This window comes from Conger conger, chromosome 1, assembly GCF_963514075.1.
Source record: "Conger conger chromosome 1, fConCon1.1, whole genome shotgun sequence".
Lineage (NCBI taxonomy): Eukaryota > Metazoa > Chordata > Actinopteri > Anguilliformes > Congridae > Conger > Conger conger.
In genome coordinates, this window is record NC_083760.1 from 87,227,994 (window position 1) to 87,300,082 (window position 72,089).

The window sequence follows — 72,089 nt, forward strand, 5'->3', positions numbered from 1 at the left end:
CACGTCACCCCCCTGCTTACTTCCCTCCACTGGCTGCCTGTCATGGCTCGCATCAAATTCAAAACATTGGTGCTAGCCTTCCAAGCAGTTAAAGGGTCTTCCCCAGCTTATCTGCAAAAAATCATCAGACCCTACACCCCTGCCAGACCTCTTCGTTCAGCCTCCACAGGCCGCTTGGCACCTCCCCCTCTCAGAACCTCCACCTCACGCTCACGACTACTGTCTGTTCTGGCTCCACGGTGGTGGAACGAACTCCCCGTTGAGGTCAGAACTATAGAATCCCTCCCCACCTTCAAGCGCAAGCTGAAGACACACCTCTTCAAACAGCACCTCTCCCCATCCCTCCCTACCTCCCTGTGAACCTTAATTGTTGTCTCTGTGACTTGTGTATCAGTATTTTAGTTGGCTAGGTAAGCAGTGTTTGGATAGTTAACTTTGGTGACTTTTGCTCTGTTTGTTTGTTTGTTCAAAAAAAAAAAAAAAAAAAAAAATGGCCCTTGTCCTTATCTTTGTTGTACAGGTAGCAGTTGAAATTGTACTTACCTCTAGGGTCTTTCAGCGAACTTATCCCTGGTTATGGGTATGCACTTTGTTGTACGTCGCTCTGGATAAGAGCGTCTGCCAAATGCCAATAATGTAATGTAATGTAACCCCGCCACACCAACTCCTTCTCCCAATACGCCACGCTCGGTCCGCCTGGCATCGTCTCCCCCGACCCTCGACGCAGCCCCCGGACAGCAAAGAGGTGGAGACGGATCAGTAAGGATGTCACAGGTAAAACCAGCAGGTTCACTGTTTACCATGCTCACCTGTTATTGCTCTCCAGTAGATCCGCCAGGTTGTTGACTTCCTCATTCGCATTAACCGGACCAGGGCACTGATGAATATCTCCAGATAAAAGCAGGCAAATGGCTATGATAAGCTTGCATGTGTCTAAATTTCTTTAGATTGTTTTGGATTTGTATCTGACGCGGTTGAGCCCAAGATGACACGCAAAAGTACTCATCAAAACGGCTTTGCCAAATCCAAAATGTTTGACGTTCATTCCGATCAAAACTTCACCTTCTGATTGTGTTTTACAAACATTTAAAAACCCGCAATTAAAATTATGGGGGGTAAAACCAAAAAGACCTGTAAAGTTCAAAAACATCACAAAAGTGAGAAGGGCTGCTGACGCACCAACCCTGCCCGACGCCATGCTAACGAGATAAGTCATATTATGTTGACATTTTATGATGCCTTTTATGTTTGAGGTCAGTTTAAACCAACACAAAATTATTAAAATGACTGAAATATAAACATCTTGACATGACAGATATTAAAATGAACGGGTTATATATTGTATATATTTTATACAGCTATACAGAGCCTGGGGTCAGAATGGCCACACACAACGTCTCTGTATACACAGTTTGCCCAGGACCAGGATATGCAACCAAATACAAAACATGACTCTTTTATGTGACAGTATGTTAATTTGTCTCAGACATTGAAATGGGGGATTACAGTACAAATGAAAAGTGCAGTAATTACTACATGGTGAAACCAAAATTTATGAAAATACCCTTTCAAAAAAGCCAACCAACTGGTAACTGGTCCTTGAAACAGTCGCAGAACTGAGGTCCCCACCCCTCAGAAAAAGCTGGCAGCTATACATTGATAAAAAAAAAAACAATATCATTGTGCACCTTCCCCGTAAAAAAGTAAAATAATGCTAAAATCAGTAAAACATGACATTAAATTGAAGGTATATACCACAGTCTTTGGGGCACCACATGGTGGATGTCTGGTTTATGGAAGACATTGAAGGTGGATGAGTGCCAGAGTGTTGACAGTTGACAGTTACGATACACAGCAAAGCACGTGTTACTAGTTTCAACAGGCAGCGAATGCTGTAGGCGTAATAACTTTTCATTGGGCAGCATATGTGACTTGGCATATAACCAAACACTGCAACAGTAGTATACAGGAGTGTATATCTGATCACACGATGTGTCAAACCTCTAAGCCTTTATATGATGTGTCTGTGGGGAGATTAGTTGATCCCAACAAATTAGGAGACAATTGTGACAATTGTGGGAAAAGAAGGCCTGAGTCCTGAAGAACAGGGGGGCCAAAAGTTGCCTTTGTAGTGAAAATTGTCTGTGTGGCTACTTTACATTACATTACAGGCATTTAGCAGATGCTCTTATTCAGAGCGGAGTACAATGAAGTGCAAATCAAACACAGGGACAAGTGCAATGAGGACCCTAGAGGAAAGTATGGAGGGAGGAGTCCTAGTGTTAAAAAAAGTGAATAAAGTGCAACTATTTTTTAATAGCTTTTAGTTCCATGTTTTAAATGTAGTGGAAACATTACACATTTAATTCCAAATCAAAGCATTAACACATTTTATCAAGTCTGCATTATTATTTTACAGGAAGCAAAGAAAAGGAATATTAATCTGTTCAAAAAAATGGCAGTGTTTTTCACTTCAAACTCAAGCATTACTGTATAAACTGAAGACATTTTTCAAGATTTAACTTCACTTTAAATTACTGAACTAATATTTAGTTGCAAAACCATTGTTTTTTGTGACTGCTGCGCATCTGTGTTGCATCGAGTAACCAACTTCACCGAGAAACAGGTATTTCAGCCCAGGATGAAGAAACTGTAACGGAGTGGTTAAGGTACATGACTGGGACCCGCAAGATCAGTGGTTCGATCCCCGGGTATCCACACAACTGTTGGGCCCTTGAGCAAGACCCAAGGCACATTGCTCCAGGAGAGGATTGTCTCCTGCTTGGTCTAAATAAACTGTAAGTCGCTTTGGATAAAAGTGTCGGCCAAATGACCTGACATGACATGTAATGAAAGCATAGCCCTTGGCTTGTAGAGCAGCCCAGTTGCCTGGGCTTGTCATCTCTTCTCCTAGGGCTCAAGTACAATTCGGCCGAGGTCTCTCCCTCTGTCACTCGGACGGCGATGTTGGTCATCAGCAGCACTTGGTAGAGCCCTCTCCACAGGGGTTGGTGCCGATGCTTCCTTCACCAGCACCCATCTCCTGGTCTTATGGGATGCAGGGGTCCTGTGGCCACAGCTGGACGTCCCGCCTTGACATGGGAGTGAATTGATCTGAGAGAGAGGATGAATGCTTGACGGTGTTTTACAATATCCACTTCTGGTCCATGCAAGGTGACCTTCGCTGGGGTCAGGATCTGACTGAGAATAGTAACCCTCAGGTTTACGGCACAGGCCACACCTTTCCCTTCCTACCGCACCACCATGATTAGCCTTGCGTATGCCATAGATTATAATAGCACTTATATACAGTCATGTTACAAAAATTGGCAGTACAACATCAGTAACCTGAGTAACCACTGTTATTAGTAGTAGTGATATTTCTGCATGGCAAATAATTTACTTGTAGATGTAGTAGTGTCATAGAAAAACAACAGACCCAACTGTCATGACATGCACGCTGCTTGTTGAGTAATTGACTCATTCATTGAAAGGGGCGTATTCAAAATAATAGCAGTGGGGAGTAGAGAACTCATTTATTCTGATAAAACAGTGTCATTAATTTCCTTTATTAAGGAAGAAGGGAAACAAATGTTTCACTCATTGTTATAAAATATATTTCCTTCTGAATTGCTAAGTAAAATGGGCCGTTCCAAACATTGTTCCGAGGAACAACGTCATTTGATTAAAAACTTGATTTGAGAGGGGAAAACGCAAAAAGAAGTGCAGCAAATTACAGGATGCTCTGCTAAAATGATATCAAATTCTTTAAAATGCCAAAATACGCAGAAGAAAACAAGCAACTACTGGTAAAAACGGATTGAAGAATAGTCAGAATGCAAAGATTCAGCCAATCATCAGCTCCAGAAAGATCAAAGATGATCTACAATTCCCTGTAAGTGCTGTTACAGTCAGAAGACGTTTGATCGAAGCTAAGCAACCAGCAACATGCCCCTGAAAAGCACTATTGTTGAAAAAACAGCATGTGCAGAATCGGTTAAAATTTGCCAAGGAACACATTGATTGGCCCAAAGAGTAATGGCGTGTGTATTTTCCTAGTTATGGATGTGATGCTTTGACTTGTGGAAGAACCTATGCACTTGTAAGTCACTTTGGATTAAAAGCGAACCACTGATCTTGCGGGTCCCAGTCATGTCCCTTAACCTCTCCGCTACAGGCCGCCCTTTCTTGGCTCTGATCATCTTTTGCTATGTCCGGATGATCCAAATAAGGCAGCACCCACACAACCGACGGTCTCTCTGGTGGTACACTCGGTACCTCGGAGCTCCCCCAGAATGGCAGGACAATGTGTGGTGCGCCTTCATGCTGTTCGGGGCCAGGAAGATGCACCCTAATGGCACCTGTCTGGCCTGCCTGCCAGCAGCGTTGCCTAGCAACAAGCTGCTGCCCCTTTTACGACAACTCGGTATCCGGGGACCATGGTAACCAAGTGTGTATTGACAACGGGAAAATATAACTTGTGATTAAGTTGAGCTCAGCCTCATTCATCATGTGTTACCCAATGCATGAGTTGGACCGTATGTTTGATTGTTGTGTGAACAGCCTTGGGTGATGGCTGACAATTCTACTGAGAAAAAGTTATATAATCCGGCTATCAGGGCGAGGCCATCAGGTAGGTGCCTGTGTTTTTTCCAGTGTATGATTCAGAATTCCTGGAAATATCACACCGCTGATGAGTACTGCCACACATACCCGGGAAGTTCACTGTGATGAAGTGGAGGCTGTTTCGCCAGTGTGTAATAGCACTATTTGTTTTATGATTAATATGACCACCCCGACACTGAAGAACATTGTAGTGCAAAAATGTGTATAAAAATGTGTACCGATGAGAGGGTTTATTTAATTTATGGTTTTAATCATGAAGAAAAAGGGCTGAAGTGTAATAGAAATGCTATACATTAATCATTTAATAATTAATTTAGACATTTATTTGTGTTTGTGTTTATCAATTTACATTACATTACATTACATTATGTGGCATTTAGCAGACGCTCTTATCCAGAGCGACGTACAACAAATTGTACAACCAATTTATCTCATATACATGCTGAAGTGTTGTCTGCTTGCAAAATATGCATTCAAAATGCTTATGTTCCTGATTCCTCATTACCTCCATTTACATTTACATTTTAGTCATTTAGCAGACGCTTTTAATCCAAAGCGATTTACAAGTGCATAGGTTCTTCCACAAGTTAAAGTATCACCATCCATAACTAGGAAAATACACATGAAGTGCTGTTCTAAAAAAAAACTGTCATTTTTTTCCCAAGGCTGTTTTGCATTCCAATTGATATGAGACCACTCAACAGGATCGCCCACAACCCCAACCATCCATTTTTATATTCCTCCCATCAGGCAGGACAATCATCCATCCATTCTCCTAACCCGCTTATCCTGGACAGGGTCGCAGGGGGGCTGGAGCCTATCCCAGCATACATCGGGCGAAAGGCAGGAATACACCCTGGACAGGTCGCCAGTCTATCTCAGGGCACACACACCATTCACTCACACACTCATACCTACGGGCAATTTAGACTCTCCAATCAGCCTAACGTGCATGTCTTTGGACTGTGGGAGGAAACCGGAGTACCCGGAGGAAACCCACGCAGACACGGGGAGAACATGCAAACTCCGCACAGAGAGGCCCCGGGCGACGGGGATTCGAACCCAGGACCTCCTTGCTGTGGGGCGGCAGTGCTACCCACTGCACCATCCGTGCCGCCTGCTCAAGAGCATAACCTATATAAATTTAAGGTTAATAAATCACAATAAATCACATCGATGGGACCAGATGAACTGGCTGTATGGCTGCAGGCAGGCCTGGGGCAAAGTCGTGGTGGGTGCGGCTCTTTATGAGGATGAGAAGTGCAAGAAGACTGTCGCCCTCAATTTCACAAACAATTACGTTTCCGTCTAGCCAATGCCAATGAACTGGATATCATAGACATCCATTGCTGTCCAAAGAAAATATTGCTGTAGTGTGCTGGAGTACAGAGCCAAAGGAAGAGAAATTGTCCCACTGTCCAAATACTTACGCATTGCACTGTGCTGTTGCTCTGGTCAGCATAATTACTCATTATGAAGAACCTGCCATGAAGCATAGAGCTTGACTTCTAAGCAAATTTTGTCTTACAACATACATTTTTGGTTGTCATTTCTGAAGAGCTGACTAAATGCATGGAGATTGTATGTCCTTGTATGTCCCAGAGATACAAGAGTACATAATGAGATGGGGGAACCCAAACAACCTTCAATGGGTGTAGACAGCTGGAGATCCCCTCTTTTGCACATTACAGATAATCAGATGCATACCCAACCAGCCCCACCCATTCATACACACACACACACACACACACACACACACTCAAAAACACACACAGAGCATCTCCATCATCATTAATGCCAATTTAGGAATAGCAGTAAGAAAGTAAAATGTGATGAGCACTGAACACAGACTTTTCTCAGATATCCTTGATCACTCCCTACTCCCCAGCTCCGGTCTGCCAGCTCTGGTCGCCTTATGGTTCCCTCTCTACGTGCACCTAGCGGTCGAGCTGCACGTTCACGCCTGTTTTCCATTCTGGTTCCTCAGTGGTGGAATGACTTGCCTACCACTGTCAGGACAGCAGAATCCCTCCCCCTATTTCGACGCAGACTCAAAACACACCTTTTCAAACTCTACATTAGTCCTCCCTCCTGATTTCCCCTGCCCCCCCCCCCTTCTGATATCCCTATCCTCCTTCTCTACCCAAAAAAAAAAAAAAAGGCACTTATGATGACTATATGTGTAGAACAGCATTCTACATGTGTATTTTCCTACTTATGGATGTGATGCTTTGACTTGTGGTAGAACCTATGCACTTGTAAGTCGCTTTGGATTAAGTGTCTGCCAAATGACAAAAATGTAAATGTAAATGTAAAGATGTAAACACACACTTTCACACACACACACACACACACACACACACACACACACACACACAGCATCTCCATCATCATTAATGCCAATTTAGGAATAGCAGTAAGAAAGTAAAGGGGCAATGTGATCAGCACTGAACACCGACTTTTATATCCTAGACGGAGCTGATGGTACTGTCGTGGAAATTTAGCCTCTCACTCAAACAACAGACTTTGCACTCACGAGCGATGGGTTCATCAGAAATGCTTTTATTTAGCTGAATAAGAAAGCAGTCTAACAGGATGATACACTATGTCCTATACATGTAGAAGTATAAGTAGAACCTCCAAGGAAATAGAGGTCTCCCCAGTGATAGCCTGAGAACAGATGCCCAGGCAGTGATGTCTGGGGATTGGACACATCTAGAAACTGGTCCCCCATCAGTGAGATTGAGGCCATTCATCAATGAAGCCAGGAGCTAAAGGCTGAAGTAAGCGAACATAAGCTTGTATCATAAGCTGCGTCTTTGAATTAGTCATTATCTATAAGTGTTCCCCAATTATTCAAAAGAGAAAATTCACACCCTATGCCCTTGCCTCTTCTCTCTCTGCCTGCGTGAGTTTTATCCACTGACTCCATTTCCCCCCACAATACACAGGCATGCAGAAAGAATTCATATACGGTCTTGCATCTCTCCCTTTCTGTGCAGTTCCATCACCTCAATGATCCTGGGTACAGCTTGCTTGGCGTACTGTTCGTACAGCTTGCGGGCGGGGCCCGGTTTCAGAAAGCTGCAGATCTCTGGCTCTCACTGGCTTCCTCCTCAGCGGCATACAGGCCCTTAGCAGCAGAGATCTCCTCAATGTGTTGCCTGGATACAGGAAGGAAAGGAGGGGGTCAGGATCTACAGTGGCTTTCAAACCCACAGCTATGTTCACCATGACAATCCTTTAATCCGTTACTGAATATGCAGTGAGCATGTTACATTTTAGTGGTAGCTTTTCCCCTTTGCATAATTGATATCATGGTCCTCTTCATGGAAAGTTCCTGATGGTTTTAGTTGGCTTCTCAACAAAAGTAACATCGATTCATTTTCTTAAATGTTGTTGTGAAGGCAAGGAAAAAGCACAGCGCACCTTTAATGAACAAGCCACCAAAATCAGCTGCATACCAAAAGCTGGCACCTTTGCATTCATGCCTGTGTTTTTGTTAATCATTGTGCACCTTCCCCGTAAAACAAAATGCTACAAATCAGGGAATATATAAGGTAAAGGTCAGAAAACATAAGACACTCAGGCACACACCACATGCTCCGGGACATCACGTAGTGGATGTCAGGCTTCTGGAAGCCGTTGAAGGTGGTGGAGGTGGTGATGGTGTAGGCCCCCATGTTGTGGAACAGCAGCCATTCGCCCTCCCGCAGTTCGGGAAGCTGAAAATCCTCCATGATGAGGTCCTGCCCATCACAGGTCTGGCCGAAGAAGGTGCTGGAGTAGGTGCACTCATTTAGCTGGCATTTCTGCAGCAAGACAGACCTTTACCTTATATATTCCCTGATTTGTAGCATTTTGTTTTACGGGGAAGGTACACAATGATTAACAAAAACACAGGCATGAATGCAAAGGTGCCAGCTTTTAGTGTGCAGCTTATTTCGGTGGCTTGTTCATTAAAGGTGTGCTGTGCTTTTTCCTTGCCTTAACAACAACATTTAAGAAAATAAATTGATGTTACTTTTGTTGAGAAGTCAACCAAAACCATCATGAACTTTCCATGAAGAGGACCATGATATCAATCATGCAAAGGGGAAAAACTGCCACTAAAATGTAACATGCTCACTGCATATTCAGTAACGGACTAAAGGATTGTCATGGTGAACATAGCTGTGGGTTTGAAAGCCACTGTAGATCCTGACCCCCTCCTTTCCTTCCTGTATCCAGGCAACACATTGAGGAGATCTCTGCTGCTAAGGGCCTGTATGCCCCTGAGGAGGAGGCCAGTGAGGAGCCAGAGATCTGCAGCTTTCTGAAACCGGGCCCCGCCCGCAAGCTGTACGAACAGTACACCAAGCACGCAGTACCCAGGATCATTGAGCCGATGGAACTGCACAGAAAGGGAGAGCTGCAAGACCGTGTATGAACCATTTCCCAAGGGCGTAGGGTGTGAATTTTCTCTTTTGAATAATTGGGCAGTACTTATAGATCATGACTAATTCAAAGACGCAGCGTATGATACAAACCTGCATTGCTTACTTCAGCCTTGGCTCCTTGGCTCCTGGCTTCATTGATGAATGGCCTCCATCTCACTGTCTACACCCATTGAGGGTTTTTTGGGTTCCCCCATCGCATTATGTACTCTTGTATCTCTGGTTTCTGGTTATGTGCAAATAAATAATAATAATAATAATAATAATAATAATAATAATAATAATAATAATAATAATATCCTCATGAAACGCTTCACCCAATCAAGACTTTGCCCCAGGCCTGCCTGCAGCCATACAGAGAGTTCATCTGGTCCCATCAATGTCACTTGTGATTTATTAACCTTAAATTTATATAGGTTATGCTCTTTAGCAGCAACACCCAGTTAATGCCCCACCCTAAGCAGCCTAATCTGCATGCCTGTATATTGTGTGGGGAAATGGAGTCGGTGGATAAAACTCATGCAGGCAAAGAGAGAAGATGCAAACTCCACGCAGAAAGGCCCAGGCTGGGAGTCGAACCCCAGACCTTCTTAGCTGTGAGATGACAGCACCATCCACTGTGCCACCGCGCCTCCCCCACTCATGGGGAAGTAGGCTTGATTTCACAGCTTAACTCATTAGGCTGTGCATATTATACACACTTGTAATGGCCCACAGGCACAGGGACTGCTACCTGACACAAGCAAGTGTACACTCACCAAGCACTTTATTACACTAACTTATTCATGCGATTATCTAATCAGCCAATTGTGTGGCAGCAGTGCAATGCATACGATCATAGATATAGGTAGATATGGGTCAGGAGACATCAGTTAGTGTTCACATGAACCATCAGAATGGGGGTAAAAAATGACATTGACCGTGGAATGATTGTTGGTGGCAGACTGGGTGGTTTTTTACACCATTCTCTGCAAACTGAAGAGACTGTTGGGCGTGAAAATCCCAGAAGATCACAACAGTTTTTGAGATATTCCAACCACCATGTCTGGCATCAACAGTCATTCCAACAATCAAAGTAACTTCGATCCCGTTTCTTCCCCATTCTGACATTTTGTCTGAAAAACAGATGCGATGTAATGTAATGTGGTCTGCTTTGAAAAATCAAATCCTCTATCTCAGGCTGATGCTGTGCTTCGGCAGGACGACTCAAAGGTGGCGTACCAGGGGGAATGTAAAATACGGGGCAACGGTGAAGAGCAGCTGCCTGCTCCTGGAGCTTGTGTGGGAGCTGGGCCTCGACGTCATTGGGGTTAGCTTCCATGACCCAGAGGCCTACAGCCAGGCCATCTCAGACCCAACGTGTCTTCGACATGGGGGTGAGTGACGGCATCAGGTGAAACTTAGTGGGCAGCAGGGGAGGGAAAAGTACCCCAGAACTGAGCTAAGGCATTAGGTAAGGTACATTAAACGTATGGGTACTGTAATCACTAAAAAAAAGTAAATCAAGTAAAAAAAAGATGAATAACAAAATCGTTATCCTATGTCAGGAAGCACGGTTGGGAACAATTATGTGTTTTGAAACTCTGCACACGGCATGAATCGCAAAAAAGTTGGTATCATTATCACGAGAAGGGTCCATTGAACAAACCCAGAGTGTTTAGTCCCAAAAACATGCTAACTTGGAGAAACATTGATAGAATATTGGTAACACTTTACAATCAGGTCACATGAATTGCCATTAACCACTGTAGTTGTTAACGTGAATTAATTATTAACAAATGCATTAATTAAGCATTCAATTAATTCTGTATTTCTTAATTTTTGTTTATGTACTAATACATAAACAAAAACAGCTTAACTTTCAGTAGTTAGATAGTTAACAACTACGCTGGTTCATGCCAATGCATGTGCCCTGATTGTAACGTGTTTGAAAGTGTTCTTCAGAGGAATTATGATACTATAATTATGATATATGCCATTGCTTGTACGGTGTGCATGGGAACTACCACAATCTCCGGTTTATCAAGAAACGTGTTGGCTCCAACCCACCATTGCCAGAATGTGGGCAAAAGTGGTAATCGTGCTCGGATAATAGTTTTGCACACAACACAACTAGGGGCGACATGGCTGAGGCAGTAAGAGCAGTTTTCTGGCCGTCGGAGGGTTGCCGGTTCGATCCCCCCGCCCGGGCAGTGTCGAAGTGTCCCTGAGCAAGACACTTAACCCCCAAATGCTCCTGACGAGCTGGTCGGTGCCTTGCATGGCAGCCAATTGCCATTGGTGTGTAAGTGGGTGAATGAGAAGCATCAATTGTGCAGCACTTTGGATGAAGGCGCTATATAAAATGCCAACCGTTTACTTCAGGTTGTGTGTATGCGCAAAGCCTGGATTTCTCCTCAAAGGCTAAAAAATACTGCATTCAAAGATGGGTTTTCCTCGCATGAGGTCTGTAAGGACACATGCCAAAACAATTTTCAAGCACAGAGCTTTCGGCTACCTCTATCAGCAACATTGGGGTGCTCGTGGAAATCTGCCAGAACACTTTTGATGAGCGGCCATTTGCACGCTATCAAAAATGTAACCATATTTTTTTCTATAACCATGCGAAAAAGAGGTACAAACTAACCAAAATCCTTCTGGTGACAACATCTTATTCTGTTTTTACACAGCATGTTTGGTGTTAACAGGCAGAAAATGTTTTGGGGGTCACATTTTTCACAAAGCAACATTTAAAAAACATCATAAAACATCATAAAAAACACAGATAAAAATCAGATGACTTGATATGCTTTCACTGTATGCATGTACACATCCAAACAGGAAGAGAATGCAGTTGAATTTTTGATAGTTTTTGATAGGGATGCATTTGCTAGCTACAAAAATATGTGGCCTGATTATACCCATGGAAAGAAGAGCCACAAACTCACCAAAATCCTTTATAAAGCAACATTTACCAGCTAACACAAAAAACAAAATCCCGCAGATGACATGTTATGTAGCCAAAAAAGGCATGAATGCTGTCGGGACAACAGTTTTTGATAAGATCAAGATATGCACACATGGAAAAACAAACAAAACAAAACAAAACAAAACCAAATGCTGTTGTTGTCACAATGTTTGATAAGGGGGCATTTGCAAGGAAAAAAGAGCCACAACCTAACGAGAACCAATCAAGGAAACCAAACAGAACAAATAACACAACATTTTCAACCATTAAAGTAAATTTGGTTGTTTGTGACTAGTGAATGCTGACAAGCTGGCTGGCCTCTAAATAATGCAGGACTCCGTGTTATTTTTACTCTAAATTTGAAATGAATTAAGACATGCTGGTTATGAAAGCCAAGATATTGTTCCACAAGATGAAGATGAAAACTTTAAACCAAAGTCTTTACATAAACGATTCATGTGAAATTTGCCTTCACGACTTATGACTGATCATGATAGAACAGGTCACATATGTTAATGAGTTTATGGATTCTGTAAGCCTCCATTTTGGCAACCCTGGGTGAGTTACAAGAGGGCCCCCCTGTGGGCATACTTATGGATGCATGGCAAACAAAAATAACAACGATAATTTAACCCCTGTGATGCAGGGCTGGGGGTGGCCACTGCTCATGTGGTGAACAGACAGAAGAACTCAAAGGGGAGGGTAGGCTTGAAGCCTTTTATTTGTCAAAAATGGAACAAAAGTTAATAAAACGAAACGAGGCAAAAACTGGCAACCCAAACAGAAGAACTCTTCCAAAGGCAGCAGTCCATACCACTTCAATTCTCTAAACCCAAAAACTCTCCCCACTGAAAAAGTAACGAGGTAATTGGCCACAACTATGGCGATTACAATCAATCACAGCTGTGGCCACACCTGTCTATAGGGCCGGTGCTGCCTCCTGGTGGACAGCACCTTAATATTTCCCTCCTGGTGCCACATTCCCTCCCTAGCTTTGAGCGATAATTAATCGTTCTGAAATGGAAGCCATGCAAGGCACCAACAGCTCGTCGGGACCATTTGGGGGTGAGGTGTCTTGCTCAGGGACATTTCAACACACCCATGGCGGGGGATCGAACCAGCAACCCTCCGACTGTCAGACGACCACTCTTACCGCCTGAGCCAATGTCGCCAAAGTCTCACAAGCCCAGGGCTGGGCCAGTGTAGGTTTTTTTTGTCTTCGTTTCATTTTTAACGGCGCAATATTCAATCATTGTGGTAACAGGAGATACAGTTTGAAAGCGTTAAAACTCACAATTATATCCATATGACCTATTTTAAGATGCCATTGCTTTAGCGACAACAGTTCCTTATTTTGTAACATGTAGGTGGCAAAACAAATGTGTGGGGATCTCACCATCTCGACATTTTGGAAATCCATATACTACACAAAATAAGGTAATGTCAGTGTTCTTTCAATGATAAGTGTTCAGCGGACCAAATTCATTATAATGTAATTCAGAAAATCTGGAAAACGTTCATAGAATGTCCATTGTTTACTTAGAAGTTCTCTGGAGGAATTATCATTGTTGTTGTTTTTATGTTGCATACTTCCACAAAAGTACTTATACATATGAATGCTATTACCTATGTATTGTATTGGCTCTCTGGAGCAAGAAGAGCCCACGTACAAAGACCAGTATGGGTAATCCTGTTGTCCAGTAAATGTGTGATCCCCATCCCTCCGGAAAAAATACAGGATAACTTCAGCTGAACCTACAACCAGCTAGCAGTACGGTGTTGAAGTAACGATTGAGAAGTATTTTAGCATTGTCAATACATACAGAGTGGTACACTTCGGCAAAAACTGTTCTTGAGATTTTAATGCCAAGAAGTTCACGTTTTATCACAAATTTGTGATAACCTCAATGAATATATTAGTATACAAGATGTTATCATTGTGATTATTGTACTGATTTTGTACAATCTTCTCGACCTGGGAGGGAGAGGTAGGGGGAGGGTGACAGGTGGGGCAGAAGTTTTTTTTTCAGAATTTAAAGGTGTTGTATAATGTAATGAGCAAAATACAGTATTTTATATTTATATACTTCATAAGACCCATATTATCATTTAGTTTCCATGTCTCCAAATGTCCTTTTTGGAAAACTATATGGAAAAAAATACAGAATGCTCATTTTTGCTGACATTGTCATCAAATTTTAAAGGGGAAAGTGTTTTGGCTCTGGCTCCAAGCGTGCCAGGCACTGCCACAATAATCTGGATCCACTCAAAAATGGAAAATCATAAAAAGAAAAACATCTTCCACTTCCACTGTGTTTGAGATTTAACTTTGCTTTAGTAATACTTAAAAATTAACAAGAGTAATTCTGACTCATGGAAAACAAACCCCAAAGGGTTACCTTTCAGAAGTTCAAGAACAGTAGCCATTTAATTTTGGGTATGTCATTTTCAAGCTTGTGTTAAGAAAAGGGGTGATAGAGTTAAAAACACAATTGTCATTTTGACAAAAAAAATTATTCTGTTATTCTGATCCAGCCCTAGTATGTACACACCCAAACGAGTCAAGAATCATTAGTATAATTAATATATTGAAGTATTATACAATGCATGTTTGCCAAGAAGTTCCCTTTCTATTGCATGCAACACACCTCAGTACTTTTCTTCTTCATAAACAGTTACAGAATAGTTCCAAAGAGGAGGAGGGAACAAGTGAAGGAAAGGAGGTCACTTGTTTTTGTGTATACCAACCATATCAAGATATCACTGACACTGCACTTTGTATAGAACGATTCCCTGCCTATAAATACAGGTAGCCTACTACCTCAATGCCACTCCCAGCCGGGAACAGTACCATAGTTACAGTTACAAGCTCAGCTGGTCAGGGCATTGTGAATGCTGTTTATAAGGTGAGTGATTTTCATGCTTTATTTCAATTGATTAACAGCATAAGCTTCTGCTTAAAGGCAAGAACACAGGTTATGGAAAGCCATCGATGGCAAAAAAATAAAAAGAATAAAGGGTTTCATCACAGTTATTTTTGCCCAGTGACATGACTTCATAATTTCAAATATTGTATTTGGGAAACCAATAAGTCAACATCGATTTTTAAACTGGGTTGCATCATGTTTAGAAGAATTTTGCACCATATTAAGCCACATTAGAATCAGACATAGCATGCCATTGCATGCCATGAAGAACGCATGCATATGGAAGATTCAGTGACTCAGTAATTAATTTCAGTAATTAAATGCACATCACTACCGAGACACGTGATCATTATTGTCATTGCTTTTACTTAATGATGCGCATTTATCATGCCGTAAAATCACAATGCATTGCATTTCCTTGCGCTTTGTTGAACACAGACGTATGGGGGTAGTTGAGGAAAGGAGGATTGAAAAACAATACTTGAAATAATAGAGGCAAAATGGTTTCACAGCATCGTTTGTACAAATGGGTTAGTTGTCAGTGACAAATGACTGAAAATATTTAATTATATTCTTAGAATATTATAAGCACATGACATAGCAATCGTTGTAACAAGACATCATCACTTTATAAACCTGAATATATAAAATCACTGCTCCTTGAGCCACAATGATGTGATCCTTTTCAAAAACCAAATAATTCTGAAACAAACGGTGAGGGGCGTAGAACTGGGTTTACTTAAGTGAGGTTCGAGGCACTTAAACGTCATGGAGGAGTTAAATTATCTTATAGACCTGGTATATCCATAAGGGTTCATTAAAACATCTGACGCCAATGCGTTTTGGCAACAAAAACCTTCATCAGGGCGTGGCTTGTCTTGGCTTGCCACATGGTTCGACTTTCCCAGTTATTTTATGACGCTCTTGGCACCAGCTCTTCAGCCTTTTCTTTGAGTACCTAGTGATTTGTTGCTTTTCTCAACCAAATAATTCAACTTTTTAGTGGAGAAACTACCCATCTTTATTAGTCGGCAAGAGCATTGCCCCTGCCCAGGCTGACTTAAAGCAATAATGAGGTCAGTGGTGAAAATGGAAAGATTTGCTTCAATTAAAAACATTAAAATAGTTATGTCCTCACACGCACACACGCATACATACAAAGATAATATTGAGGTCATGACCTCAGTGGTAGTTGGGGGCCTGCTCCTGCCCCAACCTGGCTGGTATCACTGCCCCCACGGCTGTGCGGATCTTATCGTGGCTACACCGGGGATCGAACCACCGACCTTGCGTGTTCCACTCATGTACCTTAACCACTACGCTACAGACCGCCCTTCAGAACTGTGTACCTGATTATGCAACTCATTGATCTGATCTGGGTGCAGTTGGTGGTGTGGGGAGAAGTGGTTTAACCCTTGTGTAGCCTTAACATTCTGTATACTCCCCGTGTCCTAAGGGTGAAAAGATGACTCTGAAAATGCCTTCAAATAAAGCAGCTTATTTGAATTTTAAACCGCAAATCTATTTTGCATGAAAGAAACAACCTGTCACTCATCACAAACCTTGTCATCAAATTTCAAGTTGAAAAAAGATCATTTAAGGGGTTTTCCTCTGCTGTTAAACATAGTGGTGGGTCATTTTTAACAAGGGTTAACATATAAGCAGAGGTGTTTTCTTTTCCCCTTGTCTTTGCAGATAGAAACATCTTGAAAACAAAAAATAAAAAACTGGCAACCATGAGCACTTTCACTCTAGAGGACTTTGGCTTCACCTTCCTGAAGGATGGGACTTCTGTCCAGGACTTAATCGATCAGAGGATCAAGGCGTTGTCTGCATCGGTGAGAGTTTGAGCTGTCATGGAAGGCTGCTGGTCAGGTCTTGGAAACAAGTTGTATACTCCCCTTGTCCTATAACCGGCCTTCACTAAACCCTTAAAATAGAGCAGCTTAATTGAATTTTAATTTAGGGGGTTTTCTCTGCTGTTAAACATACTGGCAGGTATGACCCTTAACACAACACAAGAGTTAAGCATTTGAAACTGCAGAAACGGCAGATCTCCACCAGAATTTGAGATCCATGGTTTGGCGTCTTGCCTTGCTGCCGCTGCGTTGATGCCAGTCTGTTGTGTTTCGAGCTCGGTGTCCTCAACGTCCCCTTTCGCCATTCCCTAGGATGCCAAGGATGCCTTCTACGTGGCGGACCTGGGGGAGGTAATGAGGAGGTACCTGTTGTGGGTACGTGAGATACCTCGAGTCACGCCCTTCTACGCCGTCAAGTGCAACGAAAGCCGCCCCGTTGTCATGACGCTTGCTGCTCTGGGGACGGGGTTCGACTGCGCCAGCAAGGTACTAACCCCAAGCCAGAAGAGTGTCAGTGTATGCATGATTGTGTTCTCAGCAATTACCTGGGCTTTATCTGGCTAATAAGTAAATATGTAACAAAATGTCGGCTACACATATTAAACACTGATTTTTGCTACAGGTTGCTTATTCAGGACATTGTTTACATCAGGGCGGCCCAAACCCGTTCCTGGAGATCTACCGTCCTGTCGTTTTCACTTCAACCCTAACTAAGCCACACCTCATTCAACAGCTCCAGATCTCATTGAGCTACTTAGTAGGTATTAGTAGAATGAGGTGTGCCAAATTAGGGTTGAAGTGAAAACCTACAGGTAGATCTCCAGGAACAGGTTTTGGCAGCCCTGGTTTACATGATACGCTATACATGGCAGTGATTTAAATGTATATTTTATTCCGAGTTTAGACAATGGGTGTTTTTCTTTTTTCTTTCAATATATATTTTTTGACCCCTGAATCAGGATATACTTATTAGTACTTATTACTATTAATACTTATTAGTAGTGTGCTAGTTCATTCATGGAATAGACTCCAGTTCAACATTTGTTGTCCTAATCTGAACCACTCGGGATGCCCTGTGATCCTTTGCCCCTTTCCGCTTTTAGTACGAGATGCATCTCATAACGTCTCTTGGGGTGGACCCCAGCAGGATCATCTATTCCAACACCATCAAGCAGCGCTCCCACCTCAAATACGCCGCTGCCCATGGGATCCAGAAGATGGTCTTTGACAACGAGGCAGAGCTTGTTAAGATCGCCCAATGCTTTGAAAATGCCAAGTGAGTGGTTTCTATATATTTTTGTTCTTTTCTGCTTGGCACTCCACCCAGATAACCAGCGAAAATGTAAGGGAGGGATGAGTGCTCGGCCGCGGCTTCAGGAGATAAGACAGAACACCCTCCCATCCTTGGGTGCGCTCAGGTGCTTGTTATGATAGAAAAGAATGAGGAGGAAGTGCATCCAAGGTCGGTTCCTCCTTAACCAGCCTAGGAGGAACCACGGATGATAAATGTAACCTTTAGCAGTGTGTTAATTGCAAAACAAATGTTATATGACTTAAGGAGCAGATGTGGGCCCAGGAGTACAACGCGTGACGGAAAAATACTGAAACACTGTATGAAGATGATTGGCTTTCACCGTAATGTATGCATGCGACAACTTAGGATGTGTAATGGTATAAGAGTAGACACCCTGTCTGCTAAAATCTAGAGTGTTTACTCACATTGGTGTGAGACATTCTCCATGCTTTGTTATAGGGTTAATAAAGTTCGTATTATTGAAACTCTCCTTGCTGTGAAAGAACTGGGTTCTTTTAAACGGGAATGGTTGCTTGCAAGACGTCCCTCCTTGGAATTTCCCCCACACTGTCTAATTACTTTTGGGGTGGTGAATTGTTAGATGGATAATAGAAATTTAGACAGATATTTGGACGGATGGATGCTTCAAATGTAAAAACTCTGCAGACACTTTGAGTTTCCACATTTGTGCATCCGCTTTGGAAAAATTCACCCTTGACCGGGCCCCTCCCACCCTTTCCTCTTCCTCAGGCTGGTCCTCCGCATTGCCGTGGATGACAATTATTCCATTTTCAAAATGAGCAAAAAGTTTGGGGCGAAGCTGGAGAGATGCCCGGCGCTCCTGAAGCAAGCAAAGAAGCTGGGGCTGGACGTCATCGGGGTCAGCTTCCACGTGGGCAGCTACTGTATGAATCCTGTGGCTTACACAGAGGCCATCGCAAATGCCAAAGGCATCTTTGACCTGGCGGTGAGCACCTGGCACCATGTGAAAAGCTCTACTCAGCTGGCAGCTACAGTTAGAAATGCCATACAATGTTGTAAAGGAAACTATTTGGACAATAAACCCAAATCAGCGATCTCAAATTCCAGGTCGAGAGGGCTGTTCTTATTTTTTCTTATCTTTCAATCAGAAGTTATATTTTGCCCCTAGAAAGAAGATATGTGGGTCTTCTCTCATACATGAGTGCAATGAACCATTCAAGTACTGAAACACCAGAAACCAGTAGATGTTGTAACTATCGAGGACTGGATTGGAGATTTGTCAGAGCTGATTACATGGTTGTGACACTGAAGCATCTGTGGCTTGATGAGCTGTGGTCTTGTGTGTGTGGTAGGAGTCTGTATTGTGTAAAGGATGTAAAGAGTCATTCATGGCTGATTGTTTGCAGGCAAAGATTGGCTACAAAATGACCTTCCTGGACCTTGGTGGAGGATACCCTGGGTTTGACATTCCCGATTCTCTTTTCTTTAAAAAGGTAATCATTTTTCCACTCTCAGAAAGCACACCGCAGGTGTGCAGGGGAGCCTCAGGTCTTTTCTCATAAAAGGCTGATGTGGATGTGAAGGCTGATGGTGAGCCTGCACCAATGCTGTAGAAATGAATGTGTAGGTTTAGCATGCTCAAATCAGGCTTTGGAGGCCAGTAGTGCTGCTGGTTTCTATTATTTACCACCACACGGAATGGTTTTGTACTTGAATGACAGGTGAGAGGAGGCTAATCAGTGACTTTGATCAGACAGTCAGTTAACAATCAGTTAGAAGAGAGAACAAGCATTACTGCTGGCCAGACTTAGACAATCTCGACTTGCACAAGAGATACTGAAGAACAGGAGGGTTTCATTGTGATCCAATCATGACCTGACCTGACCAATACATCCCCATTTCCAGTTTGCTGTTGTAATAAACCTCGCTCTGGACAAGTACTTCCCCGTCAGCACCGGAGTCCAAATAATCAGCGAGCCGGGCCGCTACTTCCCATCGAAAGCCTACACGCTGGCTGTCAATATCATCGGTAAGAGGGTGGACATGGAGAAGTCGGCCGACGATGGTGAGTTTGCTCTGTAATTAAGCCTTATCCCCAGTCTGGCACAGTTCTGTTTCCACATAGTCTGAACACACAACATACTTCATGAGATCTGAAGTGGGGCGGCCTGTAGCGTAGTGGTTAAGGGACATGCAGTGGTTAAGGTACAAGACTGGGACCCGCAAGGTCGGTGGTTCGATCCCCGGTGTAGCCACAATAAGATCCGCACAGCCGTTGGGCCCTTGAACAAGGCCCTTAACCCTGCATTGCTCCAGGGGAGGATTGTCTCCTGCTCAGTCTTATAGACTGTAAGTCGCTCTGGATAAGAATGCCATTAATGTAATGTAATGTAATGAAGTGGAGCAAGGTCACCTGTAAGATGTGTAAAACCCCACGCTAACCCAATGACGGAATTTAGCGGGGGCCGAAGGGGGTTTTGCGTTCTTGTCCTTCTGGCGTTGCTGGGAGAACATTAGTGGGTTAATTATTATCCTCCGTACAAGAACAGAGCACAATTACGTTTAAGAATATACTGGGTCCGTTGCCACGGGTCGGATATGGATTGACCTGCCCCATATCCCGCTTACAGCTGGCCAGAAACGGATCAATACAATTCTTAATATTCTCCGTTCTCAAACGGGGCCGTATTGTACACTTTATACGGTTACTATAGTTTCACTCGTTTATCTGACTCCATTTAAAATATAATTTAGAAATTTGGGTTTGCAATTTACGCGGACCTCGGGAGTGATTACATTCGACTTGTACCTGCGCCACCATTACTCAATATATGCTCTCGCGATTAACATTATTGCTGAAATCTAAGTTTGGTGTAGAACTCAGAGGCTGAGGGTCCAGTCAACACAATACATGCATGATAGTTGCGAGCCCAGGTCGGTGTAGCATTAACTGGGCTCCTTAGAGCTAATTTGGCAGGAACCAGCGCTGTAACGCCCAAGGGTTCCCTTCGCACCAAATCACAAGAGTCGTGCGTCACTGACCCTTTAATTGGCAGAAACTTGCTGGCCTCACAGCTTAGAACTACCACAAACGTACCAAACTGCCGATCGGTCAGTCTTTGGCCCCCATTTTCCCCCCGAGTATTCAGTTGTAATTTAGGCTGAAAAGGTACAAGATGAATTAGAGTCATGGAGATCACGCAAGTTACAAACAAAATAGATTATTTGCAGACAGGTAGGTTATTAGCTTTAGAATATCACAATCAATTACAAAATACACAAATTAAGAATAGAGGTAGAGTAAATAATCATACCTAGCCTGCTTGGACTACACACAAACACAGAGTATAGAATATGCCGTGTGGAAAGTCGAATACGATCTTCCGCTGCTACACATACATACATACAAACATACATACACAAGACATGTTGTGTGGGAAGTCGAATATGATCTTCCTGATACTTACATACACGTACAATATGCTGTGTGGGAAGTCGAATACGATCTTCCCAGATTGGTCTGTCTCCCTTGCTTTTATGCCAAATCATACGTTTGGAACCAGGCGGCAGTGCCATGAATAAACCTGGAGGGGTGGTCAAATCTGGAATTTAGACCCCCACCAGGGTGGGGGTTGTTAAGTAGGGAACATGAGATGATTACCAAGAGAGGACATGCAGGTTTTCCCTTGAGTGACTGAAACTATATTTTTTTAAATTCCATTTGGTATGAAATGTATCTCATCCGATTCCTTGATTTTATCAGATCACATCCATACCAAACAGATTACCCTTATGTTTTATTATGTTGCAGTTATCATGAAACTTCCCTCCTGATTATCCATTTTACATGCAATTCCTGTTACCATTACATGAGACTTAATGCAATAATACAAGGATCACATGGGCGTCACAGGGAGGTCACCAATGTTCTGGAGGATTCTTTTCCCATGACCCAACTGGCCTTGGACCACCCATACATCTTAACTCCCCAACAGGTAGTCTAAACAACATTGAAACCCCAGCTCTCAGGCCCCTCACAAATGGCAGCCCTTCCTGACCTTAACCACTACGCTACAGGCCGCCCCATCATATCTATGAATGCTGTAGTTGGGAGTTTTCATGATAACTGCATTATGCTGTAAATATGTATTTGTGCCTCTCTTGGAAATATACCTTTTGGATAAACCTGATTTGGGTGAATTAAAGGAAAGGAGACACAACCCCAGATTGCTTGGTTTCTTCTCCTTATCTCCGAAATCCAGGCCTAAATTCTTGACCCTAAAAGTGAGTCACCCATCTATAATTTACAGCCAGGCCCACCAGGCAGGGGCTAAAACACATGGCTTCTACAGAGACAGCTTTTGCCCAGTTTCCCCTCGGCTCCTGAATGGTTATGCTATCAAAGGTAGACTGTTACAAAAACTAGACCATTACAACAGTCGCACTGAACCAATCAGTATAACACCAAACATTACTATATTCTGACCTGGGATTATCATGAAACATCTTTATACCATCTCCAGTATTCTGTATCCTGTCAGGAATGTGAGAAAAGGGGGGCCCCCAGGGCCTAAGAAGGCGCCTCTAAGAATCATTCTCTAGCTCTCCCCCACAGGCATGTGTGCCAACGGTGGGGGCTAACAATGTATACTCCAGGAGGGGGAAGTCAGCAGGCTGACCAGCGCATGAGACCAAATGTTACTTATGACTGGCTTACAGATGGCACCTGTTTCTTCTCATGCAGCTCTCAACTCCAACTCTCCTCTCACTCCCACAGGCAAAGAAGACGGGGCCAACAGTAAGACTATTAGTTACTATGTGAATGACGGCATCCACACTTCATTCGGCCTCGTCCATTTCCCCTTTGCCTATGTCCTGCCAAGTACACACAAGGTACGAGCACAAAGTTTGTCATTGGTTTTGCTGCTTTCATAGTCCTGGCAACCCTGCCAATCTGCAGTGCCAGATCATTTGTAAGTGTGTCTGCATAAGTAACCATGTACTGTTGCAGTTCCAGGTTGTGTTTGAGTCCTCTTTAGTTCATGTATCCCTGTCTCACTGCAGAGAAGCAAGCCAGGTGAGGGCTTCTACCCCAGCACCATCTACGGACAGACCTGTGATGGGCACGACCAGATTGTGGAAGATTACAGCCTGCCAGAGGCACAGGAGGGTGAATGGATGTTGTTCAACCACATGGGAGCCTACACTGTCAGCACCATGACCAACTTCAACGGCTTCCCAAAGCCTGAAACCCAATTTGTGATGACCCGGAAAGCATGGTATATGCCTGAGTATCTTATGTTTTCTGTCCTTTACCCAATATTCTCCCTTATTTGTAACATTGTCAGGGACCAGAACAATAGACCCAGCAGCAAGACCACAGGAGTAAGTTTAAAGTCTTTATTAACCTTGCAACAGAGTAGACAGGCAGGTTCTATTAACCAGCAAGCCGAAGCAACAGACATCAGGTAGTTTGTGAACGAGATTCAAACAAGGGGGTCGGTACAACGGCAAACAGATATAGCGGAGGTAATCCAAGATGTAGTCAATGTCACAGGCAAAGGGTTGCCTGGGCAAAGGGTTGATAACACACGGGCAGTCCAAACAAAAACAGAATCCAGAAACAAAAACCGATAAGCCAAACACGAAAAACTATGGATCAACTCAAAACAGAAGGATAAATCAAGAGGCGGAGGGCTAAGACAAAATGGGTCATAGCAGAAATCAATCAGAAATAAACATTGGAGAGTATGGTCATGACACATAACAATCTGGCTACGAAAGACAGAAACAAATGGGTTTAAATACACGCAACTAAACTCGGATCAAAACGAGACGCGTGGTTTGATAATGACAACATGCATTTCAATCGTGAATGAAAAAAAAAAAGACTTGGAAGAAATGCAAAGTGAACAAAGCCATGCTGCAACTTGAGCCAGCAAACATTTTTGTGGTGAAAGGTTGTCTTGGCATTCAGGTGAAATCCCTGCTCCATGGCCAGCACCCTGCACATGGCCAGCAGGTGTGGGCTCGGTTAGTTCTTGATTGGTAGACCCTCTGGCTCAACCTACTAGCTGCTGGATGCCATTGTAGATACTAATCTCCATTGACGCCCCCCCCCTCCTTTCCTGTCTCTAGGCAACGCCTTCTGCAGATTGCTGCTGCTAAGGGGGACCAAGCCCTTCTTCAACAGCCCAGTCCCCATGATGAGCCGGATGCCTGCTGCCCTGTGAAACCTGGCCTCGCCCGCAAGCACAACCTTACAGGGAAGGAGGGGAAATGATTTGTTTTGGGAGGGTGAGAGGCAAGAGTGTGCATGTTGATCCTTTCCTCGATGGTGTTGGGTGTGAACTTTCTTTTTTTATGAATTGGAGCAATACTTATCGACAATGACGAAATCAAAAACAAAGCATATGATCATGAGCCATTCAACACACATCTCTCTATTCTCATTCCTTTTCCCAAATGCATGTTTGCCCATCGACTGTTCAAGGTGTCATAGAACCTGGCCTTGAGGTCATCATCTGCAGCGTTGGTAGGTGCATAGAACAGGATTATGAGGGGTTTCATTCTCCCGCTATTTGGTTCTGAAAGAAGCAGTGATGAGGCAACAGACGATTGGTTCCAATGCAATCGGAGCCTTCCGGGTCTTGTTAGTCATCACAAAGCCTACTCCCTCTGTGTAATTCACTCGCTCTGCTTCATGCCTGGAGTAGATCACGCACTGCACTGGGTTATGTCTTTAAAGTCTTCATTATCTACCAAATGCTTAGTTTTGGAGTTCATGATTCACCACATGCTTTAATTTGATCAGTTACAGTTTAAAACATGATATGATATCACATGTTCAGGATAGTGTTTTTGCAACTAAAATGTCACTGGATTTCTTTTCACTTATTTTGTTCATTCGGGTCACACACTGGTACCTTTTCCTCAAAAATAAATACATTTACAACATTTGTAGCAAGTTGTGCTTTTATTTTCTTTTCCTTTTTTTGCAACACTGCCTTGGCACCTTCACTTGCTTCCCTTTGTGTGTTTGTGTGTGTTTCTTTTTCCTTATCTTCCCCCGACACTTTTCTGAACAGTAGATTAGCATCAATATTGTTCTGTCCAGGCCAATACTGGACTTGGAAATCATATTGAGCTCGGCTGTGGTAAGCCCGTACGTGAAGGAATATGGTAATTGTGGAATTTGTCCACGACTGCCCACTTGAGTGACAGAAACTCTAGCTGATGGATTACATAGTTATGTTTTGACAAACTCAACTTCCTGCCTCAACTCTTCAGGATATTCCTGGTAGAGGACAGCACTGTCCTGTCAAGCTTGCATCAACATGAAGGACATCTACCCAACATGAAGGACATTTCCCCATTCTGATGGTTGATGTGAATGTTAACTGAAGCTCCTGACCTGTACCAACATGACTGTATGCATTGCACTGCTGCCACTCAATTGGCTGATTAGATAATAAGTAGGTGTAATAAAGTAAAAAATTTTCCTAATAAAGTGCTCGATGAGTGTAGCTTGTTGGGATCCACAAATGGCAATACTGGAGCGCGAGTAAGGCCGTGTATGATCCAGTCGGAATGAGTCAGTACAGGATGCCTCCCACCTCTCGCCGAAGGGCTCTGACTCCTTCAGGTAGGTTTTGGCTTTTCCTCGACTGCTCAACTTCTTTTGACGTTGGGTGGGGGCACAACCCTCGGCCAGTTCTGTCAGGGGCCAAACAATTATCGATCCAACTCTCGTAGAAGTCTCTCCTCATGCTCTTCCAATGTCTTTCCATTCCAAAAAAAACAAAAAAAACATTACAATTGTTTGAATCGCTAAATAAATTAAATACAATAAAATAAAAATGGAAAACCCCTCTGGGACTTTGTTACACCTACTTATTCATACAATTATCTCATCAGCCAATTGGGTGGCAGCAGTGCAATGGTAAATGGTTGGAATTTATATAGCACCTTTATCCAAAGCGCTGTACAATTGATGCTTCTCATTCACCCATTCATACACTCACTCACACACTCACACACTCACACACTCACACACTCACACACTCACACACACCAATGGCGATTGGCTGCCATGCAAGGCACCAACCAGCTCCTCAGGAGCAGGTGTCTTGCTCAGGGACACTTCGACACAGCCCGGGTGGGGGATCGAACCAGCAACCCGCCAACTGCCAGACAACTGCTCTTACTGCCTGAGCCATGTCGCCCCATACAATGCATACAATCATTTTGATACAGGTCATAAGCTTCAGTTAATGCTCACATCAGACTGTGGAAAAATGTTATCTGTGAATAAGTAAGTGTAATAAAGTAAAAATGTTCCAAATAAAGTGCTTGGTGAGTGTATTTACTATTGGTAGCTGTAATACGAACTTAATGGCCAAGATGGTCATAATGATAATTACATTTCTGTGTGAAGCGAATTGAATGGCTCAGAGCTTAAAGCTAGAACACTGTGTTATCTGTGCAATACACTAGGAATTGGGAATGTGAACTGCCAATGGATTATTGTTATCAGTATGAATGTTTGGGAAATTACCAATGCACAATATACATGTTTTCATGATGAATTGAAGCATTTTATTTTTGACAAATGAAAGTCTAAAGTTAAGGGGAAGGGGGAGATCTGCTGAAACACCACTGAATCAAGCCTTTATGGCAGAGTGGCTAGACGACAGCCACTCCTGAGTAAAAGGTTTACGAGAGCCCGCTTGGAGAGCATGAGGAATATAGGGTCTCTGGTCTGATGAGATAAAAATGTAACTCTTTGAGCAGACCTCCAAGCACTATGTCCGGTGAACACCAGGCATCACCTGGCTAATACCATCCCTACGGTGAAGCATGGTGGTGGCAGCATGATGATATGGGGGTGCTTCTCAGTGGCAGGGACAGGGAGGCTGGTCTGAATGGAGGGAAGGATCATGGCAGCCAAATGCAGAGAGGGCCTTGAAGAAAACCTGCTCCAGAGTGCACACAACCAATACAGCAATGACAACGCTAGAGTGGCTTTGAGGATTTTGTGCAAAACGGTATAAAAATGCTTACTTTAATACCCTTTTTGCACTACTTTACATTACATGTTATTTGGCTGACGCATCTATCCAAAGCGACTTACAGTTGATTAGACTAAGCAGGAGACAATACTCCCCTGGAGCAATGCAGGGTTAAGGGCCTTGCTCAAGGGCACACATGGCCACACCAGGGATCAACCATCGACCTTGCAGGTCCCAGTCACGTACCTTAACCACTGCACTACAGGCCTTCTTGTTTCAGTGGCCGTTGGAAGACTAAGTGCTATCAAGTGTGTTTTTCAAACAGTCCGTTTTTGTCCTATATTAGCAATGTTACCGTTCTCCATTAAAATTGAAGTGTCCTCAATCCCCAACTGATTTATAGACAATTGTTTTGCTTATTTAATTGAAGTGGTCTTCTTCAATATGAACTATTCACAATAAGACTCCCCATTGAGGTCAGAACTGTACAATCTCTCCCCACCTTCAAACTGAAGACGCACCTCTTCAAGCAGCACCTCTCCCCATCCCTCCTTACCTCCCTGTGATCCGTAATTGTTGTCTTTGTGATTTATGTAGTATTTCGGTATTTTTAGTTGGCTAGGAAAGCAGTATTTGGATAGTTAAGTTTGGTCACTTTTGCTTTGTTGTTTGTTTATTTGTTGAAAAAATAAATAAATAAATAAATAGGCCCTGGTCCTTATCTTTGTTGTACGGGTAGCAATTGAAATTGTACTTCCCTCTCGGGCAGGGGTGGGCAATTCCGGTCCTGGAGGGCCGGTGTGTATGCAGGTTTTTGTTTCCACCAATTAACCTGGCTAAATGAACTAATTGGCTGCATGCACCAACACTGGTTCACTCAAAGATCAGAGCACAGTAAAACCGGGGGACACAAGAGCAGTCTTCGGCTGTCATTCATCAAGAAATGTACTGTAGCTAAAATGTCAGATGGCATAAAAGGCTAATTATGTAATTAAGGCCAGAAGTTGGTATGAAATCCAGAAATGGATACGGCCCTCTTTGCCCACCTCTGCTCTAGGGTCTTTCAGCGCACTTAGCCCTGGTTATGGGTATGCACTTTGTTGTACGTCGCTCTGGATAAGAGCGTCTGCCAAATGCCAATAATGTAATGTAATGTAATGACTCTGCCTGTGTTTATAGTCCTTAAATTCGGGTTTCAAAATATGCAGTTGACAGGCCAGTACGGCATTTAAATGTCAGCGTGTTCACTGAAAAGGGGTGGGATAAACCATGTTGTGGTTTGAGTGTTTGTTGCTGCAATTCCTCTTAGAAATCAGAAATTACCTATTGTACCTTTAATTTAGGACTGAAATAAAGAACTACTTCTACTATGAATGAAGACTGCTGGGACGTCTACTTCGCAGTAAACAGACATAGCCACTAGATGGTGCCAAGTGCACAGATGGAGTGCAGATAATCCATTATCACAGACAGGCTGTTGTTCACACAACAGAATGGATGATGGATGGAGGGTTTGTGCAAAGTAGGGTAATCGATTATGCTACTGCACATGAATGACAGAAGGCCAATGGCATGTGGGCATCTGCCTGTGTGACTTGCAGATGTAGGCTACATTCAGCAGAGTGCAAGGACGGTGTGCAGGTAAAATTTAAGGTAATTAAGGGATTTATATAGCGCCTTTATCCAAAGTGCTGTACAATTGATGCTTCTTATTCACCCAATCATGCACACACTCACACATCAACAGTGATTGGTTGCCATGCAAGGCACCGACCAGCTCGTCAGGAGCATTTTGGGGTTAGGTGTCTGGCTCAGGGACACTTCGACATACCCAGGGTGGGATTCAACCGGCAACCCTCCGACTGCTAGGCGTCTGCTCTTACCGGCTGAGTCGATGTTGCCCCCAGGTGATCTGTAACGTATTGTGAAACCCTAAAGTGTATTGGGAAATGAAATGTGAATTTGGGAAGGAAATTCCACTCCAGTTATGAGGCAATAAGCAGGAGCAGGCAGTAGAACTGCCCATAATCTTTTTATGGAAGTGTACATTTGGTTATCACTGGTAACAATATGAGATGTCTGAGAATTTGTAATGTTCTTGTGATGTCATCATCATAATACCATAATACAGAGTGCTGCATGTGTATTTGTTTCTGAAGCAGCGCATGCCAATTTAGTTATGAATCATATATGCCAGCCGTGTTTTTATCTTGGGATACAGGAGGGTGATCTGGCCGAATATATATCATATTTCAATCAGAAATCACAATTTTTGTAACTCATTTTAAAGTTGTCCTGTATGGTAGCCTGCAGTGGGGTGGCCTGTAGCGTAGTGGTTAAGGTGCATGACTGGGACCCACATGGTCGGTGGTTTGATTCCCGGTGTTGCCCAACTGAGATCCACACAGCCGTTGGGCCCTTGAGCAAGGCCCTTAACCCTGCATTACTCCAGGGGGGGATTGTCTCCTGCTTAGTCTAATCAACTGTACATTGCTCTGGATAAGAGTGTCTGCCAAATGCCAATAATGTAATGTAGCCTACAACCAAACTAGAAATAGCCTATGGATTTTTCTATTTGTACATAATTACATTAATGATACACTCTCAGAAATAAAGCTACAGTGGAGGTACATTTTTGTTCCTCAAGGATCAAATTTCCAAAAGGTACCCTGAAGGTACAGTAATGTTCTCTTTGGGTACAAATGAGTCTTCCTAGCAAAAAAGGTACAAATGAGTTTAATATTGCTGGTTAGGGGTACAATTTTATGCACCTATAGGGTACCACCCCAGTGACCAGCATTTGTAGGCACTATTCCTACCTTTATTTTTGAGAGTGGACCACACTATTTTCACTATTAGGTTGATGAATACCTGAGTGCAACTTTACTGTGAACATTCAGCAAACTTGTAACTGAAATACACATAAGTGCCAAATGGCACAAATATCAAAGAATTAACTATTTCAAGTACTCAGAACTGGCGGCACGGATGGTGCAGTGGGTAGCACTGCTGCCTCACAGCAAGGAGGTCCTGGGTTTGAATCCCCGTCGGCTGGGGCTTCTCTGTGTGGAGTTTGCATGTTCTCCCTGTGTCTGCGTGTGTTTCCTCCAGGTACTCCAGTTTCCTCCCACAGTCCAAAGACATGCAGGTTAGGCTGATTGGAGAGTCTAAATTGCCTGTAGGTATAATGAAAACCATAGGTGGCAAAATTATTGGTACCCCTGGTTTAATACTTTGTGCAAACACCCCTGGCAAAGATGACAGCCATCAGTATTTTCCTAAGGTTTGAAAACACATTTGGAGGGATTTGTGAACATTTCTCCATGCAGAACGTTTCATAGTCATTGATATCCCTGGGTTTGAACTTATACACTCACCGAGCACTTTTACCTGTCCACCGACTTATGAATGCAATTACAAATCAGCCACTCGTGTGTCAGCAGTGCAATGCATACAATCATGCAGACATGAGTCTGGAGCTCATCAACCAGCAGAATGGGCCAAAAGAAATGTGATGTAAGTGACTTTGATCATGGAATGATCAATTATAATAATTCATTGAGTCTCTCTGTAGATAATGATTGTTGAAATTGGACAGCTGAAATCTACAATACCGTTGGAAGCAGTTCCAGATTCAAGTGGCCTGTAGCGTAGTGGTTAAGGTAAATGACTAGGACACCCAAGGTCAGTGGTTCTAATCCCGGTGTAGCCACAAGAAGATCCGCACAGCCGTTGGGACAACTACAACAGAACAACACTACAGTGACAACTAAACTTAATGAGAAACAGCACAAACAAATGATACTTAACTAATCCAGGAGAAAATGCTAACACTGGAGAACACTAATGCACACTAATGCACACTGAAGTGAGCTCAGCTGTGCCAGTAATTATACCCTGAACAGGGTGCAAACTATTGGCTCCTCCTACAACAAAAGCTGTGGCCTGCCAGCCAGTAAAACAATAGCCTAACTCAATAGCCTAGCTCACCTGATAGAAACAAACACACAACCCAGTTTCACTGTAATCTAAATGAACACCACTTGCACTAACTAACAAACAATCAAACAAACAAATACACAGCAGAACAACACTATAGTGACAACTAAACTTAATGAGAAACAGCACAAACAAATTATACTTAACTAATCCAGGAGAAAATGCTAACAACCCACTGGAGAACACTAATGCACAGAGTTCTTGTCATAAAGGACATCCCACCTTCATTCCATACCTCAGCCATCACCCAATCAGGGCATCCATGGGTAGCCTGGCTGTGGTATTTAAGATGACCACAGGAACTGTTTGTGCATTAGATTTTGGATCTTTGGAGGATCGTTTTGGTGCTGGTTCCTGGGGTAATATGCTGGTAAGGCATGGTCTCTTCCTCTCTTCCTCTCTTCCTCTCTTCCTCTCTTCCTCTCTTCCTCTCTTCCTCTCTTCCTCTCTTCCTCTCTTCCTCTCTTCCTCTCTTCCTCTAAGAATGTATGATTTCTCCTTTTTCATGAGTTAATCTGTTATGTTCTGATATAGAGTTTGTTTTGACTTGTTGGTTGATTTTATTAGACTGACATCCAAGAATTTGGTGATTTAATTGATAATTGTCATTCACCATAATTATTCATTTCAATCTAGCACGCCAGACCACTTGTGTTCAGTACTTAGAGGGTTGAACATCTTAACAAGGATATTGTTTGTTGGAACCACTTGTATACAACCTATTTGTATACAACCTATATTATTAAGGGTGTCAATAATTCTGGAGCCCACTAACTGAACACTATTGAAGTTGTATTCCCCTACACCAGGGGTCGGCAACCCTGGTCCTGGAGAGCCGCAGGGTGTGTTGGCTTTCGTTGTTACTTGGCATTAATTGATCTATGAAAGCTGTTGATTACACAGTTAACCTACCTCACCTGGTTTCTTGGGTCGGAATTGGTTGCTTAATTTAAGGTGGAGACGAAAGCCAGCACACCCTGCAGCTCTCCAGGACCAGGGTTGCCGACCCCTGCCCTACACTCTATAGTGGGAAAAATCAGGACACCAAGCTGTAATATTTCTATCAGAAATATTCTGCGGTTGGATACCTGAGACGGCTCCACTCCGAAAGATAATTCTCAGGTTTCATCAGGGGGCAGCTTTGGACGTAGGTTATTTGGCATGAGATGTGTTTGGGTATATTAGTATAATTATGTCCCATTTCAAATTGACTGATCAAATTCATAATTTCTTTAAATCCAAAAATGTCCTATTTAGAATCTGAAAGAATTATGACATTTTACTTGGTTCAGATTATAGAGATTGTTTGATTATTGGTTTGGCTTCAATTTGGGCTGTAACATTTTGATGTGCATGTGCTTTTGGTTCCTGACTTTCTTGTTGCATCACTGGGCCTGAAGGTGTTCACAGACAGGCACAGGCACACAACACATCTGCATCTGACTTTCATAGCTTTGCATGGTCATGCACCTGCTCACATAACTAACCTGTTTTTACCCTATAAGACCACTGTGTCCCTCCGTTCTGAAAATGCAGGCAAACTGGTAGTCCCGAGAGTATCAAAAAAGCTGATGGTTGGTAGTCTTCTTACACATGGCTCCACTACTGTGGAACACCCTATGAGGGAGCCAGACAGTCTCAACATTTAAATCTAGATTAAAAACACGCTTTTTACGTTCAGGCATAATCAGTTATGACGCGGAGGGCTGGCCTCATCGGAAGTGTTTCATTCTGGAGATGGGTGCTGGATAAGGATAGCGGTTCAGAAATCCACACTTGACCATCAGCGGTGCCAGTGGGGTTAGCTACAACCTTAGTCACCGGGTAGGTATGTGGCACCTGCGTTTCTGTTCTGTGCATGAGGAAATCTTCTTCTACACATTTTAGGGTATGACCTTGCCTGAACGCATGCTTCAGAAAAGGGCACTCAGTTGTGCATTTTGTTGATCTGGGGTGCAGTTCGTGGTTTGGGGGTGTTGGGGGTGTTGGGGGTGTTGGGGGGGGGGGGGGGGAAGCGCTTTAGAATAACTTGAATCAAATATCTAAAATTACACTTCCACATATTCCTTTGCCTTTGCAGATAGTTTTGAAATCTGAAACCAAGGAGCAAATAAAAGAACCTGTGAGACCATGACTACCTTCACTCCAGAGGACTTTGGCTTCACCTTGCTGGAGGATGGGACTTCTGTCCAGGATGTCATCGATCAGAAGATCGACACGTTGCGTGCGGAGGTGAGAGAGCTTGAGCTGTCCTGGAAGGCTGCTGGTCAGGCCTTGGAAACCAGTTGTCTGGACTTCAACCGTTCAGTTCCTTGAGTTAACCCTTGTGTAGTCCTAACATTCAGTATACTCCCAACCTGTAACTCATCACAAAATTTGTCATCAAATTTCAAGTTGAAAAAGATCCTTTAGGGGGTTCTCTGCTGTTAAACATAGTGGCAGGTCATTTTTGACCCTTGAGACAACACTAGGGTTAAGCATTTGAAACCAGCAGATGCTGGCAGATCTACCCCAACCAGAATTTGAGATCCATGGTTTGGAGTCTTGCCTTTGATGCCGTTCCACTTGGTGCCTGTCTGTTGTCCTTGACCTCGCGTTTCGTCCCTAGGAGTCCAAAGAGGCTTTCTTTGTGGCGGACCTGGGGGAGGTGGTGAGGAGGTACCAGTTGTGGGTACGTGAGATACCTCGAGTCACGCCCTTCTACGCCGTCAAGTGCAACGACAGCCTTCCCATTGTCAAGACGCTTGCGGCCCTGCAGACGGGGTTCGACTGCGCCAGCAAGGTACTAACCCCAAGCCAGAAGAGTGTCAGTGTATGCATGATTGTGTTTTCAGCAATTTGATCTGGCTAATTGGTAAATATGAGAGAAAATGTAGCCATATGAAATGTTTTCATGCAAAATGATGTCGATTCGAGACCCTGCAGCTCTTGTCACACAATTAAGCTCCCTCAGTTTCTTTCTGCATAAGAGGCCCACTGGAATACCTGATGCACTCATTCATGTATTCATGTCCATTTCAAAATGAGATTGACAGCATGGTGAATTCACAACTTCTCACTGCTGCTGGTGGAAACGGGGACTACTGCGTTCACCATGGTGCAAAACCAATTATTTGAAATAATTCTGTTTAGATGGTGCCAGCTGCCATGTTAATTCCATTCATAATTAAATAAACACTGGTTATTTATTCAGGACATTGTTTACATGAAACTATACATGGCACTGATTTTTAAATGTGTATATATTTTTGACTTATCAGGATACAAATGATGGTGTCTTTGCAGGCTTGCTTCTTAGCGGTGTGCTGGTTCATTCATAGAATAGACTCCAGTCCAACATTTGTTGTCCTCATCTGAACCACTCGGGATGCCCTGTGATCCTGTTTTTGCCTTTGCCCCTTTCCACTTTCAGTGTGAGATGCATCTCATAACGTCTCTCGGGGTGGACCCCAGCAGGATCATCTTTTCCCACACCATCAAGCCGCCCACCTACCTGAAATACGCCACTTCCCTTGGGATCCAGAAGATGACCTTCGACAACGAGGCAGAGCTTGTTAAGATCGTCTGTCTTAACAGTCATGTATTGAGACAAAAAAAAAAAAAGATTGTCATTCTTATCAAGTACAAAAAATGTTAGGCAATTTACAGCAATTGTCCCCTTTGGCTAATCTTGAATCAGTGGTTGTGGTGCTGCTTGATTATAAGCCAATGAAATTAACTATTTCCCTGTAAGATCCATGAGCATCAGATCAGGGTGTATTGCCAATTTCCATCATACACAATTTCTGAATGTATATGTCTCAATTTTAAATCTAGACCAAAGAATACAAGAGTTATGGTAAGCAAATGTCCCATGTAAGCATGTGCCAAATAGATGTATGAACATTTTGTCCCATTCACATGCAGTGTTCTGCATTGTTTTTTTTCTAAGCTATGTCTAGACAGTTTTACGAAAAGGACATTTGAAGACTGCAAAATGGCACATGACAACTAAATGATAGTATGGGTCTCATACTTGTATTTTGCTCACTAAAGTATCCTGACCTGTCACCCTCCTCCTACCTCTCCCTCTCCTTGTGCTCTCCTCAGATAGCTACTTTAAAGAAGATTTAAGAACGAAGTACAATAATATATTGTACACCATTATATTCATTGAGATGCATTGATTGACATTTGTCAAATACCTACCCGATGTGGTGGAGCACCGAGCCAAGAACAGAAGTTGTGGCACTGTCCAAATAATTATGGACTGCACTGTATGAAGGGCTGATGAGTAGACTGATCGATGAATAATCGATAATACTGTACATATTCGCTTGGGTGTATCGATAGGTATCTGGATGGATAAACATTTGGATGGAAGGATATTTGGGGTGATCAATAGTTAGATGGATAACAGATTTAGATGGAAAATAAATAAAATGTAAAAACGATACTCCGCAGATGCCTCGAGTTTCCACATTTGTGCATCTGCTTTGGAAAAACTCACCCTTGACTGGGCCCCTCCCACCCTTTCCTCTTCCTCAGGCTGGTCCTCCGCATTTCTGTGGATGACACGCATTCCATGTTCTCCATGAGCACCAAGTTCGGGGCGAAGCTGGAGACATGCCCGGCACTCCTGAAACATGCGCAGGAGCTGGGCCTGGACGTCATCGGGGTCAGCTTCCACGTGGGCAGCTACTGTATGGATCCTGTGTCCTACAAAAAGGCCATCAAAAATGCCAAAGACATCTTTGACTTGGCGGTGAGCACCTGGAACCATGTGAAAAGCTCTACTCATCTGGCAGCTACAGTTAGAAATGCCATACAATGTTGTAAAGGTAACCATTTTGACAAACTCAAATTGCCAATCTCAAATTCCAGGTCGAGAGGGCTGTTCTTATTTTTTTCGATCTTTCCATCATAAGTTACATTTTGCCCCTAGAAAGATATGTGGGTCTTCTCTAATGCATGAGTGCAATGAACCATTCAAGTACTGAAACGCCAGAAACCAGTAGATGTCGTAACTATCGAGGACTGGACTGGAGATTTGTCATAGCTGATTACATGGTTGTGACACTGAAGCATCTGTGGCTTGATGAGCTGTGGTCTTGTGTGTGTGGTAGGAGTCTGTATTGTGTAAAGGATGTAAAGCGTCATTCATGGATGATTGTTTTGCAGGCAACGATTGGCTACAAAATGACCTTCCTGGACCTTGGTGGAGGATACCCTGGGTTTGACATTCCCAATGTTCTTCACTTTAAACAGGTAATCATTTTTCCACTCTCTCAGAAAGCACACAGCAGGTGTGCAGGGGAGCCTCATAAGTCTCATAAGAGGCTGATGTGGATGTGAAGGCTGATGGTGAGCCTGCACTCACCGACACTGTAGAAATGAATGTGTAGGTTTAGCATGCTCAAATTAGGCTTTGGAGGCCAGTAGTGCTGCTGGTTTCTATCATTTACAACCACACGGAATGGTTTTGTACTTGAATGACAGGTGAGAGGAGGTTAATCAGTGACTTTGATCAGACAGTCCGCTAACAATCAGTTTGAGAGAACAAGCATTACTGCTGGCCAGACTTGGACAGTCTGGACTTGCAGAAGAGATACTGAAGAACAGGAGGGTTGTAAGGCCGAAATCTGGCATTATCACTCAGGGCTGGTCAGCTTGCTGGCTTCCTCTGGTATTGTGGAATATGTGGCTGTAAAGTAATTTAGGAGCATGCATCATGAACCCCCCCCTTATCTCCACACCCATACGGGCAGGAGCCTGTGGGGGAAGACTCAGGCCTCCAGTCGTAAAACTCTTACGACAGGGCAACATTCTTTTCGGCACTGGAAGGTTTCAGAGGGCACTGCCTGTTAGGCCCTGACCTTCTCCTGAACCCCCCTTCATTGTTCTCTCCCTCTTTACTCAGTCACTAAATGATGTGTACAGCATTGGATGTTTCATGACAAAGTCAGTTTAGATAATATTCATGTTTGGTATTATTCTGATTGTTTCAGTGCGACTGGTGCAATGGTTTTATTTCTGCAACAGCAAACCCTGTACATCATAACCAGGAACCAGGAGAAGCTGTGTGGAGCTCTGCCCCAGTGAAAGCCATGTGCCTCAACCCCCCTGCGCTTCCTGGGGAGGCGTGGTTCCAAATTACAGATGGGTGAACATCAAAGGCCAGAATTTGGATTTAAGGACAGCAAACTAAGCAATCTGGGAGAATGCAATCAGCCTCCCGTGCACTCCGTGCACGTAGTTTCTACGTACAGGGTGTCTGTAGCCAGACTCCCGTATGTAGCTTTTATTACCAGGTATGACGTTTAAGACTCCGTAATTTGGTTTGCATTGCAATGTTTTTATTTGGAACTAGTATGCAATTACGTGTATGTAACCTGCCTGGTAAAATAAAATTGTTAAAACTTGATCTGTTTGGTTTTCCTTACTGACACTTAATGTTACACAGGGAATGCGTGGTTTACCCCCTCGAACTGGTCTAGGGAGGATGAATATTTCCACTTACTGTATCACGGCGTATAGCACCCGTAGACCTATGTTGGTAAATCCCTCACCTCCGCTTGGTAGTTCATTCATGTCGAGCACAGCCGTAGCTATGTTGGTCTGCTTGGGTCCCTAGGCTGTAAACAGATATACCCGAGAGTAGCTATTCCTGCGACCTCTGTAATGACTACAGATAGCTAGTCAGTTCGTGAGACGTGCACATTACACGCGATGTGACATGCGGTGGTACCAGCAGAGGATTGTTCAGCGAGTTCTTCTCAGTACAGGATTCCTATAGCGATCAAGTCAAAATTATAAATACGACATCCACTAATGTGGATAACTCATCTAAATTATTATTCTAAAATGGAGTCAGATAAACGAAGGTGAATCTATTGGCCCTATTGTGGAGATTCTGGGTCAGCCCCGGACCAGTAAAGAGCGGAAGGCAGAGTGGTACTACTGCCTTTGTATCGTGGTTTGTTTATTGGCTGATCTAGACTGTCTGCATAGGGGCCACTACTTTTTAACCCTATTAGTATTCTTTCAGCAACACCAGAAGGACGAGCACGCTGATACCTTCAGCCCTCGCTAAATTCCGTCGTTGGGTTAGCGTTGGGTTTTACAGTTGGTGACCCCGACGTGATCTAATTCCATTCATGTCAGATTCGTCTGCCGACGTGATCTGCTTTCATCCAATGTAAGATTTGAGGCTTACAAGGGATGAGGTGTCTGAAGTTTGCTCCTTCTGGTGGTGTTGTGCAACCCGGCATGATACCCGTTACCCCGGGTGTGTGGTTTTTCTTCCATCTGGTTTTGCGATCCTTGGTGTGGTGAGTAGCATGGTTTCTTTGTATCAGTAATGTTAGGGAAAGTTGTGTTATTTTGCTGCATGAATACTGTGTAGGGGATCGACATATCCCGGACAGGACTGGGACCGTAGAAACGAGCCATATTTGCAGGTTACTACCCCTCAGGGTACGTAGCGCGATCATGGTAGAGGGCAGAGAGAGATAAATGCTGGTATGCATGTTTTTGTAACTGTGCTGTGTTACTGTGACTATTAGCTTAAACAGCAAATAGGCTACAGTAGGAACGGTTTTAGAAACAAGCATGTCGCAATTGGAAGTATATGAGTAGTATTTTTGATGGCTGCCCGTAGATGTGCAACATGACAACATGCACATATATATAATATTAACTGTGGAGTAAGTTTGAGCTCTGTTAAAGGTGGCAAGCTTCTCCATCTTATTTAAGTAGATAATTATAAGTTGGACTGACTGCTGAGTCAGGAGCATAGCCTCGGTTTTAAGTTCCAGCTCTAGAAACAGAGTTTGGGAGGCCTGTACCGGTGGTCACTATACCTCTGTGTACTGGGCCTGATGTTACGTCACAGGGCCGCTGGGTGCCACAGCAGATACAAGTCTCCACCCCTCTGATGCGCTGCTACAAGGTTGGGGAATCAGCTGCATGTGGGGCCTCTGCCAGACCTCTGAGACTGGTGTCGGGTGTCACCTCACAGAATTTCTGTCTTTCTGAGCTGCTGGAAACTGAGTCCTCTGGCCTGTGCTACCTGTATCAGTAACAGTTGTATACTTGTAATTAAATACATAGGCTATAGTTTGTGGGACATTTGGTATAGACATGTGTAAAATTAAATCTACCAAATGCTCTGTAATAGATGTCACATAGGCTTTGCCCTAGGGGGGATACATCTGTAGTAAAACAGGATGAAATCCCTGATTATATAATTTGTCCTATTGGATAAATTTAATTATATATAGGCATAGGCCAAACGTATAGTGCATCTTGGTGCACCATATTGTTTCCTCTGTTTCACTTTGTGTGCTTTAACTGCACCACTGTGAATGCAGAGGATTTATATTATTATAATACGGTATACTGCACGTCTTTGCATGCCATTTAGGAAATGTTAGGAAAACTAACATACTTACTTGGTTGCCAGTTAGATTAACTGAGGCATGTGTGTACCTAAATCTAATTGTATGTTTGTGTGGTTTCTCCCACTAACACAAAATATATATATTAGAATATTTCCTAGACCACAGATAAACCAGTCAATGACAAAAATTAACCCTTAAAGTTTACTGACCTAACAGTGGCCAGCATTATCTGTCACTGCTGGGGAAGACGTTTACGACCAGAGAGGTATTTATAACCTAGGGGAAATAAATTGGCTTATATTTTGGAAGAAGGTGTTCCAAATGGAAAATGCTTAAGCAAATTTAAAAATAATGAGTAGAAGCAATTTCTTCTCTTGTTTTATTCCCGGGGCATTAAAACTTCATAAGGGGGGTCATTTTTGGCAAAGACTGGCTTATGGGTCATTCCCTCCTAGCTCTCCACTGTTGTCTCCTTGATTGTTGTTTTTCCTCCCCTACTTTGTCTGTCACCTATTATGTCACTTGTCTTTAGAACAGTGAACCTGCACTCCCAATGAAGTGTATAATTTGTTATGTTTTGATCTCTTTGTTTAGGATCAATTCTTGATTGGATATCTGGATTTATGCAGATATTCACCCCGAATAAATGTTTATTTTTAAAAGTAAAATAACTGAATTATAAATCTTGTAATGGGGCATGTGAACTATATACTTTCCAGTGTTCTGTTAGCATTCTCTATGCAACATACTGCAGTGTTGTACAAACGTATGCATGGCTATAGGCACGGCTCTGATTTAGTTTCTGAGTATTTAGACTTGTCGTCCAAATATTTATAGGATAATTGATAATCCTAATTTTCAGCATGTTTGGTAAACCAGCTGATCACTGGTTTCAAACATAATCAATTGTCAATAAAAATATATTCCAATCAGTAAGAATTGGAGCGCAGGCGCTTCAATTCTATCAGCCATTTCCTTTTTCATCAGACCCGTACCATCGAGCGTGACTTAGCCTGCAGAACATATGCTGAGGATTTGCTTACTGCTATCATACAAGATATTCTGGACCTTTGTCTGCACACGTCTCCTAGTCACGTTGTAAGGGAGCTCATTGAAGCCTTAGACTGGCATAGGTAAATTGTGTCAGAACAAAGGGAAAATATTCATTACCCACAGCATTTATGTATGTATGTAATGTTTATATGTTTGTTGTAAATAACTGTACCGGTTGTATCGGATTCTTAGTTTTCTTTCTTTTGATTTACCCAAACCTGGTCTATCCAAATTCCACTACCATATGCTCAACCCGCATAGTAGTGCAGAATCAGGTATATAAATCACCATATTGGTGGATATCACTATAAGGGGCATAGAAGCCATATTCACCACTCGCACTGATTGTCATGAAACATCCTGCTATGATCTATATGCGTAACCATCTTTTTCCCATTATGACACCAGAGGTGTTCAGTTTTTGGATGGCCATGCTGAAATCATCCAGGTGTCTCACCCACAGTAGTACGTCACCAGCGAGATGAGTTCCTTCACAGGTGGAGGTCTGACCTGTCCAGCAAGTCACTTCACCAACTGGAAGTGATTGAGGACTTCACAAGGGGTCAGATCTGCGTTCTGAGGAGAATAACGCTGGAGGTGGACGTCTCTCTGTGGTGGAAAGACACTCTTTTGGACAGTGTGCGTGGTCTCTGACTGACCTAACGGACCTGGTGCAACAGGTCGTCCAGGGCTGGCTCCTCTACCAGCTCTGCTCAAGACGCCTACACATGGTGGGACTGGGTGTTCTGAGGGTCCGTCATCACCAAAATTATCATCTTCCTATTAAGCTCCTTTACCCATGCTGCTTTGGTGCTCAGCCCCTGCAGCTGCCGACAATGTCGGGACTGAGACCCCAAGCCGCAGGGAATTATATACACAGCCACGGCCTTCATAGTGACCCCTTGGGAGTGTGTTATGTTTGCCCCATGGGGTCAAGAGAGGAATCTGTAAGGCCGAAATCTGGCATTATCACTCAGGGCTGGTCAGCTTGCTGGCTTCCTCTGGTATTGTGGAATATGTGGCTGTAAAGTAATTTAGGAGCATGCATCATGAACCCCCCCCTTATCTCCACACCCATACGGGCAGGAGCCTGTGGGGGAAGACTCAGGCCTCCAGTCGTAAAACTCTTACGACAGGGCAACATTCTTTTCGGCACTGGAAGGTTTCAGAGGGCACTGCCTGTTAGGCCCTGACCTTCTCCTGAACCCCCCTTCATTGTTCTCTCCCTCTTTACTCAGTCACTAAATGATGTGTACAGCATTGGATGTTTCATGACAAAGTCAGTTTAGATAATATTCATGTTTGGTATTATTCTGATTGTTTCAGTGCGACTGGTGCAATGGTTTTATTTCTGCAACAGCAAACCCTGTACATCATAACCAGGAACCAGGAGAAGCTGTGTGGAGCTCTGCCCCAGTGAAAGCCATGTGCCTCAACCCCCCTGCGCTTCCTGGGGAGGCGTGGTTCCAAATTACAGATGGGTGAACATCAAAGGCCAGAATTTGGATTTAAGGACAGCAAACTAAGCAATCTGGGAGAATGCAATCAGCCTCCCGTGCACTCCGTGCACGTAGTTTCTACGTACAGGGTGTCTGTAGCCAGACTCCCGTATGTAGCTTTTATTACCAGGTATGACGTTTAAGACTCCGTAATTTGGTTTGCATTGCAATGTTTTTATTTGGAACTAGTATGCAATTACGTGTATGTAACCTGCCTGGTAAAATAAAATTGTTAAAACTTGATCTGTTTGGTTTTCCTTACTGACACTTAATGTTACACAGGGAATGCGTGGTTTACCCCCTCGAACTGGTCTAGGGAGGATGAATATTTCCACTTACTGTATCACGGCGTATAGCACCCGTAGACCTATGTTGGTAAATCCCTCACCTCCGCTTGGTAGTTCATTCATGTCGAGCACAGCCGTAGCTATGTTGGTCTGCTTGGGTCCCTAGGCTGTAAACAGATATACCCGAGAGTAGCTATTCCTGCGACCTCTGTAATGACTACAGATAGCTAGTCAGTTCGTGAGACGTGCACATTACACGCGATGTGACATGCGGTGGTACCAGCAGAGGATTGTTCAGCGAGTTCTTCTCAGTACAGGATTCCTATAGCGATCAAGTCAAAATTATAAATACGACATCCACTAATGTGGATAACTCATCTAAATTATTATTCTAAAATGGAGTCAGATAAACGAAGGTGAATCTATTGGCCCTATTGTGGAGATTCTGGGTCAGCCCCGGACCAGTAAAGAGCGGAAGGCAGAGTGGTACTACTGCCTTTGTATCGTGGTTTGTTTATTGGCTGATCTAGACTGTCTGCATAGGGGCCACTACTTTTTAACCCTATTAGTATTCTTTCAGCAACACCAGAAGGACGAGCACGCTGATACCTTCAGCCCTCGCTAAATTCCGTCGTTGGGTTAGCGTTGGGTTTTACAGGGTTTTCATTGTGATCCGATCATGACCTGACCTGACCAATACATCCCCATTTCCAGATGGCCGTTGATATAAATCTCGCTCTGGACAAGTACTTCCCCGTCAGCTCCGAAGTCCATAATCAGCGAGCCGGGCCGCTACTTCCCATCGACAGCCTAGCTGTCAATGTCGTCAGTAAGAGGGTGGACATCAAGAAGTCCAGTGACGGTAAGTTTGTGCCAGGTTTGTCACATGCTCCGTAATTAAGCTCTAACGCCAGTGTGGCACAGCTCTTCATACAGAGTCTGAACACACAACATACTTCATGTCACCTGTAAGATGGCACCTGTTTCTTCTCATTGAGCTCTAAACCCCAACTTCCCCCCTCTCCCACAGACAAAGATGACGGGGCCAAGGAGAAGATCGTTAATTACTTTGTGAATGATGGGATCCGCTCTTCATTTAGATTCGTCATTTTCCACGATACCTACGTCCTGCCAAGTGCACAAAAGGTACGAACAAAAGCAAACGCTGTATAAGCCATGTGTACCATGCACTCATTCGGTCCTATTTAGCACTTGCTCTTATCCATTTCTTCCCAGGCATTCATGACGTATATTATTACATAACCCCTATTCTTGACCCAATCTTAAATGACGGACCCAAAATAAAATGGTTGCTATACTTGAACCATTTTGACTACAGGCATAATCCTGGTCTCGTCTAAAAGGCATCTCTTTGGGGTTTGCTTGCCCAGTGTCGGAATTACTCAAATATTATGAAAACAAAGTTACAGAAGCTCAAACATTTCTCTGAGAAGAAATGTTCTGTATTTGAATACAGATTATTATACTCCAAAATGACACTTGGTAGTGCAAACCTTCAATGCTTTTAGTAGTGTCCAAACATTAATTTCAGGCTCCATGTTTTCAGAATGCCCTTTTCAGTTACTGTATCCCTGTCTCACTGCAGAAAAGCAAGCCAGGTGAGTGGGTCTTCGGCCAGACCTGTGATGGGCACGACCTCATTCTGGAAGAATACAACCTGCCGGATATACAGGTGGGCCAATGGATGATATTTAACCACATGGGGGCCTACTCCGTCACCACTGCCACCAACTTCAACGGCTTCCCGATGCCTAAAACCAACTTTGTGATGGCCCCCATATTATGGTATGTGCCAGAATGTTACATTTTCTTTCTGTTTCCTAATATTTGCCCTCATTTGATAGAACCAATTCTAAGGCCTGGCAAGAAATCATAGATTGTTTCTGGAGATTTGTTCAAGAAGCTGACAGCAAGGCTTCCAGCATTCTTCTCAACTCCTCATTTGGGCCTCCATTCAAAAAGTGGTTTGATAATGACAACATGTGTTTCAATAGTGAATGTAAAGAAAGACGTGGAAGAAATGTAAAGTAAACAAAGTCACACAGCAACTCTAGCTGCTGGATGCCATTGTAGGTCCTGATATTCAATGACCTCCCCCCCCTCTCTTTCCTGTCTCCAGGCAACAGCTTCAGGAGATCTCTGCTAAGGCGGGCCAAGATCGTTTGAAGCTGTGCTGTCTCAATGCTGACTTGGATGCCGTCTGCACAGTGATGCCTGGCCCCACCCGCAAGTGGAGAGCTAAAGGTGGGAAGGGGAAGTAGAGAGGGTGAGAGGCAAGAGCGTGTATCTTAATCCTTTCTTGATGGTGTAGGTCGTGGATTTTCTTTTTGATTAATTGGAGAAATATTTACAGATAATTAATAATTCAAAGACAAAGCATATGATAATCATACAAACTACAAACCTGCATGACTTGCTTCAGCCTTTGGCTCCTCTAAGAAGCCATGAGCCATTGATGAATGTCCTCCATCTCACTGTAGGAGGGCCAGTTTTTTTTTTTTTTCAAGATCAGTCTAGTCCAATCCTAGAGATCATTGCCTGGGCCTTTAGATCATTTTGGGTCTCCCCAGTGATAGTCAGGAGCACCTCTCTTTCCCTGGATGTCTGACTTCAGGGCTAGGCTGGTTTCCTGAGGGTGTGTCGTATTCAGTTCCACTTTCATCTACCTATCTGGAGGTGTGTGGGATCCTGTAAATGTCTGTCTTACAAGTCCACATTCTTGATCTTATCCCCCTGTCAGATATCCACCAGGTCCAAACGGCAACACCAGGGGCCTGTTCCAAAACCAGAGATTGAGAATGTGCTTGAAGGCATGTTGATCCCTTTCCGGTTGCCAGGAGAAGGGGTCGTTTTGGCAACCAAATTGGGAGAAAATGTAATCATGCAATCAGTGTGCATATGGGACTTTTATTCATTGTGGCATGCATAACTATTCCTGTATTCACATTTCTATAATCTTTTCAGAGCTTAATGAATCTCTCGAAATGTGATTTAGATTAAAATTCCACGATGGTTGGAATGTGGATGAAGTCCTGGGAAGTGCATCCTCTTGACCAAGAGGTGGAGCTGTTGATCTCACATTTAAAACACAATATGATATCACACGGTCAGGATACTGTTTTTGCAACCAAAATGTCACTGGATTTCTTTATTATTTTCTTATTTTGTTCCATTCCAGTGACACATTGGTACTTTTTTCTCAAATAAATTTACAGTAAGGTGAGCCATCTGTCCACTTGGTTCTCCTTGTGTGTGTATGAATGTAAGTGTGGCAAGATTAGGCTGAGATATCGAGTTGAAAGAACACAAGCTTTACGTTTAATGTAAGGAAATTTTTAAATTGTCAAGTACAACAGAGTCCAGGATTTCACCCAGTGCTTTATTACGAGAGGTGGTCCACCTCCATTAAATTACCCAGTGCATGTAGAAATCAGCAATGGCTTACAATTAAATTCAGAATAATAATTTAAAAAAATACTGACCCAACCTAAACACTTAATATTGTCACCAATCGCTAGCCTAATCATTGCATGATTAGCAGCATGATCTAACCACAGTGCCTGTGGTTACTGCAGCATACTATCACACATGCCATTACAATCTTGAGGAAGGAACAAGATCAAGATGATTAAATAATACCCATCTAAATACTGCATGTTCCACTGAAGTCTCATTGTGAATAGTTCATATTGAAGAAGTGGTTACGGTACGTGACTGGGACCTGCAAGGTCGATGGTTGATCCCTGGTGTGGCCACATGTGCCCTTGAGCAAGGCCCTTAACTCTGCATTGCTCCAGGGGAGTATTGTCTCCTGCTTAGTCAAATCAACTAAGTCGCTTTGGATAGATGCATCAGCCAAATAACATGTAAAATTGTGCAAAAAGGGTATTATAGAAAGCATTTTTTTTCCGTTTTCAAATATGGCAGCCAGAGTCCCAAAGCCACTCTAGCGTTGTCATTGCTGTATGCTTTGGGTCACCCCAGTCTGAGGTTGTGTGCACTCTGGAGCAGGTTTTCTTCAAGGCCCTCTCTGCATTTGGCTGAATTCATCCATCCCTCCATTCAGACCAGCATCCCTGTCCCTGCCACTGAGAAGCACCCCCATAGCATGATGCTGCCACCACCATGCTTCACCGTAGGGATGGTATTAGCCAGGTGATGCCTGGTGTTCACCGGACATAGCGCTTGGAGTTCTGCTCACAGTTACATTTTTATCTCATCAGACCAGAGGCCCTATATTCCTCATGCTCTCAAAGCGGGCTCTCGTAAACCTTTTACTCAGGAGTGGCTGCCGTCTAGCCACTCTGCCATAAAGGCTTGATTCCGTGGAGTTTCCCCTTAACTTTTGACTGCCTTTCCAAGCTTGGAAACACCACGAAAGTACCAAGCCGCTGATCAGTCGGTCTTTGGTCAATATTTCCCCCGGAGTATTCAGTCGTAATTTAGGCTGGAAAAGGTACAAGATGAATTAGAGTCATGGAGATCACGCAAGTTACAAACAAAATAGTTCATTCGCAGACAGGTAGGTTAGTAGCTTTAGAATATCTCAGTCAATTACAAAATACACAAATTAAGAATAGAGATAGAGTAAATAATCATACCTAGCCTGCTTTGGCTACACACAAACACACACAAGACATGCAGTGCGGGAAGTCGATTATGATCTTCCTGATACTTACATACATTAGACATGTTGTGTGGGAAGTCGAATGCGATCTTCCGTTGCTACACATACATAGAATGTGCTGTGTGGGAAGTCGAATGCGATCTTCCCAGATTGGTCTGTCTCCCTTGCTTTAATGCCAAATCATAGGCTTGAACCAGGCGGCAGTGCCATAAATCAACCTGGAGGGGTGGTCAAATCTGGAATTTAGACCACCACCCTTGGGGGTTGTTAAGTAGGGAAAATGAGATGATTACCAAGAGAGGACATGCAGGGTTTCCCTTGAGTTACTGAAACTATGGTTTATTAAACTCCATTTGCAGCAGTGCAATACATACAGTCATGTAGGTACGGGTCAGGAGCTTCAGTTAACATTCACATCAACCATCAGAATGGGGAAATGTCCTTCATGTTGATGCAACAAGAGTTGAGGCCAGTGGCATTTTCCAGCAGGAAGTTGAGTTTGTCAAAACTACGCAATCCATCAGCTAGAGTTTCTGTCACTCAAGTGGGCTGTCGTGGACAAATTCCACGATTACCATATATGGCACCCAATTTACTGTACGTACGAATAATAATTCCTTCACGTGTGTGCTTACCACAGCCAAGCTCAATATGATTTCCAAGTCCAGCATCGGCCTGGAAAGAACAATATTGATGCTAATCTACTGTTCAGAAAAGTGTCGGGGGAAGAGAAGGAAAAAGAAACACACACAAACACACAAAGGGAAGCAAGTGAAGGTGCCAAGGCTGTGTTGCAAAAAAAGAAAAAGAAAATAAAAGCACAACTAGCTACAAATGTTGTAACTGTGTTTATTTTTGAGGAAAAGGTACCAGTGTGTGACCAGAATGAACAAAATAAGTGAAAAGAAATCCAGTGACATTTTGGTTGCAAAAACACTATCCTGAACATCCATCCATCCATCCATCCATCCATTATCTGAACCCGCTTATTCCGATCAGGGTCACAGGGGGGCTGGAGCCTATCCCAGCATACATTGGGCGAAAGGCAGGAATACACCCTGGACAGGTCGCCAGTCCATCGCAGGGCACACGCACCATTCACTCCCACACCATTCACTCACACACTCATGCCTACAGGCAATTTAGACTCTCCAATCGGCCTAACCTGCATGTCTTTGGACTGTGGGAGGAAACCAAAGTACCCGGAGGAAACCCATGCAGACACGGGGAGAACATGCAAACTCCGCACAGAGAGGCCCCGGCCGACGGGGATTCGAACCCAGGACCTCCTTGCTGTGAGGTGGCAGTGCTACCCACTGCACCATCCGTGCCGCCGTATCCTGAACATGTGATATCATATCATTTAAACTATAACTGATCAAATTAAAGCATGTGGTGAATCATGAACTCCATAACTAAGCATTTGGTAGATAATGAAGACTTAACCCAGTGCAGTGCGTGATCTACTCCAGGCATGAAGCAGAGCAAGTGAATTACACAGAGGGAGTAGGCGTTGTGACTAACAAGACCCGGAAGGCTCCGATTGCATTGGAACCAATCGTCTGTTGCCTCATCACTGCTTCTTTCAGAACCAAATAGCGGGAGAATGAAACCCCTCATAATGCTGTTCTATGCACCTACCAATGCTGCAGATGATGACCTCAAGGCCATGTTCTATGACACCTTGAACCTACTTCACCTAGGTGGCAGGGTAGGAGCCAGAGACATTCTAATGGGCAAATGCTAAAGTTGGGAGTGAAAACGGGGGTACAAACAGTCGATGGGCAAACATGAAGTTTGGAAAAGGAATGAGAATAGTGAAATGTGTGTTGAATGGATCATGATCAAATGCTTTGTTTTTGATTTTGTCATTATCTGTAAGTATTGCTCCAATTCGTACAAAAAGAAAATTCACACCCTACACCAGGGGTCGGCAACCCTGGTCCTGGAGAGCCGCAGGGTGTGCTGGCTTTCGTTGTTGCTTGGCATTAATTGATCAATGAAAGCCGTTGATTACACGGTTAACTCACCTCACCTGGTTTCTTGGGTCTGAGTCGCTTGCTTATTTTAAGGTGGAGACGAAAGCCAGCACACCCTGCAGCTCTCCAGGACCAGGGTTGCCGACCCCTGCCCTACACCATCGAGGAAAGGATCAACATGCACACTCTTGCAAAAGCTGGCACCCTCGCTTTCCAGCACGTTTTTGTCCATTTTCATCCACCTTCCCTGTAAAATAAATGTTTGGCAGGTTCTGTGTTTTTTCATTGTCAGGTTTTGTCTAAGTTGTTAGCGTTTCCGTGGATTAATTCCCTCTGTACTGTTTCCTGGTTGTTCCATTCATTCATTCGTTTCATCTGTGTCTTATTTCATGTCTCCGCCTTCACAGTCCTCATAGGTCCTTCCTTCTTATCTGCCGTCATCGATTCCACGTGTCTCGTTTTGATCCGAGTTTAGTTGCGTGTATTTAAACCCAGTTGTTTCTGTCTTAGCCAGATTGTTATGTGTCATGACCATACTCTCCAGTGTTTATTTCTGATTTATTTCTGTTATGACACATTTTGTCTTAGACCTCCGCCTCTTGATTAATCTTTCTGTTTTGAGTTGATCCATAGTTTTTCAATCCTGTTTGGCTTATCGGTTTTTGTTTCTGGATTCAGTTTTTTTTTGGACTGCCCGTTTGTTATCAACCCTTTGCCCAGGCAACCCTTTGCCTGTGACGTTGACTACATCTTGGATTACCCCCGCTATATCTGTTTGCCGTTGTACCGACCCCCTTGTTTGAATCTCATTCACAAACTACCTGATCTCTGTTGCTATGGCTTGCTGGTTAATAAAACCTGCTGCAAGGTTAATAAAGACTTTAAACTTACTCCTGTGGTCTTGCTGCTGGGTCTATTGTACTGGTCCCTGACAATGTTACAAATAAGGGAGAATATCAGGTAAAGGACAGAAAACATAAGATACTCAGGCATATACCATGCTTTCCGGGTCATCACAAATTGAGTTTCAGGCTTTGGGAAGCCATTAAAGTCGGTCATGGTGCTGACGGTGTAGGCTCCCATGTGGTGGAACAACATCCATTCACCCTCATGTGCCTCTGGCAGGCTGTAATCTTCCACAATCTGGTCGTGCCCATCACAGGTCTGTCCGTAGATGGTGCTGGGGTAGAAGCACTCACCTGGCTTGCTTCTCTGCAGTGAGACAGGGATACATGAACTGAAGAGGACTCAAACACAACCTGGAACTGCAACAGTACATGGTTACTTATGCAGACACACATACAAATGATCTGGCACTGCAGATTGGCAGGGTTGCCAGGACTATGAAAGCAGCAAAACCAATGAAAAACTTGTGGGTACTTGGCAGGACATAAGCATAGGGGAAAATGACGAGTGTGTGGATGCCGTCATTCACATAGTAACTAATAGTCTTACTGTTGGCCCCGTCTTCTTTGCCTGTGGGAGTGAGAGGAGAGTTGGAGTTGAGAGCTGCATGAGAAGAAACAGGTGCCATCTTACAGGTGACCTTGCTCCACTTCATTACATTACATTACATTACATTAATGGCATTCTTATCCAGAGCGACTAACAGTCGATATGACTGAGCAGGAGACAATTCTCCCCTGGAGCAATGCAGGGTTAAGGGCCTTGTTCAAGGGCCCAACAGCTGTGCGGATCTGATGGTGGCTACACTTTAACCACTGCGTGTACCTTAACCACTACGCTACAGGCCACCCCACTTCAGATCTCATGAAGTATGTTGTGTGTTCAGACTATGTGGAAACAAAACTGTGCCAGACTGGGGATAAGGCTTAATTACAGAGCAAACTCACCATCGTCGGCCAACTTCTCGATGTCCACCCTCTTACCGATGATATTGACAGCGTGTAGGCTGACGATGGGAAGAAGTGACCCGGCTCGCTGATTATTTGGACTCCGGTGCTGACGGGGAAGTACTTGTCCAGTGCTTTGTTTATGTCAACCGCCATCTGAGAATGGAGATATCAGGGTCAGATCCAACAAAGGAACACTCTGAGTAACTCTTATAAGTGGTGATTGTTTAAGTCTGGCCCTGAACGGCAGCAGTAATGTTTGTTCTCACTTCTACCTGATTGTTATCCGACTGTCTGATCAAAGTCATTGATTGGCCAGAGACTCCACTCACCTGGCATTCAAGTTCAAAACCATTCCCTGTGTGGTGGTAAATAATAGAAACCAGCAGCACTAGCAGAGTTTCAGAAAAATTACCGCCTTAAATTGGGAAGGCTAAACCCAGGGTATCCTCCACCAAGGTCCAGAAGGGCCATTTTGTAGCCAATCTTTGCCTGCAAAACAATCAGCCATGAATGACTCTTTACATCTTTACACGATACAGACTCCAACCACCCACACAAATCTCCAGTCCAGTCCTCGATAGTTCCAACATCTACTGGTTTCTGGTGTGTCTCAGTACTTCAGTAATTTTAGTCGTGTACAGTATTAGCTAAAGACCCACACAAGGGCGTGGCTGCAAAATGTAACTTCTGATCAAAAGATCAGAAATAATGAGAACAGACGCCCTTCTCGGCCTGGAATTTGAGATTGCTGATCTGATGGGTTTATTGTCGAAATGGTTAATTTTACAGCATTGTATGGCATTTCCAACTGTAGCTGCCAAACCAGTGGAGCTTTTCACACGGTGCCAGGTGCTCACCGCCAGGTCAAAGACGTTACGGGCATTTGTGATGGCCTTCATGTAGGCCATTGGGGTCATGCTGACCCCAATGACATCCAGCCCCAGCTTCTTTGCTTGCTTCAGGAGTGCCGGGCATCTCTCCAGCTTCGCCTCAAACTTTTTGCTCATTGAGAACATGGAATGTGTGTCATCCACGGCAATGCGGAGGACCAGCCTGAGGAAGAGGAAAGCGTGGGAGGTCAAGGGTGAGTTTTTCCAAAGCGGATGCACAAATGTGGAAACTCAAAGTGTCTGCAGAGTATCGTTTTTACATTTGAAGCATCCATCTGTCCAACTATCTGTCCAAATTTCTATTATCCATCTAACTATTCACCAACCCAAATATCCTTCGATCCAAATGTTTGTCTATCCAAATATTTATAATATCTATTACTCATCCATTCAAGTATGCATCCATCAGTCTACCCATCCAAGCATCAGCCCGTCACACAGTGCAGTCTGTAAGTACTTTGAAAGTGCCACAGCTTCTGTTCTTTTGGCTCTGTGCTCCACTACATTGGATTTGAAATGAAACGAGGAAAATCGTGTTGAAGTGCAGATGGTCACCTTTAATTTGAGGGTGTTTCCATCCACGTCGGGTGATCCGTGTAGGAACCACATCCATTTTTATACAGTGTCCCTCCCATTTTAGGGGACCAAAAGTAATTAGACAGTTGATGTCTAATCTAGATTCTAGATTTTGCAACTGCAATCTGGAGATTGTCGTTTGGGTGTGACAAAATGACAAAGGCAGCAGTGTATGTCAGATAGTGTCTGTCACTTACCGCGATTGAGAATCTGATACTGGCTCCAGGCCAGTTGGTACTCCTCATTGATGTGCCCTGAATATACTTAATTCATGCATTTCATTTTACCTAAAAAGTTGGTGGAGTGCCAAGCAGAAAAGAGCCTTGTTGCCTCATTGTCAAAGTTCATCTACTGGATCCCATGGGCAGTGGCGTATTTGAGGTGGGAGGGCTGCTTGATGGTGTTGGCATAGATGATCCTGCTGGGGTCCCCCCCGAGAGACGTTATGAGATACATCTCATACTAAAAGCGGAAAGGGACAAAGGCAAAAACAGGATCACAGGGCATCCCGAGTGGTTCGGATTAGGACAACAAATGTTGAACTGGAGTCTATTCTATGAATAAACTAGCACACTACTAATAAGCAAGCATGAGAACACACTCAGCCCACAATATCATTTGTATCTTGATACAAATATATATTGAAAGAAAAAAGAAAAACACTCATTGTCTAAACTCGGAATAAAATATACATATTGGGGTTTCCCGATAACGGTGTCTCTTAGCGCTTTATGAAGACTCTCTAAGGTATACCTTACTAAAGTTGTTTTCTTTTCTTCCTGTGTTCCCCGAACTATCACTCAGGCGGTTGATTTGGCAGAAGCATCATCACATTACTGGTGTAATTCACTATTTTCTCTGATTAGCTGACGTTTTCAATAAAAGCGCAAGAGATAGAGATATTGTTAGACGTGGCACTGAATACAGTAACATTATTTTCCAGTTTTAGGACTACGGTGTCCAACAAAACCAAGAAAGAACTATGGTTGAACATCGCTCCAGCACACCAAGAGAGTGGGAAATCGTCAGTTTATGAATATCATTTAAAAGCCTTGAACTTCATAGCATTACCTAAAAAAATATATCAACATTAACATTTATCAACTGACTAAAAATAGCAGGAACTTTTCATCATCGGGATCTTAACAGCCCAGCGAGAACAGCCCATTCAGCCCAGCAATGCTTGCCTTTACCTACCCCTGTACCTACTTTTGGAAATCTAGATTGCTTCCTCAAAAGGTTTGTCAGGCATGACCTACCCTGAAAACCATGCTGGCTATCCCTTTAGAATGTTATTATTTTCAATAAATATTTCCAGTTTGTCCCTAATGATAGATTCCAGTATTTTACATGAGATGCAAGATAGACTGACAGGCCTGTAGTTTCTTAGATCGGTCTGGTCCCCTTTCTTATATACTGGTATTATATTACCTTGTTTCCGGTCATCCGGTATTTCTCCAGTTTCTAAAGACTCTTTGAGTACCCTTGGGAATATGCCATCGGGGCCTGCTGCCTTATTTGTCTTTAGTTCATGTAATTTATCTAGTATTTCTTTATCCCCTATCGCAATATTGGCTGGGTATTGAATATGCCTTCTGGCCTACTAGTAACCTCCTCCCTGGTAAAACTCTCAAGAAGGTGAGAGTGCCCAAATGCAAGCAAAAAACGCAGCTTAAAAAAGCGCCAGGTGGCTCCGAACAGTTAGCAGCAGAAAAAAGAGATAAAAACTTCATAAGTTTAGCTAGCTACTGAACTGCACAAAGAAAACTACCAGGCGCTAGCAATATAAATCAACGATATACTCAGTTAACTTAGCGTTGCAACTTTACTTAGTAGAGACCGGACAAGGAAAAAGCCTCTTAACGTTTTATCGTTATCTAAACGCTTAGTTTGACCCAGAAGGATGACCAGATGCGGAATAAATATGGTTAATAGTCAGCTAAAGTTGTGGGCTCCCAGACCAACAAATTTTCAGTCCAATTACAAGTATACAATTTGGAATAAAGTGTCGAATAATAGGCTTTTATTCCATCAGATGGAATCCAATTACAAAAGCAGTGATCATCCGCAGAGCACAGAACAGCAAGCACACACACACAGCGTGAGCAGAGTCGAGCAAGCTGAGTGCACACACTTTGCAACACAGTTTCTGATATATCGTTTTCATTATCATTTTCAAAGAGTGTATTAAGCAAGAGTAAATTCTGTGCATTGTTTGTAATTTATTTTCTTAAGTACTATCAAATTAATCATTTATGTGTTGCTCAAGGCTTCAGTCAATATTCCACCTCAGTCAGTTGTTCTCAGGTTCCAATCTCGTATGATACATTTAGTGTCAGTCAAGTTCCTTAGAACTAGTTTTCATAGAAAAGTAAATGAAGGCAGAAATTGTTTTCATTGTTCGAAATTCCTGGGATTATAAGAGTACATTTTCCTTCAATAGGTGTCTAAGTCATATTATGTTGACATTTTATGATGCCTTTTATGTTTGAGGTCAGTTTAAACCAACACAAAATTATTAAAATGACTGAAATATAAACATCTTGACATGACAGATATTAAAATGAACGGGTTATATATTGTATATATTTTATACAGCTATACAGAGCCTGGGGTCAGAATGACCACACACAACGTCTCTGTATACACAGTTTGCCCAGGACCAGGATATGCAACCAAATAAAAAACATGACTATTTTATGTGACAGTATGTTAATTTGTCTCAGACATTGAAATGGGGGATTACAGTACATATAAAAAGTGCTGTAATTACTACATGGTGAAACCAAAATTTATGAAAATACCCTTTAATAAAAGCTCAGAGTCTGCGCTTTGACCAAGTAACTGGTCCTTGAAACAGTCGCAGAACTGAGGCCCCCACCCCTCAGAAAAAGCTGGCAGCTATACATTGATTCACATTAAAAAAAAAAACAATATCATTGTGCACCTTCCCCGTAAAAAAGTAAAATAATGCTAAAATCTTCGTTCAGCCTCCACAGGCCGCTTGGAACCTCCCCCTCTCCGAACCTCCACATCACGCTCACGACTACTGTCTGTTCTGGCTCCACGGTGGTGGAACGAACTGCAGAACTGTAGAATCTCTCCCCACCTTCAAGTGAAGCTGAAGACACACCTCTTTGCCTTTGTAGTGAAAATTGCCTGTGTGGCTACTTTACATTACATTACAGGCATTTAGCAGATGCTCTTATTCAGAGCGGAGTACAATGAAGTGCAAATCAAACACAGGGACAAGTGCAATGAGGACCCTAGAGGAAAGTATGGTTCTGAGTCCTAGTGTTAAAAAAAGTGAATAAAGTGCAACTATTTTTTAATAGCTTTTAGTTCCATGTTTTAAATGTAGTGGAAACATTACTCATTTAATTCCAAATCAAAGCATTAACACATTTTATCAAGTCTGCATTATTATTTTACAGGAAGCAAAGAAAAGGAATATTAATCTGTTCAAAAAAATGGCAGTGTCGACATGTTTCACTTCAAACTCAAGCATTACTGTATAAACTGACATTTTTCAAGATTTAACTTCACTTTAAATTACTGAACTAATATTTAGTTGCAAAACCATTGTTTTTTATTACTGCAGCGCATCTGTGTTGCATCGAGTCAACCAACTTCACCGAGAAACAGGTATTTCAGCCCAGGATGAAGAAACTGTAACGGAGTGGTTAAGGTACATGACTGGGACCCGCAAGATCAGTGGTTCGATCCCCGGGTATCCACACAACTGTTGGGCCCTTGAGCAAGACCCAAGGCACATTGCTCCAGGAGAGGATTGTCTCCTGCTTGGTCTAAATAAACTGTAAGTCGCTTTGGATAAAAGTGTCGGCCAAATGACCTGACATGACATGTAATGAAAGCATAGCCCTTGGCTTGTAGAGCAGCCCAGTTGCCTGGGCTTGTCATCTTTTCTCCTAGGGCTCAAGTACAATTCGGCCGAGGTCTCTCCCTCTGTCACTCGGACGGCGATGTTGGTCATCAGCAGCACTTGGTAGAGCCCTCTCCACAGGGGTTGGTGCCGATGCTTCCTTCACCAGCACCCATCTCCTGGTCTTATGGGATGCAGGGGTCCTGTGGCCACAGCTGGACGTCCCGCCTTGACATGGGAGTGAATTGATCTGAGAGAGAGGATGAATGCTTGACGGTGTTTTACAATATCCACTTCTGGTCCATGCAAGGTGACCTTCGCTGGGGTCAGGATCTGACTGAGAATAGTAACCCTCAGGTTTACGGCACAGGCCACACCTTTCCCTTCCTACCGCACCACCATGATTAGCCTTGCGTATGCCATAGATTATAATAGCACTTATATACAGTCATGTTACAAAAATTGGCAGTACAACATCAGTAACCTGAGTAACCACTGTTATTAGTAGTAGTGATATTTCTGCATGGCAAATCATTTACTTGTAGATGTAGTAGTGTCATAGAAAAACAACAGACCCAACTGTCATGACATGCACGCTGCTTGTTGAGTAATTGACTCATTCATTGAAAGGGGCGTATTCAAAATAATAGCAGTGGGGAGTAGAGAACTCATTTATTCTGATAAAACAGTGTCATTAATTTCCTTTATTAAGGAAGAAGGGAAACAAATGTTTCACTCATTGTTATAAAATATATTTCCTTCTGAATTGCTAAGTAAAATGGGCCGTTCCAAACATTGTTCCGAGGAACAACGTCATTTGATTAAAAACTTGATTTGAGAGGGGAAAACGCAAAAAGAAGTGCAGCAAATTACAGGATGCTCTGCTAAAATGATATCAAATTCTTTAAAATGCCAAAATACGCAGAAGAAAACAAGCAACTACTGGTAAAAACGGATTGAAGAATAGTCAGAATGCAAAGATTCAGCCAATCATCAGCTCCAGAAAGATCAAAGATGATCTACAATTCCCTGTAAGTGCTGTTACAGTCAGAAGACGTTTGATCGAAGCTAAGCAACCAGCAACATGCCCCTGAAAAGCACTATTGTTGAAAAAACAGCATGTGCAGAATCGGTTAAAATTTGCCAAGGAACACATTGATTGGCCCAAAGAGTAATGGCGTGTGTATTTTCCTAGTTATGGATGTGATGCTTTGACTTGTGGAAGAACCTATGCACTTGTAAGTCACTTTGGATTAAAAGCGAACCACTGATCTTGCGGGTCCCAGTCATGTCCCTTAACCTCTCCGCTACAGGCCGCCCTTTCTTGGCTCTGATCATCTTTTGCTATGTCCGGATGATCCAAATAAGGCAACACCCACACAACCGACGGTCTCTCTGGTGGTACACTCGGTACCTCGGAGCTCCCCCAGAATGGCAGGACAATGTGTGGCGCGCCTTCATGCTGTTCGGGGCCAGGAAGATGCACCCTAATGGCACCTGTCTGGCCTGCCTGCCAGCAGCGTTGCCTAGCAACAAGCTGCTGCCCCTTTTACGACAACTCGGTATCCGGGGACCATGGTAACCAAGTGTGTATTGACAACGGGAAAATATAACTTGTGATTAAGTTGAGCTCAGCCTCATTCGTCACGTGTCACCCAATGCATGAGTTGGACCGTATGTTTGCTTGTTGTGTGAACAGCCTTGGGTGATGGCTCACAATTCTACTGAGAAAAAGTTATATAATCAGGCTATCAGGGCGAGGCCATCAGGTAGGTGCCTGTGTTTTTTCCAGTGTATGATTCAGAATTCCTGGAAATATCACACCGCTGATGAGTACTGCCACACATACCCGGGAAATTCACTGTGATGAAGTGGAGGCTGTTTCGCCAGTGTGTAATAGCACTATTTGTTTTATGATTAATATGACCACCCCGACACTGAAGAACATTGTAGTGCAAAAATGTCTATAAAAATGTGTACCGATGAGAGGGTTTATTTAATTGATGGTTTTAATCATGAAGAAAAAGGGCAGAAGTGTAACAGAAATGCTATACATTAATCATTTAATAATTAATTTAGACATTTATTTGTGTTTGTGTTCATCAATTTATCTCATATACATGCTGAAGTGTTGTCTGCTTGCAAAATATGTATTCAAAATGCTTATGTTCCTGATTCCTCATTACCTCCATTTACATTTACATTTTAGTCATTTGGCAGACGCTTTTAATCCAAAGCGATTTACAAGTGCATAGGTTCTTCCACAAGTTAAAGCATCACCATCCATAACTAGGAAAATACACATGAAGTGCTGTTCTAAAAAAAACAGTCATTTTTTTCCCACGGCTGTTTTGCATTCAAATTGATATGAGACCACTCAACATGATCGCCCACAACCCCAACCATCCACTTTTATATTCCTCCCATCAGGCTGCCATTACAGGACAATCATCCATCCATTCTCCTAACCCACTTATCCTGAACAGGGTCGCAGGGGGGCTGGAGCCTATCCCAGCATACATTGGGCGAAAGGCAGGAATACACCCTGGACAGGTCGCCAGTCCATCGCAGGGCACACGCACCATTCACTCCCACACCATTCACTCACACACTCATACCTACGGGCAAATAAGACTCTCCAATCAGCCTAACCTGCATGTCTTTGGACTGTGGGAGGAAACCGGAGTACCTGGAGGAAACCCAAACAGACACGGGGAGAACATGCAAACTCCGCACAGAGAGGCCCCGGCCGACCAGGATTCGAATCCAGGACCTCCTTGCTGTGAGGAGGCAGTGCTACCCACTGCACCATCCGTGCCGCACAACAGCACAATCAGAGCCAACAAATCATGTTTTGCAGGAAGCTATGTTCCCCAGGCAATCATTGCACAACCCCCCCCCCCCCCCCCCCCGCCCACACACATTACATGTTGCCTCACGTATATGCCTGCAGCTCTCAATCATGAACCAGGTTCAGTTGCATTTCATCGAGTGCATCGACGCAAGAACCTGTGCCACATTAGCTAGAGCTCAAACCTGTATGGTCCTGTAAGCTTATCAAGATTGCTCACTCTATCTTGTAGTATCACGGTATCACTTGTAGGACAAGCTGATTTATGTTTGTTTCATGTCATGTTGTTCCGTTCACACTCTCAGTGACAAAGCAGGAAATGGACACCTCACCTATAGGCTCGACTACATGTCTCACATACCAGGGCCAACGGCCATGAACTCTCTTCCAGGCCAGACTCTCACGCAGGTGATATTAACCTTATTAAAAACACCCCGGGCAATCTTTGTACAAGCCTCCACCCCCGAAATAGGCCCATAAAGGCTGCTAAGGGCCAGCTAGATCCGGGCCACATGGCCTTACACTCACCGAGCACTTTATTAGGTATTTATTAGACTTTTTAAGACTTCTAATGCGGTAGCCTATCCACTCAGAGTTATGAAGCGTTGTGTGTTCAGAGATGCTCTTCGGCACACCACTGTTGTAATGTGTAATCATTTGCGTTACTGTCACCTTCCTGTCAGGTTTGACCAGTCTGGCTATTCTCCTCTGACATTGCTCATGAACAAGGCATTTCTGTCTGCAGAACTGCTACTCATTGGATTTCTTTTTAAACCTTTTTTTTTTGCACCATTCTTTGCAAACTCTAGAGACTAGTGTGTGTGACCCAGTCTGCCACCAATAATCATTAGGGCGGCCTGTTGCGTAGTGATTAAGGTACATGACATGATCTCCGGTGTAGCCACAATAAGATGCACACAGCCGTAGGGGCCCTTGAGTAAGGCCCTTAACCCTGCATTGCTCCAGGGGAGGGTTGTCTTCTGCTTAATCTAATCAACTGTACGTCGTTCTGGTTAAGAGCGTCTGCCAAATGCCATTAATGTAATGTCTCCTGACCTTGTGCTGCCACACAATTGGCTGATTAGATAATCGCATGAATAAGTAGGTGTAATTAAGTAAAAGCACTTACTTATTAGTATGTTCCTAATAAAGTTCTCGGTGAGTGTACAATTGAGCTACTACTTACACAAGCTTTTCACAGCTCATGAAAACCGCAGATGAAACTCTTCAGTGTCACAACCAAGCAATCAGCTATGACAGACATCTCAAGTCCAGTGCCTTGCTGGTTTTTGGTGTGTTTCCGCACTTGAATGTTTCATTTTAGTCATTTATGAACTAAAGACCTACACACCTTCTTTCCAGGGGAAAAATTTTACTGCTGATTGAAAGGTCTGCGATGGCCTTTGTGTAGGCCTTGGGGTTTTTGCAGGCGCTGCCCACGTGGAAGCTGACCCCGATGACGTCCAGGGCCAGCTCCTTCGCCCGCTTCAAGAGGAACTTGCCCATCTCCACTGTCGCACCGAACTTGTTGCTCAGTGGGAACATGGAATCCGAGTCATCCGTCTCAATGCGGAGGACCAGCCTGAGGAAGAGGAGGAGGAGGAAGGGGTGGAAGGGGCAGGGTAAGGGTCAATTTGTCCAAAGCAGATGCACTATCAGTATGGAAACTGAAGTGTCTGCAGGACATTGTTTATGTCTGCATTTATATAGCGCTGTACAATTGTTACTTCTCGTTCATCCATTTACACACACACCAAAGGGAATTGCCTGCCATGCAAGGCACAAACCCACTTGACAGGAGAAATTGGGGGTTAGGTGTCTTGCTCAGGGACACTTCGACACACCCAGGCAGGATCGCACCAGAAACTATGCCATACCGACTGCCAGACTACTGCTCTTACATCCGGAGCCTATGTCACCCCGGTTGAAAGCATCCAACCATCCAAATATCTATCCACCCATCTAAATTTCTATTATCTATCCATCAATCCATCTAGTCATCAATCCACCCAAATATTCTTCTATCTAGATGTTTATCCATCCAAATATCCATTATCAATTCACCTGTCAATCCCAATATTTCCACACACTAGTCTAACACCAATTCTCCCAACCGCTGTCAGAAACAGAATCACAAATGACAAAATTCAGCAAATTATATTGTGTAAAAATACCTAACAAAATGGTATATATTTAACATTCGATCACTGATCACAATTTTTTTTTGATCTGACTAGAGTCCAGGGGGGAGGTATTTCACAGAGCTCGCTAATAAAATCTGAACTTTTGGGTGGATGGATGACTAGATGGATTGATGGATGGATAATAGAACTTTAGATGGGTGGATAGATATTTGGATGGTTGGATGCTTTCAACCGGGGTGACATTGGCTCCGGATGTAAGAGCAGTCTGGCAGTCGGTAAGGCATAGTTGCTGGTGCGATCCTGCCTGGGTGTGTCAAAGTGTCCCTGAGCAAGACACCTAACCCCCAAGTACTCCTGTCAAGTGGGTTTGTGCCTTGCATGGCAGCCAATTCCCTTTGGTGTGTGTGTAAATGGATGAACGAGAAGCAGCAATTGTACAGCGCTATATAAATGCAGACATAAACAATGTCCTGCAGACACTTCAGTTTCCATACTGATAGTGCATCTGCTTTGGAAAAACGGGCTAGCTCCTCCTGAAGTGGTCTAGCCCTGGACGTCATCGGGGTCAGCTTCCACATGGGCAGCGCCTGCAAAAACCCCAAGGCCTACACAAAGGCCATCACAGATGCCCGCATCCTCTTTTACAAGGGGGCGAGTGTCTGGCAGCTGTAGTTGGGCGCCTGTAGGGCGGCCTGTAGCGTAGTGGTTCAGGTACATGACTGGGACCCGCAAGGTTGGTGGTTCGATCCCCGGTGTACCCACAATAAGATCCACACAGCCGTTGGGCCCTTGAGCAAGGCCCTTAACCCTGCATTGTTCCAGGGGAGGATTGTCTCCTGCTTCGTCTAATCAACTGTATGTTGCTCTGGATAAGAGCGTCTGCCAAATGCCATTAATGTAATGTAATGTAATGTAATCTGCTTTGAAAAATCTACCTGCCCCTCCTTCCTCTTTCTCAGGCAGATGCTGTGCATCGGCAGGGGGACTCAAAGGTGGCGTACCAGGGGGAACGCAAAATACGGGGAAACAGTGAAGAGCAGCTGCCTGCTCCTGGAGCTGGTGTGGGAGCTGGGCCTCGACGTCATCGGGGTTAGCTTCCATGAACCAGAGGCCTACAGCCAGGCCATCTCAGACGCCCAACGTGTCTTCGACATGGGGGTGAGTGACGGCATCACGTGAAACTTAGTGGGCAGCAGGGGAGGGAAAAGTACCCCAGAATTGAGCTAAGGCATTAGGTGAGGTACATTAAACGTATGGGTACTGTAATCACAGTCAAAGTAAAAAAAAGATAAATAAAAAAATTGTTATCCAATGGCAGGAAGCAGGGTTGGGAACAATTATGTGTTTTGGAACTCTGCACATGACATGAATCGCAGAAAAGTCGATATCATTATCACGAGAAGGGTCCATTGAACAAACCCAGAGTGATTAGTCCCAAAAACATGCTAAATTGGAGAAACATTGATAGAATATTGGTAACACTTTATAATCAGGTACATGAATTGCCATTAACCAATGTAGTTGTTAACTTGAATGAATTATTAACAAATGCATTAATTAAGCATTCAATTAATTTTGTGTTTCTTAACTCCTAACTAATACATTAATATTTATAATTTAGCAAACCATGGGATAAATGTGTAAAACCCCACGCTAACCCAACGACGGAATTTAGCGAGGGCTGAAGGTATCAGCGTGCTCGTCCTTCTGGTGTTGCTGAAAGAATACTAATAGGGTTAAAAATTAGTGGCCCCTATGCAGAGAGTCTAGATCAGCCAATAAATACACCATGATACAAAGACAGGAGTACCACTCTGCCTTCCGCTCTTTACTGGTCCGGGCTGACCAAGAATCTCCACAATAGGGCCAATATATTCACCTTCGTTTATCTGACTCCATTTTAGAATAATAATTTAGATTTTTTATCCACATTTAGTGGACGTCTTATTTATAATTTTGACTTGATCGCTATAGGAATCCTGTACTGAGAAGAACTCGCTGAACAATCCTCTGCTGGTACCACCGCATGTCACATCGCGCGTTATGTGCACATCTCACGAACTGACTAGCTATCTGTAGTCATTACAGAGGTCGCAGGAATAGCTACTCTCTGGTATATCTGTTTACAGCCTAGGGACCCAAGCAGACCAACATAGCTACGGCTGTGCTCGACATGAATGAACTACCATGCGGAGGCAAGGGATTTACCAACATAGGTCTAGTAAGTGGAAATAATCATCCTCCCTAGACCAGTTTGAGGGGGTAAACCACACATTCCCTGTGTAACATTAAGTGTCAGTAAGGAAAACCAAACAGATCAAGTTTTAACAATTTATTTTACCAGGCAGGTTACATACACGTAATTACATACTAGTTCCAAATCACAAAACATTACAACGGAAACCAAATTACGGAGTCTTAAAAGTCATACCTGGTAATAAAAGCTACATACGGGAGTCTGGCTACAGACACCCTGTATGTAGAAATTACGTGCACTGTGTGCACGGGAGGCTGATTGCATTCTCCCAGATTGCTTAGTTTACTGTCCTTAAATCCTAAATCTGGCCTTTGATGTTAACCCTAAAAATGGGTCACCCATCTGTAATTTGGAGCCACGCCTCCCCAGGAAATGCAGGGGGGTTGAGGCACATAGCTTTCACTGGGGCAGAGCTCCACACAGTTTCTCTCTGGTTCCTGGTTGGTTATGATGTCCAGGGTTTGCTGTTGCAGAAATAAAACCATTGCACCAGTCGCACTGAAACAATCAGAATAATACCAAACATGAATATTATCTAAACTGACTTTAAAGAGGGAGAGAGCAATAAAGGGGGGTTCAGGAGAAGGTCAGGGCCTAGCAGGAAGTATTTCCTCCCAACCTCTCTGTACCGTAAAGAAGTCCATCACAGGGCACACACACCATTCACTCACACACTCATACCTACGGGCAATTTAGACTCTCCAATCAGCCTAACCTGCATGTCTTTGGACTGTGGGAGGAAACCGGAGTACCCGGAAGAAACCCACACAGACACGGAGAGAACATGCAAACTCCACACAGAGAGGCCCCGGCCGACCAGGATTCGAACCCAGGACCTCCTTACTGTGAGGCGACAGTGCTACCCACTGCACCATCCGTGCCATAAGGGTGCGGAGATAGTGTGGGTTAATGGTGCATGCTCCTCGGTTAAATTACTTTACAGCCACATATTCCACAATACCAGAGGAGGCCAGCAAGCTGACCAGCCCTGAGTGATAATGCCAGATAATAATTTTTTATTATTAATAATTTCCATCTTACAAATGTATAATTAGTTGACCATTAACAAATACATCAACTTGTTTTCTCATTCCAATATAAATTGGCATGAACTCATATGGTTGTTAGCATGTATTAATGATGTACTAATACATAAACAAAAACAGCTTAACTTTTCAGTAGTTAGATAGTTAACAACTACATTAGTTCATGCCAATTCGTGTGACCTGATTGTAACGTGTTTGAAAGTGTTCTTCAGAGTAATTATGAAACTATAATTATAATATATGCCATTGCATGTACGGTGTGCATGGGAACTGCCACGATCTCCGGTTTATCAAGAAACGTGTTGGCTCCAACCCACCACTGCCAAAATGTGAGCGAAAGTGGTAATTGTGCTTGGATAATAGTTTACAACACAACTAGGGGCGACATGGCTCAGGCAGTAAGAGCAGTCGTCTGGCAGTTGGAGGGTTGCCGGTTTGATTCCCCCACCTGGGCTGTGTCGAAGTGTCCCTGAGCAAGACACTTAACCCCCAAATGCTCCTGACGAGCTGGTCGGTGCCTTGCATGGCAGCCAATTGCCGTTAGTGTGTGAGTGGGTCAATGAGAAGCATCAATTGTACAGCGCTTTGGATAAAGGCACTATATAAAATTCCAACCATTTACTTCAGGTTGTGTGTATGCGCAAAGCCTGGATTTCTCCTCAAAGGCTAAAATACTGCACTCAAAGATATGCTCTCACTGTATGCATGTACACACCCAAACAGGAAGAGAATGCAGATGCGACAAGTTTTTGATAGGGATGCATTTGCTAGCTACAAAAATATGTGACCTGATTATACCCATGGAAAGAAGAGCCACAAACTAACCAAAATCCTTTATAAAGCAACATTTACCAGCTAACACAAAAAAAACAAAATCCCTCAGATGACATGTTATGGAGCCTAACAGGCATGAATGCTGTCGGGACAACAGTTTTTGATAAGATCAAGATATGCACACATGGAAAAACAAACAAAACAAAACAAAACCAAATGCTGTTGTTGTCACAATGTTTGATAAGGGGGCATTTGCAAGGAAAAAAGAGCCACAACCTAACCAGAACCAATCAAGGAAACAAAACAGAACAAATAACACAACATTTTCAACCATTAAAGTAAATGTGGTTGTTTGTGACTAGTGAATGCTGACAAGCTGGCTAGCCTCTAAATAATGCAGGACTCCATGTTATTTTCACTTTGACATCTTGTGTTTAAAAGTTTAAAAATGATATTTTTACTCTGAATTTGAAATTAAGACATGCTGGTTATGAAAGCCAAGATATTGTTCGACAAGATGAAGATGAAAACCTAAAATTTTAAATGATTCATGTGAAATTTGCCTTCACGACTTATGACTGATCATGAAATAACAGGTCACATATGTTAATGGGTTTATGGATTCTGTAAGCCAACATTTTGGCAACCCTGGGTGAACAGTTACAAGAGGGAAATTCCCCAAACAATGCACAACAACTGTGTCTTATAAACCCCTGTGGGGATACTTATGGATGCATGGCAAACAAAAATAACAACGATAATTTAACCCCTGTGATGCAGGGCTGGGGGTGGCTACTGCTCATGTGGTGAACAGACAGAAGAACTCAAAGGGGAGGGTAGGCTTGAAGCCTCTTATTTGTCAAAAATGGAACAAGAGTTAATAAAATGAAACAAGGCAAAAACTGGCAACCCAAACAGAAGAAATCTCCCAAACACTTGCCCAAAAGGCAGCAGTCCATACCACTCCAATTCTCTAAACCCAAAAATTCTCCCCACTGAAAAAGTAACGAGGTAATTGGCCACAACTATGGCTATTAAAATCAGTCACAGCTGTGGCCACACCTGTCTATAGGGCCGGTGCTGCCACCTGGTGGACAGCACCTTAATATTTCCCTCCTGGTGCCACATTCCCTCCCTAGCTTTAAGCGATAATTAATCATTCTGAAGGGGGACCATTTGTGGGTGAGGTGTCTTGCTCAGGGACATTTCAACACACCCAGGGTGGGGGATCTAACCGGTAACCCTCCAACTGTCAGACGACCAATCTTACCGCCTGAGCCAATGTCGCCAAAGTCTCACAAGCCCAGGGCTGGGCCAGTGTAGGTTTTTTTTGTCTTCGTTCCATTTTTAACGGCGCAATATTCAATCATTGTGGTAACAGGAGATACAGTTTGAAAGCGTTAAAACTCACAATTCTATCCATATGACCTATTTTAAGATGCCATTGCTTTAGCGACAACAGTTCCTTATTTTGTAACATGTGGGTGGCAAAACAAACGTGGGGGGATCTCACCATCTCGACATTTTGGAAATCCATATACGACACAAAATAAGGTGATGTCAGTGTTCTTTCAATGACAAGTGTCCAGCGGACCAAATTCATTATAATGTAATTCAGAAAATCTGGAAAACTTGGAGAAACGTTCATAGAATGTCCATTGTTTACTTAGAAGTTCTCTGGAGGAATTATCATTGTTGTTGTTTTTATTGCATACTTCTACAAAAGTACTTGTACATATAAATGCTATTACCTACATATTGTATTGGCTCTCTGGTGCAGGATGAGCCCACGTACAAAGACCAGTATGGGTAATCCTGTTGTCCAGTAAATGTGTGATCTCCATCCATCAGGAAAAAATACAGGATAACTTCAGCTGAACCTACAACCAGCTAGCAGTACGGTGTTGAAGTAACGGTTGAGAAGTATTTTAGCATTGTCAATACGTACACTGAGAGTGGTACACTTCGGCAAAAACTGTTCTTGAGATTTTAATGCCAAAAAGTTCACGTTTTACAACAAATTTGTGATGCCTACATATTGACAAGTTTTTGACAAAGATTCTCAATGAATATATTAGTAAACAAGATGTTATCATTGTGATTATTGTACTGATTTTGTACAATCTTCTCGACCTGAGAGGGAGAGGTAGGGGGAGGGTGACAGGTTGGGGGGAAGTTCTTCTTTTCAGAATTAAAGGTGTTGTATAATTTAATGAGCAAAATACAGTATTTTATATTTATATACTTCATAAGATGTCCTTTTTGGAAAACTACATGGAAAAAATGCTCATTTTTGGTGACATTGTCATGAAATTTTAAAGGGGAAAGTGTTTTGGCTATGGCTACGAGCGTGCCAGGCACTGCCACAATAATCTGGATCCACTCAAAAATGGAAAATCATAAAAAGAAAAACATCTTCCACTTCCAATGTGTTTGAGATTTAACTTTGATTTAATAATACTTAAAAATTAACAAGAGTAATTCTGACTCGTGGAAAACAAACCCCAAAGGGTTACCTTTCAGAAGACAAGAACAGTTAAAGAACAGTAGCCATTTAATTTTGGGTATGTCATTTTCCAGCTTGTGTTAAGAAAAGGGGTGATAGAGTTAAAAACACAATTGTCATTTTGACGGTTCTTAAAAAAAATCATTCTGTTATTCTGATCCAGCCCTAGTATGTGCACACCCAAATGAAGAATGCTGTTGGCAAAATATTTTTTGCTGAGACCTGACATTACCCATGGAGAAAACAACTCAAACTCTAACACACCAGCTATCGAAATATGTGAGCTGACTAGAAATGAAAACCACATTCATGACAACATTTCATAAATACAATTGGATAACTACAGTATACTTATATTTTAAAGGGAAATTATAAAACTGTCTGCTCTATGTTCGTAGCTCAAAGTATTATACAATGCATGTTTGCCAAGAAGTAACCTTTCTATTGCATGCAACACACCTCAGTACTTTTCTTCTTCATAAACAGTTACAGAATAGTTCCAAAGAGGAGGAGACAAGTGAAGGAAAGGAGGTCACTTGTTTTTGTGTATACCAACCATATCAAGATATCACTGACACTGCAATTTGTATAGATCGATTCCCTGCCTATAAATACAGGTAGCCTACTACCTCAATGCCACTCCCAGCCGGGAACAGTACCATAGTTACAGTTACAAGCTCAGCTGGTCAGGGCATTGTGAATGGTGCTTATAAGGTGAGTGATTTTTCATGCTTTATTTCAATTGATTAACAGCTTAAGCTTCTCCTTAAAAGCAAGAACACAGGTTATGGAAAGCCATCGATGGCAAAATAAATAAATAAAAGGGTTTCATCACAGTTATTTTTGCCCAGTGACATGACTTCAGAATAATTTAAAATATTGTATTTGGGAAACCTATGAGTCAACATTGATTTTTAAAATGGGTTGCATCATGTTTAGAAGAATTTTGCACCATCTTAAGCCACATTAGAATCAGAAATAGCATGCCATTGCATGCCATAAAGAATACATTTCCAATATTCATATTGTGCTATATTGGAAACAGCTGAATAAAAAGGAGTAAATCATTAACTGACCAAATTAAAGACTGAGGTCAATCAATAGGCTCCCACTTGGTAAAAGTGTTGAAACCTGGCCACTAAAATTAACCACCTGGAAGATAATGAATTCAGAGACAAAGCAAATGATAATGAGCCACACCTGGATTGTGTTAACCCTCCCATCTTGTTAATATTGTATGACCACTTTTATAGTTGGGCTCTAATTGAGCCTTAATTATCTCGTTATTGGGCTGTAAAAGAGGCCTGGGCATTTCCAGTTTTTGGTTTAGAGAACTGGGGTGGTTTGAACTGCTGCCTGAACTGACCTTTGGGTGATTTGTTCCGTTTGGGTGGCCAGTTTTTGCCTGGTTTTATTGACTTTTGTTCCATTTCTGAGAAATAAAAGGCCTTAAACCAACCCTTTCATTTGAGTTCTTCTGTCTGTTCACCACATGAGCAGTGGCCACCCCATCATCACAGGGCCTATTGATCAGCTTCAGTCTTTCATGTGATAAAAATGTATTACCTTTTTTTGCAATTGCCACCAATGTAGCACACTATGAACATGGGAATTGTATTCATGTAATGCTTCCCAAGTTAAAAATAGTATACAAACATATTAATTTCATAAAAAACTTTACTAATAGTATTTGTACTTAAAGTAAAAACAATACTTGAAATAATAGAGGCAAAATGGTTTCACGGGGCGGCACGGATGGTGCAGTGGGTAGCACTGCCGCCTCACAGCAAGGAGGTCCTGGGTTCGAATCCCCGTCGGCCGGGGCCTCTCTGTGCGGAGTTTGCATGTTCTCCCCGTGTCTGCGTGGGTTTCCTCCGGGTACTCCGGTTTCCTCCCACAGTCCAAAGACATGCACGTTAGGCTGATTGGAGAGTCTAAATTGCCAATAGGTATGAGTGTGTGAGTGAATGGTGTGTGTGCCCTGCGATGGACTGGCGACCTGTCCAGGGTGTATTCCTGCCTTTCGCCCAATGTATGCTGGGATAGGCTCCAGCCCCCCTGCGACCCTGTTCAGGATAAGCGGGTTAAGATAATGGATGGATGGATGGAAAATGGTTTCACAGCATCGTTTGTACAAATGGGTTAGTTGTCAATGACAAATGACTGAAAATATTTAATTATATTCTTAGAATATTATAAGCACATGACATAGCAATCATTGTGACAAGAGATCATCACTTTATAAACCTGAATATATAAAATCACAGCTCCTGGAATTTTTTTTAACCTTTGAGCCACAATGATGTGATCCTTTTCAAAAACCAAATAATTGAGAAAAAAACAGTGAGGGGCATAGAACTGGGTTTACTTAAGTGAGGTTTGAGGCACTTAAACGTTGTGGAGGAGTTAAATTACCTTATAGACCTGGTATATCCATAAGTGTTCATTAAAACTTCTGACGCCAATGTGTTATGGCAACAAAAACCTTCATCAGGGCGTGGCTTGTCTTGGCTTGCCACATGGTTGTACTTTCACAGTTATTTTACTACGCTCTTGGCACCATCTATGTATTTTTCTGCTTGTTTCCCTCTGTTCAGTGAACACCACATATTTCTCCTGAGCTCTTCAGCCTTTTCTTTGAGCACCTAGTGATCTGTTGCTTTTCTCAACCAAATAATTCAACTTTTTAGTGGAGAAAATACCCATCTTTATTAGTCGGCAAGAGCATTGCCCCTGCCCAGGCTGACTTAAAGCAATAATGAGGTCAGTGGTGAAAATGGAAAGATTTGCTTTGAATAAAAACATTAAAATAGTGATGTCCTCACACGCACGCACACATACGTACAAAGGATATTGAGGCCATGACCTAAGTGGTAGGTGGGGGCCTGCTCCTGCCCCAACCTGGCTGGTATCACTGCCCCTAGGCTGTGCGGATCTTATGGTGGCTACACCGGGGATCGAACCACCGACCTTGCGTGTTCCACTCATGTACCTTAACCACTACGCTACAGGCCGCCCTTCAGAACTGTGCGCCCCATTATGCAACTCATTGATCTGATCTGGGTGCAGTTGGTGGTGTGGGGAGAAGTGGTTTAACCCTTGTGTAGCCTTAACATTCTGTATATTCCCTGTGTCCTAAGGGTGAAAAGCAGCTTATTTGAATTTTTAACCACAAATCTATTTTGCATGAAAGAAACAACCTGTCACTCATCACAAACCTTGTCATAAAATTTCAAGTTGAAAAAAGATCATTTAAGGGGTTTTCCTCTGCGGTTAAACATAGTGGTGGGTCAAGGGTTAACATATAAGCAGATATGTTTTATTTTCCCCTTGTCTTTGCAGATAGAAACATCTTCAAAAGAAACAAATAAAAAAACTGGCAACCATGAGCACTTTCACTCCAGAGGACTTTGGCTTCACCTTCCTGAAGGATGGGACTTCTGTCCAGGACTTTATCGATCAGAGGATCAAGGCGTTGTCTGCGTCGGTGAGAGTTTGAGCTGTCATGGAAGGCTGCTGGTCAGGTCTTGGAAATAAGCTGTATACTCCCCTTGTCCTAAGGGTAAAAAATGACCAGCCTTCACTAAACCCTTAAAATAGAGCCGCATAATTGAATTTTAACCACCCCCCCAAAAAAAACAAAAAAAAAACCTGTCACTCATCACCAACTTTCATTAAATTTCAAGTTGAGAAAAGATCATTTCGGGGGTTTTCTCTGCTGTTAAACATACTGGCAGGTATGACCCTTAACACACAAGTGTTAAGCAGGCAGATCTCTCTCCACCAGAATTTGAGATCCATGGTTTGGCGTCTTGCCTTGCTGCCGCTGCGTTGATGCCTGTCTGTTGTGTTTCGAGCTCGGTGTCCTTGATGTCCCCTTTCGCCGTTCCCTAGGATGCCAAGGATGCCTTCTACGTGGCGGACCTGGGGGAGGTAATGAGGAGGTACCTGTTGTGGGTACGTGAGATACCTCGCGTCACACCCTTCTACGCCGTCAAGTGCAACGAAAGCCGCCCCATTGTCATGATGCTTGCCGCTCTGGGGACAGGGTTCGACTGCGCCAGCAAGGTACTAACCCCAAGCCAGAAGAGTGTCAGTGTATGAATGATTGTGTTCTCAGCAATTACCTTGGCTTTATCTGGCTAATTAGTAAATATGTAAAAAAATGTTAGCTACACATATGAAACACTGATTTTTGCTCCAGGTTGCTTATTCAGGACATTGTTTACATCAAAGCCCACCTCATTCAACAGCTTCAGATCTCATTGAGCTACTTAGTAGGTATTAGTAGAATCAGGTGTGCCAAATTAGGGTTGAAGTGAAAACCTACAGGACGGTAGATCTCCAGGAACATATTTTTTTCAAATAGATCATATAT

At 43.2% G+C, this 72,089-nt stretch overlaps 4 protein-coding genes across 6 annotated transcripts in view; all 4 read left to right on the forward strand.

Moving 5' to 3' along the window:
* Positions 1–14,816: 14,816 nt before the first annotated feature.
* On the forward strand, positions 14,817–25,028 carry LOC133129488 (ornithine decarboxylase 1-like). Its single transcript, XM_061243624.1, has 10 exons — positions 14,817–14,915; positions 16,632–16,774; positions 17,108–17,281; positions 17,899–18,071; positions 18,840–19,056; positions 19,478–19,564; positions 19,977–20,136; positions 22,849–22,964; positions 23,136–23,350; positions 24,210–25,028. Exons 2-10 carry the CDS (start codon positions 16,673–16,675, stop codon positions 24,352–24,354), a joined length of 1,389 nt encoding a protein of 462 aa, XP_061099608.1. The 5' UTR covers positions 14,817–14,915; positions 16,632–16,672; the 3' UTR covers positions 24,355–25,028.
* A 6,279-nt stretch (positions 25,029–31,307) lies between these two features.
* LOC133129563 (ornithine decarboxylase 1-like) lies at positions 31,308–35,650 on the forward strand. 3 transcript variants are annotated; one of them, XM_061243748.1, is made up of 5 exons: positions 31,308–31,451; positions 33,162–33,313; positions 33,690–33,863; positions 34,494–34,625; positions 35,609–35,650. In XM_061243748.1, exons 2-5 carry the CDS (start codon positions 33,212–33,214, stop codon positions 35,633–35,635), a joined length of 435 nt encoding a protein of 144 aa, XP_061099732.1. In that variant the 5' UTR covers positions 31,308–31,451; positions 33,162–33,211; the 3' UTR covers positions 35,636–35,650. The 3 variants fall into 3 exon arrangements, with proteins under 3 accessions (XP_061099732.1, XP_061099742.1, XP_061099723.1); XM_061243758.1 differs by lacking the exon at positions 35,609–35,650 and adding an exon at positions 35,171–35,209; XM_061243739.1 differs by lacking the exon at positions 35,609–35,650 and having other exon boundaries at positions 34,494–35,131.
* LOC133129553 (ornithine decarboxylase 1-like) lies at positions 35,651–45,268 on the forward strand. The gene is made up of 7 exons (XM_061243727.1): positions 35,651–35,825; positions 36,242–36,328; positions 43,016–43,163; positions 43,332–43,447; positions 43,908–44,107; positions 44,442–44,566; positions 45,063–45,268. Exons 1-7 carry the CDS (start codon positions 35,655–35,657, stop codon positions 45,116–45,118), a joined length of 903 nt encoding a protein of 300 aa, XP_061099711.1. The 5' UTR covers positions 35,651–35,654; the 3' UTR covers positions 45,119–45,268.
* A 23,019-nt stretch (positions 45,269–68,287) lies between these two features.
* LOC133129481 (ornithine decarboxylase 1-like) overlaps positions 68,288–72,089 on the forward strand; it is a 9,398-nt gene continuing 5,596 nt past the window's right edge. Inside the window, exons 1-3 of the mRNA XM_061243611.1 lie at positions 68,288–68,425; positions 71,054–71,198; positions 71,606–71,779. Of these exons, the coding sequence (XP_061099595.1) occupies positions 71,097–71,198; positions 71,606–71,779 (276 nt within the window). The 5' untranslated portion in view covers positions 68,288–68,425; positions 71,054–71,096. The remainder of the gene's footprint in view (positions 68,426–71,053; positions 71,199–71,605; positions 71,780–72,089) is intronic.

Bases quoted from the DNA above. Each gene is read 5' to 3' on its own strand.
- LOC133129488 (XM_061243624.1), top strand. From the start codon at position 16,673: ATGAGCACTTTCACTCTAGAGGACTTTGGCTTCACCTTCCTGAAGGAT. The intron at 19,565-19,976 runs GTAATCATTTTT...CCCCATTTCCAG, and splicing joins ATTCTCTTTTCTTTAAAAAG to TTTGCTGTTGTAATAAACCT. The intron at 20,137-22,848 runs GTGAGTTTGCTC...TCACTCCCACAG, and splicing joins GGAGAAGTCGGCCGACGATG to GCAAAGAAGACGGGGCCAAC.
- LOC133129563 (XM_061243739.1), top strand. From the start codon at position 33,212: ATGACTACCTTCACTCCAGAGGACTTTGGCTTCACCTTGCTGGAGGAT. The intron at 33,314-33,689 runs GTGAGAGAGCTT...TTTCGTCCCTAG, and splicing joins TCGACACGTTGCGTGCGGAG to GAGTCCAAAGAGGCTTTCTT. The intron at 33,864-34,493 runs GTACTAACCCCA...TTCCACTTTCAG, and splicing joins GGTTCGACTGCGCCAGCAAG to TGTGAGATGCATCTCATAAC.
- LOC133129553 (XM_061243727.1), top strand. From the start codon at position 35,655: ATGAGCACCAAGTTCGGGGCGAAGCTGGAGACATGCCCGGCACTCCTG. The intron at 35,826-36,241 runs GTGAGCACCTGG...ATTGTTTTGCAG, and splicing joins AAGACATCTTTGACTTGGCG to GCAACGATTGGCTACAAAAT. The intron at 36,329-43,015 runs GTAATCATTTTT...CCCCATTTCCAG, and splicing joins ATGTTCTTCACTTTAAACAG to ATGGCCGTTGATATAAATCT.